Here is a 72,089-nt window from a genome sequence, read left to right as displayed (position 1 = left end):
GTGTGACAATGGTTTAAAATTTTACTAGCTTCATCTCCAAATACACATCGGCGTATTATTCCATCTGGACAACTTTTAAACAGATGTGGATCTTCCCAGAAATAGTGTTTTATATCACTAAATAATTTCTTTCGTTTTTGGTACGATAATCCTTTTTCAAGGAATCCACATACTAAGTAGTTTGCATAGTCTGCAAACCATGGAATTTCATTATAATCTATCTTCAATAGATATTCATCAGGAAAGTTGTCTTATATGGCCGATTCATTTAGAACTTCTAATTCAGGATTTTCAAGACGAGAAAGATGATCAGCGGCGAGATTTTCTGCTCCTCTTTTATCTCGGATTTCAATATCGAACTCTTGTAAGAGTAAGATCCAACGGATTAATCTTGGTTTGGCATCTTGTTTTGAAAATAGGTATCTAAGCGCAGAATGGTCGGTATAGACCACCGTTTTTGCTAGAACGAGATATGAACGAAATTTGTCAAAAGCAAAGACAATAGCAAGGAGTTCTTTTTCAGTAGTTGTATAGTTCATTTGTGCTTCTTGTAACGTCTTACTAGCATAATATATAGGTTGAAATCGTTTTTCAATCCTTTGTCCTAAAACGGCTCCCATTGCAAAATCACTTGCATCGCACATTAGTTCAAACGATAGATTCCAATTTGGTGTTATCATGATCGGCGCATTAGTGAGTTTCTCTTTAAGAATATTAAAAGATTTGATGCATTCATCTGAAAAGATGAATGGAGCATCCTTTTCTAGGAGTTTATTCATAGGAGTGGCAATTTTAGAAAAATCTTTTATGAAACGTCGGTAAAAACCGGCATGCCCTAGAAAACTCCTAACTTCTCTAACATTGGTGGGATGTGGAAGTTTAGCAATTACATCTACTTTAGCTCTATCCACTTCAATTCCTTCCTTTGAGATTTTATGTCCAAGAACGATGCCTTCTTTAACCATGAAATGGCATTTCTCCCAATTAAGTACTAGATTTGATTGTTCGCATCTAATCAGCATTCGTTCAAGATTAACTAGACATGATTCAAATGTATCACCGAAGACTGAAAAGTCATCCATGAAAACTTCCATGCATTCTTCTATCATGTCGTGAAAAATCGCCATCATACACCTTTGAAAGGTTGCAGGGGCGTTGCAAAGTCCAAATGGCATGCGTTTGTAAGCAAAAGTACCATAAGGGCACATGAATGTGCTTTTCTCTTGATCTTCGGGTGCTATTGGAATTTGAAAATATCCGGAAAAACCATCAAGAAAACAATAGTAACTATTTCCGGCTAATCTTTCCAACATTTGATCAATAAAAGGTAAGGGAAAGTGATCTTTTCTGGTGGCGTCATTTAATTTTCTATAATCAATACAAACACGCCATCCTGTTACAGTCCTAGTAGGAATAAGCTCATTTTTTTCATTTGTAATGACAGTCATGCCACCCTTCTTAGGCACGCATTGAACTGGGCTTACCCATGGACTATCAGAGATTGGATAAATTAAACCTGCATCTAACAGTTTAATAATTTCTTTTTTAACTACATCTTGCATATTAGGATTTAGTGTTCGTTGGCGTTGCACATACGTTTTATGACCTTCTTCCATAAGGATTTTATGTGTGCAATACGAAGGACTTATTCCTTTAATATCATGAATCTTCCATGCAATGGCTGGTTTATGAGCTTTCAACACAGAAATGAGTTGAGATTTTTCATTTTCAGTAAGAGAAGACGATATTATTACAGGTAATTCAGATTTACCATGTAAATAAGCGTATTCCAAATGGTTTGGAAGTGGCTTTAACTCTAATTTTGGAGGTTCTTCTATCGATGATTTATATCGATATCTGTCTTCTTCTTTTAGCATTTGAATTTCTTCTGTTGTTGGTTCATATCCATTAGCTATTAGTGTAGCTAACATTTCAGCTTCATCAATTGGTTCAGTTCCTTCTCCTAAAGAACATTCTCCTGTTCCTTGTAATTCTGGAAATTCTTCCAACAATTCTGCATGTGAATCTATAGTTTGAATATAATAACATGTATCATCTGCAGATTGCGGTTGTTGCATTGCTCTATCAACTGAAAAGGTAACACTCTCATCCTCTATACTTAGGGTCAGTTTCTTATCAAACAAGTCTATCATTGCTTTAGCCGTGTTTAAGAATGGTCTTCCTAATATGAGAGGAACTTGAGAATCTTCTTCCATGTCCAGAACAACAAAATCTACTGAAAATACTAAAGTACTAACTTTAACTAGCATATTCTCCATTATCCCTCTAGGATATTTTATTGATCGATCGGCTAGTTGTATACTTATTCTTGTTGGTTTCAATTCTCCAAGGTCTAGTTTAGTGTATAGTGAATACGGCATTAAATTTATACTAGCACCTAAGTCTGCTAATGCTTCTATTGAACTAAGACTACCCAGAAAACATGGAATTGTGAAACTTCCTGGATCAGATAGTTTTTCTGGTATCTTATTCAACAGCACTGCTGAACAATTAGCATTCATAGTAACAGCCGAGAGTTCTTCCATTTTCTTTCTATTTGAGATTAGATCTTTCAGAAATTTAGCATATCTAGGCATTCCTGAAATCACATCAATGAAAGGAAGATTTACATTTATCTGTTAAAACATATCCAAGAATTTGGATTGCTCGGCTTCAAGTTTCTCTTTCTTCATTTTACTCGGGTAAGGAAGTGGTGGTTGGTATGGTTTAACATAAGGTTTAGCCTTAACTGTGTTATCTTCATTAACCTTTTCAACTACCGGTTCTTTTTCCTTATCTTGATCAGGTTGTGGTTCTTGTGGAGTAGGAATAGCTTCATCAGAAGTTACAGGTATTTCAGGTGGTTTAAGTGTTGTACCACTTCTTGTGGTAATAGCTTTAGCTGTTTCATTCCGGGGGTTTGCATTTGTATCACTAGGTAAACTTCCCGGTTTTCTTTCACCTATTAACCTTGCTAGGTTACTTACTTCTTGTTCCAAGTTTTGAATAGAAGCTTGTTGATTTCTAAATGCTTGAGCATTTTGTTCATTAGTTTGTTTTTGAGATGTGAAAAACTGTTTTTGAGTTTCAACTAGCTTCGTCATCATATCTTCTAAATTCGGCTTTTTATCATCGGTTTGTGGTGGTTTGTTTTGAAAATTAGGTCTTTGCTAATTGTAAGTATTATTGGATACTTGTTGATTGTTAGGACCTTGTTGGTTGTTGTATGGAATATTTTGATTATAATTCTGGTTTTGATTGTAGATCGATCTTGGCAGTTGATAATTATTCTGATAATTATTTCCAGGCCTTTGGTTTAGATATGAAACATTCTCTCTTTGTTCCATTGTTAATTCAATACTGAGACAATCTTTTGTCAAATGTGGTCCTCCACACTGCTCACAACTAATTCGTATTGAGTGGATATCTTTAGTCATCTTTTCCATTCGTCTCTCGATAGCATCTATCTTTGCAGAAATGGAATCTAAGTCATGGCTAGAATCGGCTCTAGCTGCTTTAGATGATCTAACAATATCTTTTTCTTGGTGCCACTCATGTGAGTGGGAAGCAGTGTTATCAATAATTTTATAAGCATCAGTTTCGGTTTTCTTCATAATAGAACCACCAGCTGCTATATCTATGTCTTTTCTTGTAGTGATGTCGCATCCTTGGTAGAATATTTGTACTATTTGACAGGTGTTTAAACCATGTTGCGGACATCCTCTTAATAACTTTCCAAATCTTGTCCACGCCTCATATAGAGTTTCATTCGGTTTCTGTGTGAACGTAACAATTTCTCCTTGAAGTCTTACGGCTTTAGATGCCGGAAAGAATTGTTTAAGAAATTTTTCAACTAAAACGTCCCATGTATCGATCGCCCCTTCAGGTAACGATTCCAACCAATCTTTGGCTTCTCCCTTTAAAGTCCAGGGAAATAACATGAGATATATCTGTTCATCCTCCACTTCTCGGATTTTAAATAGAGTGCAGATCCTATTAAAGGTACGAAGATGTTCATTCGGATCTTCCTTCGGCGCACCACTAAATTGGCATTGATTAGTCACCATGTGTAGAATTTGTCCTTTGATTTCATAATCTGGCGCATTAATGTCAGGATGAGTAATTGCGTGACCTTGGCCAGTACGTTTAGCTCTCATTCGGTCTTCCATACTTAAAGGTTCCAGATTCTCCATAATTGAATTTGTTGAATTGGAATCACTAGAGGATTCTGATTTAATGGTTCGTTCCTCAACAATCTCTGTTTGAATGATTGGGGGTTCCGGAGGAAAATTTAATGGTTCAGGATCTATGAATCGTCCCTGAATATTCTCCGGATTCTCAATTGTGAGGTCGGGTTCAAAAAATGGATTATTGGAAATTTGAATTGGAGTACTTGGTCGACTGGATGACGATTCTAAAGGAAAATCAACGGCGGTAATATTTGCTAAATGTCTTGATCGAGTTACAGGTGGTGAACGTACAAAAGGTGGTGAACGTCTTGCTCGGTGCATTCACTGAATATCCTATCCTATTAGTTTTTAAAAGAAAAGAAAAAATTATATAAGTTATCCAATTAATAGACTTTTCTGATTTTGCCCACGTTTCGAATAGCCAAAAGATGCAGCAGAGGGGCAGGATTCATTTGGTCTCAATATAATTGAGGACTGTTTGGCTCCAATAACCCGGTCCACGTACAAATCCAACTATTACTACGAACCAGAAAATTTTGATGTCTATCAATTTAACCACTTAAAATAAATTTTCGTAATTTTAAGAAATTTAGATAAGAAGTAGAATAAAAATCTATGTCCTAAAACTAGAATGGCGAGAAATAAGAAAGAAAAAGAGCGCGACAAAAAAGGTCGAAAAAGAAAAGATCGAAAAATAAAAGGCGTCAAAAAATAAGAAAGAAAAAAAAATGACTATAAAACTTAAAAAAAAAACTCGACTAACCCAACCTTATTACTATCACTAACTTAAAATTATAATCGCAAATTGAGATTACTAATTGGAATGATAATTGATACATAGGTAAAAGGTGTCTAAAAATATTAAAGTTTACAGGAAAAACTATATCCCAAATGACAATATCTTAAAAAGGTACTAAAACTTAAAAAGGCGTCGCAGAATTCTAAAGCACTTAAATCTTAGTCTAAAAAAAAGCACTTAAGGGATTTTACGGCAGAGCCTAAAAATCTAGAAATAAAAATAACTATGGCAAAAACTATGAATTAATAACTAAATACTAGCGAAAAATACAAATATTACGATAAAACAATTAAAAAGGGATAAAATATAAAAATATACTAAAATTTGTAAAAAGTTATAATTTTTATAAAAATATTATTTTTATATTATTTATTTTATAAAACTATTAATTTTACAACTTAATTAAACTAATTAAACTAAATATAAAATAAATTAAAAACTAAAATTAAACTAAATAATAAAATATTAAAACCTAATTAGGGTTTATTAAATAATAATAATAATACACCGTAATAAATGCAGTTTTAGGGTTGCAGTTGGCGTGTCAGACACTCTCATGCGATCGCATGAGTTTATGCCTTCGGGCTCATGCGATCGCATGAGCTGAGATTTTGGGCCAGGTTACGGGCTCCTACAGTAGCAGGCCGAATGTTTTATTTTTTATTTTTTTTCTGTTTTGAATTTTCTGTTTTATATATTTATGTAATATATTTATATAAATTAAATAAAACTTATATTTTTATAAAATAAAGATAAAGAAACTTTTATAGAACTTAAATATTTAACAAACTCTTAAAAATATTTATATTTTTGTTTTCTTTTTATATTTTCGAATATATTAAAACGTATTTTTTTTACAAAAGTGTATTTTAATAAAAGTAAACTAAAAATAAAAATCTTTTTGTTTTTTTCTTTTTAGCGTTGCGCTTCCGGATTTTAAGCAAGAAAGTTTCCCGGCAGCGGCGCCAAAAATACTTGATAGTTAAAGCTAAGGGGTATAAAATACTATTAAATTTTACAAGGAAATACTATTAAATACGATACAATTTTACACAAGATATTTATTTATTTAGAGAATGGATATACTTAAACCTTGCTACAACACTTATAGGCAGTGTACCTAATCGTACAGTAGTGTAGTTTTTAGTAAGTCCGGTTCGTTCCACAGGGAAAATCTTTTAATCAAAGCTTAACGCTATATTAGTTTAATTTATAAAAATACAAATATATATATAAGTAATATTATTATTATAAAGGGGGGTTTTTTACCGTTTAATGACCGGTTTGTCGATTTTAAAACTTTAGTCGCAGTTAAAACCAAATGTAAAATATTAAATAAATAAAAGACTTAATTTAAAGCGTAAAGTAAATAACGATAATGAAATTGCGATAAATAAAAGTGCGATAAAATAAACTTGCGATAATTAAAAAGTATGATAATTAAAAGTGCAATTAAATGCAATAATAATAAATAAAAGTGCTATAATTAGAAGTGCAATTAAATATAAAATAAAGGAAATTAAATATTAAATAAAAGAATTATGCTTATTTAAACTTCCGTAATCATGATGTTTGATGTGTTGATTTTAGTTTTATGCCCATGGGTTAATTGTCCTTTGTCCTGGATTATTTAATATGTCCGTCTGGTTTTTGTCCATAACAGTCCATCAGTCATAAATATAAAGTGCGAGTGTCCTCGTCAAATTATCTTTATACCCGAAATTAAATATTCCAACTAATTGGGGACTTAAACTGTAACAAAATTTTAATACTTTGTTTAATAATTACACCAAGATGTCGACTGAATGTAACCCAAGGTTTTAATACTTTGTTATCAATTACGCCAAGTGTCCTTGTACATAATTTCACCCATGTTTTAATAATTCTAGTGGCTATTAATCTATTCCCGTGTCCGGTTAAATGAACGATTATTCGTACATATAAATACCCCGCCCATCGTGTCCGATCGAGTGTAAATGGTTATTTATAGGGACGCCCAATTGTAAATCTTTATATTAACATTAACAAACTATCATTTAGTTAAACAAATATAAAGCCCATTAATAGCCCATAGTCTAATTTCCACAAGTGTCGTTCTTTTGTCCAAACCCCAATTATGGTACAAAGCCCAATTACCCAATTTTAATATTTTTAGCCCAACATCATGATTACTTCGGATTAAATAAGCATAATAATAACTTAGCTACGAGACATTAAATTAAAAAGGTTAAACATAACTTATAATGATTAAAAATAGCTTAGCGTTACACGGACAGAATTTCGACTTACACCCTTACAACATTCGCTAACACACCCTTATTATTATAAATTAAAATTAAAATTAAAATTATAATATAAATATAAATATTATACGTTGAATGAGGAGAAGAAAAAGATGTGTGTTTTTGTGTCCAAAACTCGCGAACTTTATAGGACAGGCCTGGAAAAAGGGCTCATGCGATCGCATGGGCTTTGCCCTTCAAGGCCATGCGATCGCATGGCCAGCTGGGGAGGCTCAAAAGTCTTTGTTTTTTTATGCCGACGGTTTTATAATATAATATAATATATATATTAATTTTAAGAATTAATTATATATTATATTATATTCATGTGCATAGTTGACTTGTAATTTTTAGTCCGTTGCGTCAAGCGTTGAGAGTTGACTCTGGTCCCGGTTTTGGATTTTCGAACGTCCTTGCGTACAATTTAATATCTTGTACTTTGCGTTTTGAATCTTGTACTCTTGTAATTTTGAGACGTTTCTTATCAATAATTGGAATCTCTTTGATTGTCTTTTGTACTTTTGAGCTTTTTGGTCGTTTGCGTCTTCAATTCGTCGAATCTGCCTTTTGTCTTCACCTTTTATTATTTAAACGAATATCACTTGTAAATAGGACAATTGCAACTAAAAGCTTGTCTTCCTTGAGGAATAATGCTATGAAATATATGTTCGTTTTTAGCATTATCACGATTCTTCCAAATGTAGTATGCACTAATCCACTCGATGGCTTGCCAAATTTTCTTCCCAAAAGTCGACATCGAGACCCCGGAGTTGCCCCTAAGAATCTCGGAGAAGCTTAGGTTTGAAAAAGCACCCAAGCCCCACCATAGAGAAACCTGGTTCCAAATGTCATGTTCAAATGAGCAAAAAATCATAGTATGATCGGTTGTTTCTAAATCGTTGTCACAAAGGGGGAATCTAACACTATGAAGGTCGATACCCCTTTTGTCCAATTCTATCCTTACCGGTAGCCTTTTCCTTATTAACAGCTACACAAAAATATCGATCTTTTTTGGTACCAAGTTGTTACTTAACGTGCTTGACGGATTATTTTCCGTAGCAAGAATGAAACTGTAACAGACTGAAACCCGGGCTAGTTGTAACTGGACTATTTTGCCCTTAAGGTTATATTATGTGTTTTATGTGCTTTTATTTTAATTATGTGAACAGTGTTATTTTATTTGGTTAAGACCAGTTTGTGATAAGGGTAACAGAACAGGTTTGTTTATTTAATTTGGACTCCGTTAGGGCTGTCAAATTAAGTACGAAAGTTATCAGATAACTGGTAATACCCGTGTGTGATGGGGTATGAGATTTTCACCACAATTAAGTGTATAGGGCTGCATTATTGCTGTAACATCCCAATTATTTAAGGTATTATTTTATGTAATTTTATTGTTGTATACGTGGATGGTATGTTTTGTATAAATAAATGGACAAGAGTTAAGTTTGTTAGTTAAGTTAGAAGGGACTAAAGGTGCAAAGTTAGAACAAGGACCTCCCTCATTATAGTTTTGGTGGGGAGGGTAGAAAGTGCAATTTGAGCAAAGTTGTTTTAATAAAAGAACAAAAATACTGATAAATCATTATCAGTTGTAAAAAAATTATACAGAACGTATGTGTGTGTGATGTGGGTGTCGACTCAACAAGGAGGAAGAAGAGGGAAGCTCCAATTAAGAAATTGTGTTCATGCAATTATAAATTAGTGAAATCTAAGGCACTCTAAGCATTCTAGCAAGTTTTATTTCTTCAAATTCTTCTCCTTTGTGCACAATTAGAGTTCTTAAACCCCTAGAGACAAGGTATGAATGTTTATGTCTAAGTATTACTATTATTGGGTGTTTGTGATGAATCTAAAGCTTAAAAGTTGTTGTATGTTGAAAATGTGCACACTTGTATGATTTAAAACGAATTTGTTAGTAATTGTGGAAGTAAGTTCATGTATGAACTTGCATTTTGAGTGAATGATATGAATATGATGAATTTGGTGATGTTTTAGCTTAGAATCAAGTCATGCATACTATGTGTTTGATGAAATGCCTCAATGAAATGTTTTTGTGATTTAGTTAAGAATTTTTAAAGAAGAAAGCTTATATGTGAATTGTTGTTGCTATTGTAAGTAATGGAATTTGGATAAGTGATGATTTAGGGTTGCTAGTAGTAGAAATGGGTTTCTATGCACATTTGATGTTTAATGAGATATTTGAAAGAATTGCAAGCTATGATTGTAAGAGATGATTTAGAGAATTGTGTGATTAAAGAAATGATGTTGGCATGTTAATGTGACTATATTGGAAGTGAAAAGTTAAAATGTTATGTATATAAGTGTTCATGTGTATATTGGTGTATATAGGGGGGTTAAGTCAATGTGTAAATATATGAATGTGTAGAAAGCTTGTGAAAGTTGTAATTTTTGTTGAATTGTGGTATTGATGAGATTAGCTCATGTATAGGTGCTAATCAAGTCCTAGGAGCTTCAAGTAACCAAGGAATTTCGTTTAATCAAGGTGAGTTTATAGGGGGTATAATGGGCGGGTCAAGTGTGGCTTAGTGTTCTCGGATTGCATCCGTGCAAGAGAGCAACGACTAAGTGCACTAGGTGAATAGCTTAGATAGAATTATTAGGGTCACCTAATAATTGTATCTATGGTTGATGTTTAGCTTAGGTAAGATTATTAAGGTTGCTTAGTAATCTTGTCTATGGATGGTTTAGCTTAGACACCTTGGGTGTCTATGTGCATATGTATAATTGAAATGTGATTAAAGTAGCTTAGGCATAAGAGTATGCCTATGGTTAGCTTAGACATGATTACTAGGGTCAGCCTAGTAAGTTATGTCTATGGTAAGTAAGAGTCGGATCCGAAAGTAAGTAAGCAACCGTTAGGTTGAAAGACAAGTAATGTGATTGTTATGCCCAATGTATTATGCTATATTATTCGCCTATAACTCACTAAGTGTAAAAGCTTACCCCCGTGCTGTTTTATGTTTTAGGAACGAAAGGTCATCGAGAAGGTAAAGAACATGTTTGAGGGTAGCGGAGCATTGGCATTAGAGTAAGTGGTAATGCAAGTCTCTTTTTGAATCAAGCTCTATTGGTACCGCTTATCAACGCCAAATTTTATGTATTTGATATGTATGCTTCCGTCAAGTTATTGGACCAAATGATGTATTTGAAATGTGTAAACATGTTTTCTTGACTAAAAGGATGTTCGTAGCGTCGAATGATGTTAGAAACTGGTTTCATCAAGTTTAAATATGCTTTATGATGATTTGATGTGTTTTGAGTTAATGAATTGGTTAAAATGTGGATTTTGGTATTAAGTTGCAGGATTGTCTCAACACACGTTATGTGTCGCGCCACGACAAACTGCGCCGCGCCGCGGCATTGAACTGGTTTTGGTGACATAAAGGCTGTTAAAAAGTATCAGAAAACCTTTTATGTGTCGCGCCGCGACATAAGAAGCCGCGCCGCAGCAAATGCCTGGGTCTGGGCAGACACTTAACTTAAAAAAAAAAAAATCTATCGTTTGAATGGCGTTAAAAGTTGGTATTAGAGCTGTGGTTTAAGAGACTTGGATAACCCACGATAGGGATTATCTAGGCTTAAACCATTGTTGTTAAAGGATAAGCGGTTTAGGACTTGCATGAATGTTAAGGTTGAATAATTGTGCCATGCTCCCTAGGATGAAGTTGTTGACGAGACCTTTAGTGTAATGCTTAGGTTGTGGATGACTTGAACGAAGAGTCTAATACTCATTAGCCATGGGTCATGATAGATTAAATGCGTAATAAGATGGGCTAATGACGACCGGCCATTTCCATTACTTCATTTTAGTACGCATTGACGTCTAATATGGTCATGGTGAAATGAGTTAGGAATTCTTTCGGTTACCTTAGTTATGGTAAAGTTTTGATGCAGGTAGTTGAACTAATGAGATGGATGTTTTGTTTCAGAATGGCTATTGTATCCCCAAACAGAGGTAATGATGAGGACGATGAGTACGCCCACACTCCATCAATGGAGTCTATTGAAGGTTCACAAAATGAATCAGAAGAGGTTACTATGCCAAACGATATATCGGGACAAATAGGACAAGCTTTGATACGATACACCCCAACCCTCTTAGAGAAGATTAAGACGTTGATTAATGATCAATTGGACGAGAAGTTAAAGACTCTTATGACCAATAACCCTACTTTAAGAGGAGAAGGGGGAAGTGGGGTAAGACCGGAAGAAGTAGAAGCATCAAGGAAGAAAGATGATCGTTTTGAGTATAAAAATTTTGCGAATTGTCATCCCCTGGAGTTTCATGGGAAAGTTGATCCAATTGTTAGTCAAAGGTGGATTGATAAGATAGAAGAAACATTTATGTTGTGTGGATGTCCCGAGCACCTAAAAGTAATCTATGCGGCTCACCAAATGAAAGGAAGTGGTTATGAATGGTGGAATTTCATAGTTAAGTCTCATGGGCGAGACGTATCTACAAGTTTTTAATGGGAAAAGTTTCTTGAAATGTTTATGACTCAATTTGCTCCACCCGCCGAAGTTAGTAGGTTGAAATCCGAATTTATGAATATCGAACATGGAAGTAAATCGGTGACCGAGTTTAATGCTGAGTTTAATGATAAGTCCCGGTTTTGCCCGGACTTTGTTTCAAGTCCCAAGTTGATGATGGATCACTATCATGAGAAGTTAAACCCCGAAATAAGTGAGTTCATTGATAAGGGTACATATAAGACTTTAGCCGAGATGATGAATAGGGCTCTTGTGAGAGAACATGAACTTAGGAAGAAAGCCGCATTTAAACGAAGGTTAGAACAAGATTCAAAGTCAACGCAATGTATGAGCCCAAAGAAAGGTAAGTTTAATTCCGAGTCCCCACACAAGTCAAAAGGGGGTTTCATGTCGGGAAAGAATAGTGGTAAAGAAGTGAAGTCATGTAATAGGTGTGATAAGAATCATGCGGGTGAGTGTAAAGCGGGTACTACCGATTGTTATTCATGTGGGAAGCCGGGTCATAGGGCCGCCGAATGTCCTAAAAAGGGTAAACAGTGTTATTATTGTTTTGAAAAGGGTCATTTTCAAGCCGAATGTCCAGAGTATAAGAAGGATTTAGCTAGTGGTAGTGTTAAGAAGGAGGTTAAGACGGAACCGAAGACTAGTGATAGCCGACCAAGAGCCCGAGCTCATCAGATTACCGCACTTGAAGCGAAGGAGTCCCAAAATGTGGTGTCAGGTACCTTTATTGTAAACTCTTTACCTACGCATGTTTTGTTTGATTCTGGTGCTACGCGGTCGTTTGTTTCATATTCCTTTTGTAAATATTTTAACATGACCCCAAGTATGTTAGAGCACCCTTTAGAGGTTGAGATAGCGGATAATAAAACTGTTATGGTGTATAGTATCTTTAAGGGATGTGAAATTGTTTTGGATGATGAAAATTTTGTCATTGATTTGATACCCATGCATATGGGAGAATTTCAAGTAATTGTGGGTATGGATTGGTTAGATGACAATGAAGGGATAATTTTGTGTCGTAAAAAAATTGTGTTAGTTCAATCACCAAGTGGGAAAGTTATATGGATTTATGGGGAACGGGCTAGGCGTGCTATTCCTATATGCACGTATGCTAGAGCTAAAAGATTTTTATCTCATGGGTGTTGTGCGTTTTTGGCACATGTGGTTGATAATTCGAAAATGGTTGTTAAAATAAGTGATGTACCGATAGTTAATGAATTTCCGGATGTGTTTCCGAATGAGTTGCCCGGTGTACCTCCCGAAAGAGAGGTAGAGTTTAGAATAGATTTGATTCCCGGAGCCACGACAATTGCCAAAGCACCTTATAGATTAGCTCCATCGGAAATGAGGGAAATGATGACTCAACTACAAGATTTAATAGATAAAGGTTTTATACGTCCTAGTAGTTCACCTTGGGGAGCTCCGGTTTTGTTTGTGAAAAAGAAGGATGGGACAATGAGAATGTGTATAGACTATCGTCAATTGAATAAGGTCACTATTAAGAATAAATACCCATTGCCGAGAATAGATGATTTGTTTGATCAATTACAAGGTGCAAGTTTCTTTTCAAAGATAGACCTAAGGTCGGGTTATCATCAATTAAAGGTAAGGGAAGAAGATATCCCTAAAACAGCTTTCCGTACGAGGTATGGTCATTATGAATTTGTGGTTATGCCTTTTGGGTTAACTAATGCTCCGGTCGCGTTTATGGATTTGATGAATAGGGTTTGTCGACCGATGCTCGATAGGTTTGTGATTGTATTTATTGATGATATTTTGGTGTATTCAAAAGGGGAAGAGGAGCATGTGGTGCATTTACGACAAGTATTGGAGACTTTAAGAAGAGAAAGGTTGTTTGCTAAGTTCTCTAAATGCGAGTTTTGGCTTCGTGAAGTTCAATTTTTGGGACATGTCATTAATAAGAAGGGTATTTGTGTAGATCCGACAAAGATTGAGGCGATAATGAGATGGGAACCACCTATGAATCCCACCGAAGTTAAGAGTTTTCTAGGTTTAGCGGGGTATTATCGACGGTTTATACAAGATTTTTCTAGAATAGCCACCCCTCTCACAAAGTTTGTAGTGACCCGAACTTTTCCATGTTTATATATATTAATTGAGATTGATATTTACATGATTAAATGTTTCCAACATGTTAAGCAATCAAACTTGTTAAGACTTGATTAATTGAAATAGGTTTCATATAGACAATTGACCACCCAAGTTGACCGGTGATTCACGAACGTTAAAACTTGTAAAAAACTATATGATGACATATATATGGTTATATATATAGTTAACATGATATTATGATAAGTAAACATATCATTAATTATATTAACAATGAACTACATATGTAAAAACAAGACTACTAACTTAATGATTTTGAAACGAGACATATATGTAACGTTTATCGTTGTAATGACATTTAATGTATATATATCATATTAAGAGATATTCGTACATCATAATATCATGATAATATAATAATTTAAAATCTCTTTTGATAATATAAACATTGGGTTAACAACATTTAACAAGATCGTTAACCTAAAGGTTTCAAAACAACATTTACATGTAACGACTAACGATGACTTAACGACTCAGTTAAAATGTATATACATGTAGTGTTTTAATATGTATTAATACACTTTTGAAAGACTTCAAGACACTTATCAAAATACTTCTACTTAACAAAAATGCTTACAATTAGATCCTCGTTCAGTTTCATCAACAATTCTACTCGTATGCACCCGTATTCGTACTCGTACAATACACAGCTTTTAGATGTATGTACTATTGGTATATACACTCCAATGATCAGCTCTTAGCAGCCCATGTGAGTCACCTAACACATGTGGGAACCATCATTTGGCAACTAGCATGAAATATCTCATAAAATTACAAAAATATGAGTAATCATTCATGACTTATTTACATGAAAACAAAATAACATATCCTTTATATCTAATCCATACACCAACGACCAAAAACACCTACAAACACTTTCATTCTTCAATTTTCTTCATCTAATTGATCTCTCTCAAGTTCTATCTTCAAGTTCTAAGTGTTCTTCATAAATTCTAAAAGTTCTAGTTTCATAAAATCAAGAATACTTTCAAGTTTGCTAGCTCACTTCCAATCTTGTAAGGTGATCATCCAACCTCAAGAAATCTTTGTTTCTTACAGTAGGTTATCATTCTAATACAAGGTAATAATCATATTCAAACTTTGGTTCAATTTCTATAACTATAACAATCTTATTTCAAGTGATGATCTTACTTGAACTTGTTTTCGTGTCATGATTCTGCTTCAAGAACTTCGAGCCATCCAAGGATCCATTGAAGCTAGATCCATTTTTCTATTTTCTAGTAGGTTTATCCAAGGAACTTAAGGTAGTAATGATGTTCATAACATCATTCGATTCATACATATAAAGCTATCTTATTCGAAGGTTTAAGCTTGTAATCACTAGAACATAGTTTAGTTAATTCTAAACTTGTTCGCAAACAAAAGTTAATCCTTCTAACTTGACTTTTAAAATCAACTAAACACATGTTATATATCTATATGATATGCTAACTTAATGATTTAAAACCTGGAAACATGAAAAACACCGTAAAACCGGATTTACGCCGTCGTAGTAACACCGCGGGCTGTTTTGGGTTAGTTAATTAAAAACTATGATAAACTTTGATTTAAAAGTTGTTATTCTGAGAAAATGATTTTTATTATGAACATGAAACTATATCCAAAAATTATGGTTAAACTCAAAGTGGAAGTATGTTTTCTAAAATGGTCATCTAGACGTCGTTCTTTCGACTGAAATGACTACCTTTACAAAAACGACTTGTAACTTATTTTTCTGACTAGAAACCTATACTTTTTTTTGTTTAGATTCATAAAATAGAGTTCAATATGAAACCATAGCAATTTGATTCACTCAAAACGGATTTAAAATGAAGAAGTTATGGGTAAAACAAGATTGGATAATTTTTCTCATTTTAGCTACGTGAAAATTGGTAACAAATCTATTCCAACCATAACTTAATCAACTTGTATTATATATTATGTAATCTTGAGATACCATAGACACGTATACAATGTTTCGACCTATCATGTCGACACATCTATATATATTTCGGAACAACCATAGACACTCTATATGTGAATGTTGGAGTTAGCTATACAGGGTTGAGGTTGATTCCAAAATATATATAGTTTGAGTTGTGATCAATACTGAGATACGTATACACTGGGTCGTGGATTGATTCAAGATAATATTTATCGATTTATTTCTGTACATCTAACTGTGGACAACTAGTTGTAGGTTACTAACGAGGACAGCTGACTTAATAAACTTAAAACATCAAAATATATTAAAAGTGTTGTAAATATATTTTGAACATACTTTGATATATATGTATATATTGTTATAGGTTCGTGAATCAACCAGTGGCCAAGTCTTACTTCCCGACGAAGTAAAAATCTGTGAAAGTGAGTTATAGTCCCACTTTTAAAATCTAATATTTTTGGGATGAGAATACATGCAGGTTTTATAAATGATTTACAAAATAGACACAAGTACGTGAAACTACATTCTATGGTTGAATTATCGAAATCGAATATGCCCCTTTTTATTAAGTCTGGTAATCTAAGAATTAGGGAACAGACACCCTAATTGACGCGAATCCTAAAGATAGATCTATCGGGCCCAACAAGCCCCATCCAAAGTACCGGATGCTTTAGTACTTCGAAATTTATATCATATCCGAAGGGTGTCCCGGAATGATGGGGATATTCTTATATATGCATCTTGTTAATGTCGGTTACCAGGTGTTCACCATAGGAATAATTTTTATCTCTATGTATGGGATGTGTATTGAAATATGAAATCTTGTGGTCTATTATTATAATTTGATATATATAGGTTAAACCTATAACTCACCAACATTTTTGTTGACGTTTTAAGCATGTTTATTCTCAGGTGATTATTAAGAGCTTCCGCTGTCGCATACTTAAATAAGGACGAGATTTGGAGTCCATGCTTGTATGATATTGTGTAAAAACTGCATTCAAGAAACTGATTTCGATGTAACATATTTGTATTGTAAACCATTATGTAATGGTCGTGTGTAAACAGGATATTTTAGATTATCATTATTTGATAATCTACGTAAAGCTTTTTAAACCTTTATTTATGAAATAAAGGTTATGGTTTGTTTTAAAAATGAATGCAGTCTTTGAAAAACGTCTCATATAGAGGTCAAAACCTCGCAACGAAATCAATTAATATGGAACGTTTTTAATCAATAAGAACGGGACATTTCAGTTGGTATCAGAGCGTTGGTCTTAGAGAACCAGAAAATTTGCATTAGTGTGTCTTATCGAGTTTGTTAGGATGCATTAGTGAGTCTGGACTTCGACCGTGTTTTCTTTAAAAATGATTGCTTAACATTTTTGTTGGAAACTATATATTTTTAACATATGAATATTATGTGATATATTAATCTCTTATCATGTTTGATATTATGTGATAGATGTCTACCTCTAGAACAAGTCCCATTGACTCACCTAATAATAATGAAGAGTTAAATGTAAATTGGAATGATTCGTGGACTGATTCACAAGTTCCCGAAGAGGAACCGAAAGAAGAGTCGGAACCGGAAGAAGAATCGGAACCGGAAGAAGAATCGGAACCGGAAGAAGAAATAGAATCGGTGGGGGAAATAATAAAACGGTTAAGTAAAAGAGAATCCTCAACCAACCGACCAAGGTTAATCATGGTCAATGGTGTTTCCGCCAAGGAAGCAAAATATTGGGAGGATTACCAATTCTCCGATGAATCGGATTCCGACGAGAATTCCGATGATGTTATAGAAATTACCCCAACTAAATTTAAAAAGGCAAAAGAAAATAATAAGGGAAAGGGCATAAAAATAGAGAAATCTAATTCCAACCCCGATGAACTTTATATGTATCGTCAACCCCCGAAGTCCTTAAGTTGTAACAATGACCCGGGAACCTCTAAACCACCAGGTTTTTCTAAACCAATGTGAATAACGACGGCTCGTATTAGGGGAACATCATATATCCCTAGAAACTTGGCAAAACGAACCAAAACCGAACAAGAAGAAACGAGCGAGTCGGAATAAGATAGTTATATTCGTGTGGTGTAATATATGTAATATAGTGTGCTTATGCTTTATGATATATGTAAAAATTGTTTGTATTAATAAGTATTTTTTTTTATGAATCTAACTCTTGTCTATTTTACAGTATAAAAACACAAAATGGATAGACAACCCAATATTTTAAGAGACCTACCCGGAGACATGATTGATGAAATCTTGTCTAGAGTCGGTCAGAATTCCTCGGCACAACTATTTAAGGCAAGATCAGTTTGTAAGACATTCAAAGAACGTTCCAAGAATGCCTTGGTTTATAAAAGGCTTTCGTTCGGAAGATGGGGAATATCACATTGGGAAATCCATAAGTTACGATGTGTTTACTTTGACGCATATATTGCGGAGAACCCAAATGCTATTTTATGCAACGGGTTAAGAAATTATTTTGACTCAGTATATCCGAATATAGGACTTCGTGATTTAGAAAAAGCGGCTAACATGCAACATAAAGAAGCATGTTATGCTTACGGGTTAGTAATGTTCGCTTCTCACCAAAGTGAGAACAAGAACATCGGGCTACAACTATTAAACAAAACGTTCCCACAAGTGACGGAGTCGGTAATTGGGGTAAGAAATGAGGTTTTTAGGTTATTACGAGACTGTTGGTCATTGCGTAACCCTCGTCCCTTTGATGACGTTACAACATGCTGTCTTATCAATGGCCATAACAGTTATGTTCCACAAGACCAAGGATGGGAAGTAGTCCTAGTAAAACCAGAATGCATGACTTGTTTCTGGACGTATGAATTACGTGTCTTTATTGCCTTTGCTGAACGACTTGTGTACTAGCTAGAATTATCTTCACAACTATCTTGTATCGAAGTTATTGTGTGCTATATTTCATGCTTTATGTAAAATAAGCGGTATTGTAAGTTTGTAAAATATTGTATAAAAGTTTGAACGCGAAATATTATTATAATCAGTTTTTCATATAGAATTGTAGTAGTTGAATTGTATATTAGCTACTAAGTATGAACTTAACGGGTAGGTACTACCCGAATTTAAACTTATAAAATGCTAATATGAAGAAAAAGCTTTTATAAATGAGTTCATATTATGCTACGAAATACTATTAACTACTCTTAATATTCTGTATGATTAACTTGTTCCATTTGACTATTTTGAAGGAAATGGCACCGACTACTCGACACACCGTGAATATGAATGAAGAGGAATTCCGTACTTTTCTAGCTTCAAACATAGCCGCAGTACAGGCTGCGCTACATACCAACAATAACCTTGGATCTAGCAGTACAGGAAATCGTGTAGGATGCACCTACAAAGAATTCACTGCCTGCAAACCTTTGGAATTTGATGGAACCGAAGGACCAATCGGATTGAAACGGTGGACCGAGAAGGTCGAATCGGTGTTTGCCATAAGTAAGTGTACTGAAGAGGACAAAGTGAAGTACGCTACGCATACCTTCACAGGTTCTGCGTTAACATGGTGGAATACCTATCTAGAGCAAGTGGGACAAGACGATGCGTACGCACTACCGTGGTCAGCATTCAAGCACTTGATGAACGAGAAGTACCGTCCCAGAACCGAGGTCAATAAGCTCAAGACAGAACTTAGAGGGTTACGAACCCAAGGATTTGATATTACCACGTATGAAAGACGATTCACAGAATTGTGCCTATTGTGTCCGGGAGCATTCGAAGATGAGGAAGAGAAGATCGACGCGTTTGTGAAAGGATTACCGGAAAGAATCCAAGAAGATATAAGTTCACACGAGCCCGCCTCCATACAACAGGCATGTAGAATGGCTCACAAACTAGTGAACCAGATTGAAGAAAGAATTAAAGAACAGACTGCTAAAGAGACCAATGTGAAGCAAGTCAAAAGAAAGTGGGAGGAAAACGGTGATAAGAATCACCAATACAACAACAACAGCAATTACAACAATAATCGCAACAATTATCCCAACAATCGCAACATCAATCGCAACTACAACAAACAGCCCAACAACAACAACAACAACAGTAACAGCAACTACAACAATCATCCCAACAACAATAATAACCGCAACAACAACAACAATCAGAAGCAGCTATGCCAAAGGTGTGAAAAGTATCACTCGGGGTTCTGCACCAAATTTTGCAACAAGTGTAAAAGAAATGGTCATAGCGCGGCGAAGTGTGAGGTCTACGGACCAGGGGTTAATAGAACGAAAGGAACAAATGGTGTCGGAACGAGTAATGGCGGAGCAAGTAGTGTCGGAGCAAGTTATGCCAATGTAGTTTGTTATAAATGTGGAAAACCGGGCCACATTATTAGAAATTGCCCGAACCAGGAGAACACGAATGGACAAGGCCGCGGAAGAGTTTTCAATATTAATGCGGCAGAGGCACAGAAAGACCCGGAGCTTGTTACGGGTACGTTTCTTATTGACAATAAATCTGCTTACGTTTTATTTGATTCGGGTGCGGATAGAAGCTATATGAGTAGGGATTTTTGTGCTAAATTAAGTTGTCCATTGACGCCTTTGGATAGTAAATTTTTACTCGAATTAGCAAATGGTAAATTAATTTCAGCAGATAATATATGTCGGAATCGAGAAATTAAACTGGTTAGCGAAACATTTAAGATTGATTTGATACCAGTAGAGTTAGGGAGTTTTGATGTGATAATCGGTATGGACTGGTTGAAAGAAGTGAAAGCAGAGATCGTTTGTTACAAAAATGCAATTCGCATTATACGAGAAAAAGGAAAACCCTTAATGGTGTACGGAGAAAAGGGCAACACGAAGCTACATCTTATTAGTAATTTGAAGGCACAAAAACTAATAAGAAAAGGTTGCTATGCTGTTCTAGCACATGTCGAGAAAGTACAAACTGAAGAAAAGAGCATCAATGATGTTCCCATTGCAAAAGAATTTCCCGATGTATTTCCGAAAGAATTACCGGGATTACCCCCACATCGATCCGTTGAATTTCAAATAGATCTTGTACCAGGAGCTGCACCAATAGCTCGTGCTCCTTACAGACTCGCACCCAGCGAGATGAAAGAACTGCAAAGCCAATTACAAGAACTTTTAGAGCGTGGTTTCATTCGACCAAGCACATCACCGTGGGGAGCTCCTGTTTTGTTTGTCAAGAAGAAAGATGGTACATTCAGGTTGTGTATCGACTACCGAGAGTTGAACAAACTTACCATCAAGAACCGCTACCCACTACCGAGAATCGACGACTTATTTGATCAACTACAAGGCTCGTCTGTTTATTCAAAGATTGACTTACGTTCCGGGTATCATCAAATGCGGGTGAAAGAAGATGATATTCCAAAGACTGCTTTCAGAACATGTTACGGTCATTATGAGTTTATGGTCATGCCGTTTGGTTTAACTAATGCACCAGCTGTGTTCATGGACCTTATGAACCGAGTGTGTGGACCATACCTTGACAAGTTTGTCATTGTTTTCATTGATGACATACTTATTTACTCAAAGAATGACCAAGAACACGGTGAACATTTGAGAAAGGTGTTAGAAGTATTGAGGAAGGAAAAATTGTACGCTAAGTTTTCAAAGTGTGCATTTTGGTTGGAAGAAGTTCAATTCCTCGGTCACATAGTGAACAAAGAAGGTATTAAGGTGGATCCGGCAAAGATAGAAACTGTTGAAAAGTGGGAAACCCCGAAAACTCCGAAACACATACGCCAGTTTTTAGGACTAGCTGGTTACTACAGAAGGTTCATCCAAGACTTTTCCAGAATAGCAAAACCCTTGACTGCATTAACGCATAAAGGGAAGAAATTTGAATGGAATGATGAACAAGAGAAAGCGTTTCAGTTATTGAAGAAAAAGCTAACTACGGCACCTATATTGTCATTGCCTGAAGGGAATGATGATTTTGTGATTTATTGTGACGCATCAAAGCAAGGTCTCGGTTGTGTATTAATGCAACGAACGAAGGTGATTGCTTATGCGTCTAGACAATTGAAGATTCACGAACAAAATTATACGACGCATGATTTGGAATTAGGCGCGGTTGTTTTTGCATTAAAGACTTGGAGGCACTACTTATATGGGGTCAAAAGTATTATATATACCAACCACAAAAGTCTTCAACACATATTTAATCAGAAACAACTGAATATGAGGCAGCGTAGGTGGATTGAATTGTTGAATGATTACGACTTTGAGATTCGTTACCACCCGGGGAAGGCAAATGTGGTAGCCGATGCCTTGAGCAGGAAGGACAGAGAACCCATTCGAGTAAAATCTATGAATATAATGATTCATAATAACCTTACTACTCAAATAAAGGAGGCACAACAAGGAGTTTTAAAAGAGGGAAATTTAAAGGATGAAATACCCAAAGGATCGGAGAAGCATCTTAATATTCGGGAAGACGGAACCCGGTATAGGGCTGAAAGGATTTGGGTACCAAAATTTGGAGATATGAGAGAAATGGTACTTAGAGAAGCTCATAAAACCAGATACTCAATACATCCTGGAACGGGGAAGATGTACAAGGATCTCAAGAAACATTTTTGGTGGCCGGGTATGAAAGCCGATGTTGCTAAATACGTAGGAGAATGTTTGACGTGTTCTAAGGTCAAAGCTGAGCATCAGAAACCATCAGGTCTACTTCAACAACCCAAAATCCTGGAATGGAAATGGGAAAACATTACCATGGATTTCATCACTAAATTGCCAAGGACTGCAAGTGGTTTTGATACTATTTGGGTAATAGTTGATCGTCTCACCAAATCAGCACACTTCCTGCCAATAAGAGAAGATGACAAGATGGAGAAGTTAGCACGACTGTATTTGAAGGAAGTCATCTCCAGACATGGAATACCAATCTCTATTATCTCTGATAGGGATGGCAGATTTATTTCAAGATTCTGGCAGACATTACAGCAAGCATTAGGAACTCGTCTAGACATGAGTACTGCCTATCATCCACAAACTGATGGACAGAGCGAAAGGACGATACAAACGCTTGAAGACATGCTACGAGCATGTGTTATTGATTTCGGAAACAGTTGGGATCGACATCTACCATTAGCAGAATTTTCCTACAACAACAGCTACCATTCAAGCATTGAGATGGCGCCGTTTGAAGCACTTTATGGTAGAAAGTGCAGGTCTCCAATTTGTTGGAGTGAAGTGGGGGATAGACAGATTACGGGTCCGGAGATTATACAAGAAACTACCGAGAAGATCATCCAAATTCAACAACGGTTGAAAACCGCCCAAAGTCGACAAAAGAGCTACGCTGACATTAAAAGAAAAGATATAGAATTTGAAATTGGAGAGATGGTCATGCTTAAAGTTGCACCTTAGAAAGGCGTTGTTCGATTTGGTAAACGAGGGAAATTAAATCCAAGGTATATTGGACCATTCAAGATTATTGATCGTGTCGGACCAGTAGCTTACCGACTTGAGTTACCTCAACAACTCGCGGCTGTACATAACACTTTTCACGTCTCGAATTTGAAGAAATGTTTTGCTAAAGAAGATCTCACTATTCCATTAGATGAAATCTAAATCAACGAAAAACTTCAATTCATCGAAGAAACCGTCGAAATAATGGATCGTGAGGTTAAAAGACTTAAGCAAAACAAGATACCAATTGTTAAGGTTCGATGGAATGCTCGTAGAGGACCCGAGTTCACCTGGGAGTGGGAAGATCAGATGAAGAAGAAATACCCGCATCTATTTCCAGAAGATTCGTCAACACCTTCAACAGCTTAAAATTTCGGGACGAAATTTATTTAACGGGTAGGTACTGTAGTGACCCGAACTTTTCCATGTTTATATATATTAATTGAGATTTATATTTACATGATTAAATGTTTCCAACATGTTAAGCAATCAAACTTGTTAAGACTTGATTAATTGAAATAGGTTTCATATAGACAATTGACCACCCAAGTTGACCGGTGATTCACGAACGTTAAAACTTGTAAAAAACTATATGATGACATATATATGGTTATATATATAGTTAACATGATATTATGATAAGTAAACATATCATTAATTATATTAACAATGAACTACATATGTAAAAACAAGACTACTAACTTAATGATTTTGAAACGAGACATATATGTAACGTTTATCGTTGTAACGACATTTAATGTATATATATCATATTAAGAGATATTCGTACATCATAATATCATGATAATATAATAATTTAAAATCTCTTTTGATAATATAAACATTGGGTTAACAACATTTAACAAGATCGTTAACCTAAAGGTTTCAAAACAACATTTACATGTAACGACTAACGATGACTTAACGACTCAGTTAAAATGTATATACATGTAGTGTTTTAATATGTATTCATACACTTTTGAAAGACTTCAAGACACTTATCAAAATACTTCTACTTAACAAAAATGCTTACAATTAGATCCTCGTTCAGTTTCATCAACAATTCTACTCGTATGCACCCGTATTCGTACTTGTACAATACACAGCTTTTAGATGTATGTACTATTGGTATATACACTCCAATGATCAGCTCTTAGCAGCCCATGTGAGTCACCTAACACATGTGGGAACCATCATTTGGCAACTAGCATGAAATATCTCATAAAATTACAAAAATATGAGTAATCATTCATGACTTATTTACATGAAAACAAAATAACATATCCTTTATATCTAATCCATACACCAACGACCAAAAACACCTACAAACACTTTCATTCTTCAATTTTCTTCATCTAATTGATCTCTCTCAAGTTCTATCTTCAAGTTCTAAGTGTTCTTCATAAATTCTAAAAGTTCTAGTTTCATAAAATCAAGAATACTTTCAAGTTTGCTAGCTCACTTCCAATCTTGTAAGGTGATCATCCAACCTCAAAAAATCCTTGTTTCTTACAGTAGGTTATCATTCTAATACAAGGTAATAATCATATTCAAACTTTGGTTCAATTTCTATAACTATAACAATCTTATTTCAAGTGATGATCTTACTTGAACTTGTTTTCGTGTCATGATTCTGCTTCAAGAACTTCGAGCCATCCAAGGATCCATTGAAGCTAGATCCATTTTTCTATTTTTCCAGTAGGTTTATCCAAGAAACTTAAGGTAGTAATGATGTTCATAACATCATTCGATTCATACATATAAAGCTATCTTATTCGAAGGTTTAAACTTGTAATCACTAGAACATAGTTTAGTTAATTCTAAACTTGTTCGCAAACAAAAGTTAATCCTTCTAACTTGACTTTTAAAATCAAATAAACACATGTTCTATATCTATATGATATGCTAACTTAATGATTTAAAACCTGGAAACATGAAAAACACCGTAAAACAGGATTTACGCCGTCGTAGTAACACCGCGGGCTGTTTTGGGTTAGTTAATTAAAAACTATGATAAACTTTGATTTAAAAGTTGTTATTCTGAGAAAATGATTTTTATTATGAACATGAAACTATATCCAAAAATTATGGTTAAACTCAAAGTGGAAGTATGTTTTCTAAAATGGTCATCTAGACGTCGTTCTTTCGACTGAAATGACTACCTTTACAAAAACGACTTGTAACTTATTTTTCCGACTAGAAACCTATACTTTTTTTGTTTAGATTCATAAAATAGAGTTCAATATGAAACCATAGCAATTTGATTCACTCAAAACGGATTTAAAATGAAGAAGTTATGGGTAAAACAAGATTGGATAATTTTTCTCATTTTAGCTACGTGAAAATTGGTAACAAATCTATTCCAACCATAACTTAATCAACTTGTATTATATATTATGTAATCTTGAGATACCATAGACACGTATACAATGTTTCGACCTATCATGTCGACACATCTATATATATTTCGGAACAACCATAGACACTCTATATGTGAATGTTGGAGTTAGCTATACAGGGTTGAGGTTGATTCCAAAATATATATAGTTTGAGTTGTGATCAATACTGAGATACGTATACACTGGGTCGTGGATTGATTCAAGATAATATTTATCGATTTATTTCTGTACATCTAACTGTGGACAACTAGTTGTAGGTTACTAACGAGGACAGCTGACTTAATAAACTTAAAACATCAAAATATATTAAAAGTGTTGTAAATATATTTTGAACATACTTTGATATATATGTATATATTGTTATAGGTTCGTGAATCAACCAGTGGCCAAGTCTTACTTCCCGACGAAGTAAAAATCTGTGAAAGTGAGTTATAGTCCCACTTTTAAAATCTAATATTTTTGGGATGAGAATACATGCAGGTTTTATAAATGATTTACAAAATAGACACAAGTACGTGAAACTACATTCTATGGTTGAATTATCGAAATTGAATATACCCCTTTTTATTAAGTCTGGTAATCTAAGAATTAGGGAACAGACACCCTAATTGACGCGAATCCTAAAGATAGATCTATCGGGCCCAACAAGCCTCATCCAAAGTACCGGATGCTTTAGTACTTCGAAATTTATATCATATCCGAAGGGTGTCCCGGAATGATGGGGATATTCTTATATATGCATCTTGTTAATGTCGGTTACCAGGTGTTCACCATAGGAATAATTTTTATCTCTATGTATGGGATGTGTATTGAAATATGAAATCTTGTGGTCTATTATTATAATTTGATATATATAGGTTAAACCTATAACCCACCAACATTTTTGTTGACGTTTTAAGCATGTTTATTCTCAGGTGATTATTAAGAGCTTCCGCTGTCGCATACTTAAATAAGGACGAGATTTGGAGTCCATGCTTGTATGATATTGTGTAAAAACTGCATTCAAGAAACTGATTTCGATGTAACATATTTGTATTGTAAACCATTATGTAATGGTCGTGTGTAAACAGGATATTTTAGATTATCATTATTTGATAATCTACGTAAAGCTTTTTAAACCTTTATTTATGAAATAAAGGTTATGGTTTGTTTTAAAAATGAATGCAGTCTTTGAAAAACGTCTCATATAGAGGTCAAAACCTCGCAACGAAATCAATTAATATGGAACGTTTTTAATCAATAAGAACGGGACATTTCAAAGTTGACCCGTAAGAATGTGCCATGGAGATGGGAAGAAAAGCAAGAACGAGCGTTTTAACTCCTTAAGGAGAAACTTGTTCAAGCTCATATACTAGTTTTACCGGAAGGGAATGAGAATATGACGGTTTATTGTGATGCTTCTAAGAAAGGTTTAGGGTGTGTGTTAATGCAAAATGGAAAAGTCATACCTTATGCTTCCCGACAATTGAAGGAACATGAAAAGCGTTATCCCACCCATGATTTAGAATTAACGGCCGTGGTTTTTGCTTTGAAAATTTGGCGTCATTATCTTTATGGTGTTAAGTTCTCTATTTATACCGATCATAAGAACTTGAAGTATTTGTTTGATCAAAGAGATTTAAATGATAGGGAAAGGAGAGGGCTCGACTTGGTGAAAGATTATGATTGTGAAATTTTGTATCACCCCGGGAAGGTTAATGTGGTGGCGGATGCTCTTAGTAGGAAATGGAGTCACCACCCGATTAAGATAACGAGTTTGGCTATGGTAATATCACCTCAAATATTTGATAGTATCCGAGTAGCACAAGGTGAAGCATTATTCCCCGAAAACGTGAGAAAAGAAAGGATCAAGGGGCAAGTTGGTGATTTTGTGGTAGATTCTCGTGGTTTAAGGCTTAGATATGGGAGAATTTGGGTACCTCTACAAAGTGGTGTTAGAAGTGAGCTCCTTGACTTAGCTCACAAATCTAAGTATTCGATTCACCCCGGTGCTACGAAAATGTATAGAGATTTAAGGAAAGACTATTGGTGGCCAGGAATGAAGAGGGATATAGTGAAGTATGTGCATAAATGTCTTACTTATCTTCAAGTGAAAGCCGATCATCAAATGCCTTATGGTAAGTTATAACCATTAGAAGTACCGGTTTGGAAATGGGAACACATTACAATGGATTTAGTGACTAAGTTGCCTAAGACTCCTCGACAACACGAGGCCATTTGGGTTATAGTTGATAGATTAACTAAGAGTGCGTTATTTTTGGCAATAAGAGAAGCTTCATCGTCGGAAGCAATGTCTAAATTGTATATGAATGAGGTTGTTGCAAGGCATGGAGTGCCGGTTTCCATTGTTTCGGACTGTGACACCCGATTTACATCACGATATTGGAGAAAGTTTCAAGAAGAGATGGGCACTAAGTTGCATGTGAGTACCGCGTTTCACCCACAAACGGATGGTCAAAGTGAACGAACTATCCAAACTCTTGAGGATATGTTAAGGGCGTGTGTCATCGATTTTGGTGGTAGTTGGGATGCTCACCTACATTTAGTTAAATTTTCATATAATAATAGTTATCACTCTACCATCGGAATGGGGCCTTATGAGATGTTGTATGGAAGGAGGTGTAGAACCCCAATATGTTGGGGTGAAGTGGGTCAAAGAGAACTAGGAAGCACGGAAGTAGTACAACAAACCACCGAAATGATCGATCAAATTCGTGAAAGAATAAAGGCGGCACAAGATCTAAAAAAGTCTTATGTAGATAAAAGGAGGAAGCCGATAGAATTTCAAGTGGGTGATAAGGTAATGTTAAAAGTTTCCCCATGGAAGGGTATTATTCGTTTTATAAAAAGGGGAAAATTGGGTCCAAGGTTTGTGGGACCATTTGAGATAGTAGCAAAAATCGAGAAGGTAGCCTATCGTTTAGCCTTGCCCGATGAATTGAGTAATATTCACAACACGTTTCACGTGTCACAATTGAGGAAGTGTTTGGCGGATGAATCAACTTATGTCCCATTGAGTGAGATTGAGGTTGATGATAAGTTAAGATATGCGGAAAAGCCAATAAAGATTTTGGATCATAAGATGAAGCAATTAAGAAATAAGTCGGTTATGTTATTGAAAGTGTTATGGCAATTTAGAAAGGGTTCCGAGTGTACGTGGGAACCCGAAGAATGGCTTATGAAGTATTATCCATCGTTGCATCAAGAATGGTTCGCGAGAACGGGAACAATCCAAGAGGGGGAGAGTTGTAACATCCCAATTATTTAAGGTATTATTTTATGTAATTTTATTGTTGTATACATGGATGGTATGTTTTGTATAAATAAATGGACAAGAGTTAAGTTTGTTAGTTAAGTTAGAAGGGACTAAAGGTGCAAAGTTAGAACTAAGGACCTCCCTCATTATAGTTTTGGTGGGGAGGGTAGAAAGTGCAATTTGAGCAAAGTTATTTTAATAAAAGAACAAAAATACTGATAAATCATTATCAGTTGTAAAAAAATTATACAGAACGTATGTGTGTGTGATGTGGGTGTCGACTCAACAAGGAGGAAGAAGAGGGAAGCTCCAATTAAGAAATTGTGTTCATGCAATTATAAATTAGTGAAATCTAAGGCACTCTAAGCATTCTAGCAAGTTTTATTTCTTCAAATTCTTCTCCTTTGTGCACAATTAGAGTTCTTGAACCCCTAGAGACAAGGTATGAATGTTTATGTCTAAGTATTACTATTATTGGGTGTTTGTGATGAATCTAAAGCTTAAAAGTTGTTGTATGTTGAAAATGTGCACACTTGTATGATTTAAAACGAATTTGTTAGTAATTGTGGAAGTAAGTTCATGTATGAACTTGCATTTTGAGTGAATGATATAAATATGATGAATTTGGTGATGTTTTAGCTTAGAATCAAGTCATGCATACTATGTGTTTGATGAAATGCCTCAATGAAATGTTTTTGTGATTTAGTTAAGAATTTTTAAAGAAGAAATCTTATATGTGAATTGTTGTTGTTATTGTAAGTAATGGAATTTGGATAAGTGATGATTTAGGGTTGCTAGTAGTAGAAATGGGTTTCTATGCACATTTGATGTTTAATGAGATATTTGAAAGAATTGCAAGCTATGATTGTAAGAGATGATTTAGAGAATTGTGTGATTGAAGAAATGATGTTGGCATGTTAATGTGACTATATTGGAAGTGACAAGTTAAAATGTTATGTATATAAGTGTTCATGTGTATATTGGTGTATATAGGGGGGTTAAGTCAATGTGTAAATATATGAATGTGTAGAAAGCTTGTGAAAGTTGTAATTTTTGTTGAATTATGGTATTGATGAGATTAGCTCATGTATAGGTGCTAATCAAAGCCAATGAGCTTCAAGTAACCAAAGAATTTCGTTTAATCAAGGTGAGTTTATAGGGGGTATAATGGGCGGGTCAAGTGTGGCTTAGTGTTCTCGGATTGCATCCGTGCAAGAGAGCAACGACTAAGTGCACTAGGTGAATAGCTTAGATAGAATTATTAGGGTTACCTAATAATTGTATCTATGGTTGATGTTTAGCTTAGGAAAGATTATTAAGGTTGCTTAGTAATCTTGTCTATGGATGGTTTAGCTTAGACACCTTGGGTGTCTATGTGCATATGTATAATTAAAATGTGATTAAAGTAGCTTAGGCATAAGAGTATGCCTATGGTTAGCTTAGACATGATTAATAGGGTCAGCCTAGTAAGTTATGTCTATGGTAAGTAAGAGTCGGATCCGAAAGTAAGTAAGCAACCGTTAGGTTGAAAGACAAGTAATGTGATTGTTATGCCCAATGTATTATGCTATATTATTCGCCTATAACTCACTAAGTGTAAAAGCTTACCCCCGTGCTGTTTTATGTTTTAGGAACGAAAGGTCATCGAGAAGGTAAAGAACCCGTTTAAGGGTAGCGGAGCATTGGCATTAGAGTAAGTGGTAATGCAAGTCTCTTTTTGAATCAAGCTCTATTGGTACCGCTTATCAACGCCAAATTTTATGTATTTGATATGTATGCTTCCGTCAAGTTTTTGGACCAAATGATGTATTTGAAATGTGTAAACGCGTTTTCTTGACTAAAAGGATGTTCGTAGCGTCGAATGATGTTAGAAACTGGTTTCATCAAGTTTAAATATGCTTTATGATGATTTGATGTGTTTTGAGTTAATGAATTGGTTAAAATGTGGATTTTGGTATTAAGTTGCAGGATAGTCTCAGCACACGTTATGTGTCGCGCCGCGACAAACTGCGCCGCGACAAACTGCGCCGCGCCGCGGCATTGAACTGGTTTTGGTGACCGAAAGGCTGTTAAAAAGTATCAGAAAACCTTTTATGTGTCGCGCCGCGACATAAGAAGCCGCGCCGCGGCAAATGCCTGGGTCTGGGCAGACACTTAACTTAAAAAAAAAAAAAAAAAAAAATCTATCGTTTGAATGGCGTTAAAATTACTCTCATTTCCTTCACTCTCTCTAGAAAATTCCCGCACACACCCGTACCTTCTTCATCTTCAATCTCTAACCCTAGATTTTTAATTGTTGTTCTAGAGCTCAAATCTTTTATATCATCTTGTTCCTTACGATTTACTGAGTCTTTTAAGGTAAGAATCATAGTGTTTCAAGCTCCAATCTTTGAGAAAATGGATTTTTTGTGTTAAGTTTATTAAAAGTGCAAATTGGGTCAAAATGGTTGATTTTGATGTTGTTTGTGTCAAAATCTTGTGGGTTTGTGTTTATTGATGTTTAGTGTACTTGATTTGATCAGTTTTGAGGTAAGAAACGAGCTCTAGAGCAAGAAATGACGAATTTTGGGTTAAACTCGTAGATGTGTTCATCTTCATCTGCAGATGAACACAGTCGGCCGAGTGTCTCTTGACACTCGATCGACTATCTAGACGATCGAACGGTTGAGTGAGAGACTCGACCAAGTGTGTCTGGTTTCTGACCTGATGTTTTATATTAGTCAGTCGACCGAGTGAGAGGACACACGACCGTGTGTGTGGACACAGTCGACCGACTGTGTGAGTCAGTCGACTGAGTGTCTTTGTGGGCAGAATATTTTACTAAGTGTTGATGTCTAGCTGTTATGCTGCCCGTGTGACTTATGATAATCAAAATGTAAATTCTGAAAATGCATAAGTGTTGAGTAGACTTTTTAGTGGCGCTTTTGATAATGATTTTCTGTATTGTGCTGTTTTTTACTAACGGACATAACTAACTTGATTTACCGTATGTTCAGGTGATAAGGATAAGGAAGCGGCTCAGTGATAGATTATCTGAGCTAGTTGCTGGTATTTGGTGACTGGGTCTATCTTCGGATAGCGTTTAAGTAGCATGCCATGCTACTATGATTTACTCTTTTATCATGCTTTACATTAGTGATATTGCCATTTTTAAATAAGGGTTGCCATGCTAGTTAGATGATTGCATGCTTACTTTGATTATGTGATATTATGTGCGCACTGTGTTTGGTATAGAGGAGGCTGGGGACTCATAACCAGGCCCGAGGAGGTTAGAGTCCGTATGAGGTCAACCAGGCCCGAGGAGGTTGGGTTCCATTCTGTTGATTGTGTATTGATTCAACAGGAAAGGACTATCGGTAGACACTATCCCGATCAGCTAAGTGTCGTGTGCCCGTACAAGCCGCCGATCCTCATATTGTCTTATGTTGTATGCTAGTTGGTTGTTATCATGTTAGTGATGTTGTTCGCATGTGTGGTGCTTGTGCGATATCTGTTAGATAGATTCCATTCACTTAGCGTTATGCTAATCCCCCACATTTACACCCTTGCAGGTTTAGTTACTGCTGTTTTGGACGGGTTCTAGTGTTGAAGACATGTTTCACGTGTGAACTCTGATGTGGACTTTTGTAACATGTATTTTGTAATAAGTAACACCGTCGTGTAAACTTAAACTTAATTATGTGGATTTCTACTGTGATGTATTTAATGTTGTGATTTTAATATATAAGTCTTTCGATGTGCTTAAAAAAAATGGTCGGTGTTACAGAAACAACATTCATTTTAGTGGTATTCAAAATTAATTTTAGTGAATTGAGATTTACTCGAATGCAAAGGGTTAGTTAGATATACTTAACAACGGGTTCGGAGAGTATGGAGCACACAGCCGTAAAAGTTGGCTACTAACTGACGCGCAAATTGGTAGGGTCAAGGGGTGTAAACCCCCTTGCGGGGTCCAAGGGGCAGCGCCCCTAGCTGGGGTCCCGTTACCAGGTGAATGTTATACCTTTTCGTATAACAGTTTTCTTGCTCAAATGAAAGGTTACAACCTTTCAAACAACAACTGCCAATAAAGTTGCTTTAATAAAAACGTTTTTTTTTTTTGCATTCTCTGCATTCATATCAACAACAACAGAAACACACAGATTCTCTCAATACATGATTTTGAATTTCTTCTTGTCTAGCAATAAAATCGTTTTTGTCTTATCCCAATTAGGATTTCGTGTTGACCTGAGGTTCGTGAGAGGCGAAATACTTAATTAAAAAAGTGTTTCACGATTCAGATACCAATCCGATTATCTGTTTTCATACCCGTTTTCTTACAATATGTATTATTAACAATATGAACAGAAGTTAAAACAAGCATGTATATACATGCAGCATCATGCCATCATCGCAATATCTAATTGTACAAGGAAACTCGATCCAAATCAATCTCTATACTACTTATTTATTATAAGAATGTAACACGAGAGTAGCTCAAATGTTTTTTTTAACGGCGATATCGACATCGAATCCTCTCATTTATCACCACACACGGGTTAGGAGGAAACCCAATTCGCGACGATGTTGGCATTACCATTGAATGTTGGGAAAATCCCCCAAAGACCTTTCTAAATCGCATTGATGTTGGCAGTACCATCAAAGGTTGACAGTACCCCAAGTAGCTCAATTTTATCATCCAATGTCGACACCAGACTGGCAACCGTTAATATAGAAAGAATGGTTTATTAACCATTGGTGCCACTCAATGGACGTCTATTTTGATCTTTTAGATATTCACTCAAAGGATTTCACTTGAATGTCATTGAGAAGTGAGAGCACGAACAAAACGAGTTGTGGAAGACTTTTTCATTTGGGTTTTCCATATTAAGTAATCACACACTCATTTTACGGCTTGCCACAATAATTTCCTATCAACACCTCGACAATTAGCACCTTCCCCGTTAAATAATTCGTTGACACTAACGTTCGAGAAAGACCCGAGACCCCACCAATGAAAGACTTTATCCCACACATCATAGGTAAATTTGCAAAGCGCCAATGACAGGGGTGCAACTCTTTGAAAACCAAAGAGGGCCATGGCCACCCTAGATTTTTTGGCTAGTACTATGTTTTTATTGGTAATGAGGTAAAAAAAAGTACTGTACAAAAAGCAAAATGCAGTCTCTTTTTGGAGATAATTCTATCTCATTTCCTAAATGAATGTATTGTCAACCTTATGAACATTGTCCTTCATATTTATTTACCCGACCCATATCCTAAAATCAACACTTCTTCTTGGTTTCTTCCCATTTTTTTAAATTTTCATTTTCTTCATGACTTCTTGTTGGAGTATTTTTGTTATTTCTTCTTTTATTATTAATATGTCTTAAAATTAACTACACTAATAATTTCAGTCGCCAAGTTTAGGCGCCGGGGGTTCCGTTTTGAATGCGAGTTAAAAAAAAAGTCTTGATCTATTTTGTAAAAAAGAATTTTTTTTGACATCTAACATTGAAGGTTTGTTCCTTTTGTGAAATTTGTTTCTTTTAGCGTTCGGGTGTTTTTTTTTTTTTTTAAAGTTAGTTGATCTATTTTGTAAAAAAGAATGTTTTTCGACATCTTTTGGTAGCATTGAAGGGTTGTTCCTTTTACGAAAGTTGCTTCTTTTATCGTTGAAAAAAAAAAATTAGCACAATAGTGGCCTATGTGGGTTCTACTGTTTCAGCGCAATGTACAAGTCGGTAAAGCATGGTGGTGTTATTATTCAATATTTTTGGTGTTAGTGATGGGATAAGTAATAATTTAAAATATAGATATAAAGTGAGAGGTTCGATTTGTATTTTAATGAAAATTAGGGGGTTAGGTTTGTAAAAAGTGGAAAAATAAATAGTCCTATTCATAACTAATAAGACAAATTTTGTCTATTATTAGTAACTAGGAAGAGGTCGGTTGACCACTCTGTTGGACCAAAAACTTGGGCCGGGAAAACAACTTTTCTTATTAAAAAAAAAAAAATTACAAAATAGCCTATGTCAGCATGAAGTAAGTGTGTTTACTGTTGCTACTATTCCGACCTCTCCGCTAATATAAGTATTGGAAATGGAAATGGTAATATAATTAGCGTTGATTAATTTAATATTACTCATTAATGAAATTGATTAACTAAACGGCTGTAACCATATCCCTCTTAAAGCTTGAAAAGTCAAAAATTACTCCTATCTCTTCTCACAAACAGCTGTAACCCCATCTAACCATTGAATATATCAATTGTTAATTAGGTTAATAAATTCTAGGTTATTTTCAAATTTAGTTTCTAAGTTAATTGTTTATTGATTCAATTGAGCGACCTCATCGACGTTTTGTCCTTCACGTGACTGGATCAGAGGCGAATTCTTAATCTAATTATATCTTCATCGTTCAATATTGGGGACATATGGTATGTATTCAACTGTTTAAAATTTCAATTTTTGCATAATGCTTTAAACTAAGTTGTTTTAGTTATCTTCAATTGTTTGTAATTGATTTTAGTTATTCAAATAGGCTAGGATTAGTTCGGATCGTGTGTACTGCAATTGTCAATTAGAGCTTTAACATGTGATTAAGGATTATGATAATGCTCTTCAACTTGTACATACGCTTACCTTCGTCAAGCTTTAATACTCAAAGGTTGGTTTTTTTTCCTCATTTACTTTATATTTTAGTAAGTACTCCATTGTTCTTATGATTGATTATACATATATAGACGTGTTAGTTCTTAGTTGACACGGGCTACTTGATGTAGGTTCCAGGGTAAGTATTCACTGACTTTGGACTGATGCCCCTAAAATTCCATTGCGTGTATACTTTCTGTTTTGAAGTGCGTAGTGTGTATTTAAAGAATACCCTTACAAATTGTTTACATATAAAGTAGATGTCTATGTCTATGTATAATCATGTTCTCAAATTTGATGTACCGGTCATATACAAGCACTTTACAATAATTGTTGACAATTTAGCGGGACGAAAACAAAAGTCATCCAATCACGTGAGTTATATGACCCATTCGAGATGGCCATTTTGCTACTTGGAGGACGAGCTTAAAGAATTGAACCTTTCGTATGTTTTGGTTTTTACTTATCTATATACAAATTCATGTTTCATGGTTATTTGTACATCAGATTGTATTCAACATCTTTGCTGCTATATACAATTGTTCAAGTACTACAAAGTTGGGAATGTTTCTGTGTTTTGTATTACCCAACTATTTATATATACATAGATCTATTTTGTAACGGTTTAGAGTAGTCGTGCAACGCACGAGCTCAAAACCTAGTATTAATATAAAAATGAGGGGATGTTAGAATTTATAATTAGGGGATGTTGACAATTAATTTATAATTTTTAATACACTATAAAAGACATATATTTGAAGAGTTGGGGCGTCAAAACATCCACATGGATCATGTGTCTCCCACTCTAAACACTTGCATCCATGTACCATGTGTCATCAGGATCAGGGCCGGTCAAACATTGGTCAAAGTTTTTGCATGCCCCGGGCGAAATAATTATAAAATGCCCTCAACATTTACGTAAACATATATCTTTATAAGGTTTAAACTATGGGTATTAATAATTTTTTTTGAAATGATGCCCCTAACCGTGTGATGCCCCGGGCCGTCGCCCGCTTCGCCCATAGCCTTAGCCGGCCCTGATCAGGATAGTCAATCAACGTAGTGTTCATCACTTGCTCAAGGTTTGGAGAACCTTGCTGGCCTGTTGGGCCGATTTAGCTCCAAGAAGTCCATGATAATTTCTGAGCAGACCCTGAGATGAGGTGTTGGGTTGGGCCAAGGGGAAGAAGGGTAAGGGAATGGAGGGTATGGTTTTAATTTGATTACAATTTAAACAGTGTCACATGAATATGCTATTCTTAGGTCAATGCCAATGGCTGGGGCTTCGTTCACATTTTTCTCCGTTACATTCAATACTCAAATAACACAACTGTGATTTCTTTTACTCTACAATTCTAATGAAACTGAGTTGTACCTTCATTACATAATTAGTAAAGTTTTATTTACTTATCTATTATATTATTCTAGGATAGCTCAAATACAAAAGTCATTGTTGAAAGTAAAAGCAAAGTGCAAAAAAGTCACAAGGACAATAAAGGCAATCAAAACTGTGAGTTATTTATGTTAGTGCATATTTGTAAATCTCTAGTTCGATATTCTAAACTTCTAATTCGGTCATGTTAAACTTTGTAATAACTATTTGTGATGTGCATGAAATATTCTCTTCATTCCTCTTATTTCTAAGTGTTGATTTAGCCAAAACTTCTTCTTGTGGTTTCTTCAAACGACCATTTAGAATATACCACTCCGTGCAAAACCCCTTGCATATCGGGTCTAAGGAGTCACAATATCTCTTACCTTTCCAACCAAACTCGATCGGGATGTAAACATTAGCATCTTCAAGCTTATTCTGCTTTTTATCAACCAAAACAACCTTTTGCTTATCCCTCTTCTTAACCGACAACTTTCCCTTGATATCATCAAACTTGGTGATGGGCACCTTAATCCCCTCAACACTTGGCTCATTATCGACCTCAACAGTGGGGTCCATAAACTTTTCATGAGCGTCAACAAAACCACCATTAAGCCCATCAACATCGATAACCTCACAAGTCGGGCCCATTAACGCTAGAAGGCCCAAAACTCGAATTCATTTGAATGTCCAGCACCAAATCTGCATTTGGATCTACCACTTCAACTACATGATAAAAAAAACTTGAAAAAAGACAGATTCGTTAACAAGCCCATTAACATCCACTTTACAAACAATTGGCCCATTATTAGGACCTGTAGCAGAAGCTACACAATCGTTCGTTATTTTAGACACGCAGGTAACTGGAATACCCGATATTTCAATCCACGATGAAGATTTATCATATTTTTCTAATTTATTCCCATTGCTAGCATCTATCAGTGTTCTGTAAGTGCAATGGTTCCCATTCCAAGATATGATTTGATGGCTTAATTATGTTGCATTACTTGACTTTTTCTATGATTGGCTCACCTGCAGTCGGGTCAATAGTATTTTGAGGTATGTTCACCATTTTAATTTTTAGTGCAAGACTAATACTCCGAACTTGCAGGTTATAGGCAGTGTTTTCTTTCTCTTTTGGGGTATTCAAGTGTATGTTTTTTGTAAAGTTTTGTATTCGATGTGTTGGTTGGTATGTTTGTATTTGCTATATGTTTTTGGGTATAAGAAGGTTAGGACTAGTACTTGATCCCAATAATAGATCACGAGATAAAAGGTTAACGAAAACTATTATTTTGGTATTTGATGCTATTTTTGTTTTGAAAATTTTGAAGTTATATTGAAAGGTTTGAATCATTAATTGGTACTTGGATAAAAAAAAATGAGTATGTATTTTAGCTTTCATATCTCTTTAGAAGCACATATGATAATGTAACTGCTTTGGTTGAGATGGCAAAAACATTAATGACTTGAACCTGCAATTGTGACTTTACAATAGCTCTTACGTACAGACATCACATAACCACACCTAGGTATTAAAAGTTCTGCAATTGCAAATATTCAACTGTGGAAAAAGTTTAAAACAATGGCATGGTTTAACACGAAATAACCGTCGAAACCGGATTTAATCATAATCATTTGTAGTCCTGCTTCAGTTTTCTGTTTCATATCGCTGCATGTTTCTCTTTAACATCATCTAACAACAACAAATGTAAGATTAGAATATCATAAAGTTAACCAACATTGTTTTTTAGAAACTATACATATTTGAGAATTACCTTCATGCGATGAAGCTCATCAGCAGGTGCAGATGGGTTGTCCGAAAGCCACTCCCCCGTCTCTGTAACAGCATTTTCCATTTTCTTTAAGGTAGTAGGGCTCATCATCTTATTTGCATAGTATTCTTGCATCTTTTTTTCATGTCGCATATGCAATTCTCTAGCGCGTTGAATGCATCAGCTTTCTTCTTAAAGTTCTGGTCCTCCAATTTGTACTTTTCTGCATCTTTTATCATTTTCTCAATTTGTTCCGCATTTAATCTTCCATTTTCGTTGGTAATTGTAAGCTGCTTTGTACTACCCGTTGATAGTATCTCAGCTGTTATGGTTAGGATACCTTTGACATGTATATCAAAAAGCTCATGTTCAGCTCTTCAAATTTGGCTCGAGTAAATCTCATCGAAAAAAATTGGGTTTTTTGACCCGTTGAGAGCCACCAACGGATACATTCACCTCCAACGGCTCCTAACGGCTCTTTTTTTTTTTTTTTTACTCTATTTATACTCAACATTCCAACCCCATTTTACACACAACTTTCATCTTACTTCTCCATTTCTAATATTTTTTCTCACATCTATCACCAAAAAAATGAGTTCCAAAAAAACACCAAACAAAGGAAAAATGAAACAACGTCCGGTAGTTCAAGATTTAAATTCGGTTAGTCGAGATATGATGCAAATGCTACTCGATAACTCGCAACAAACTACCGGGTTTTCTCGTTTTGCAAATACTAATGCATTTGCGGGTATGTTCGGAAACGTCCATCAACAACAATCTCAAAATGTTCCACTCTACCATAACCAACTATCTCAAAACGTTCAAATCTACCTGAACCAACAACAAACGAAACAAACACCTTATTATCCTAGTCTCCGTGACGAATCGTCCGACGAAGAAGTTCCCGAAACACCACTCCAAAATGAACCCGAATCCGAACCCGAGCTCGAACCCGAACCCGAACCCGAAAGTGATCCGAAAGGAAAAGGAAAAGGAAAAGTGGTAGAAAAGAAAGTGAGGTGTCCGAAGACCGCGTGGACCGACTTGGAGACAAAAATTTTAGCCGAGCGTTTTGTATATGTTTCCGAACACCCGAGTGTCGGAAACGACCAAAGTCATACTTCTTTTTGGGGAGAAGTTCGAAGACAATACAATTCGATTGTCCCGGTGAAAAGACGTCCGGATCAAATAAGTGGAAAATGGTCGAAAATGTAAAGGGATGTCAAGATATGGATCGGTATTTACAACAAATACGAGAGAATGTGGGAAAGTGGTTGTAATAATGACGACATTATGTCCGCGGCACGAATGGCTTTCAAAGCGCAAACAAAGGGACGACACTTTGCGTTTGAGGATGTGTGGCGAGTGTTAAGGAATTGCCCGAAGTTTTTAGAAGGCGAAAGTATTTCGAGTAGCAACAAACGAAAAGAACCCGATCATATACCAATTAATGATCAAACCGAGGGAAGTTCCAACCCGAACACAAGCATGCACCCCGACCCAACCCAAATGGAAAATTTGTTAAAGGATACCGACTCAATCCGACCTCCTCCAAGTCGAGCTAAAAGTCAAAGGGACTCTTACTCATCCGATGCCGCGAGCCGTATGTCTTCCGAAGAAGCTCGCTTTAAAACTGCTCAATCGGTCCAAGCTTCACAAGATGTGGCGAATCAAACCATGAAAAAGCTACAAGATGATAGCAACATGCGGACTATGTTTAAAGGGTTGAAGCTTCTTTCCAAACCGGTGTCACGAGATTTGCCTCCCGAAGAATACGAAATGCTAATGCTTGCTCGAGACAAAATTAAGAAAAAATATGCGAAGAAATTGCAAAACATGAACGACGACGACGAGTAGTTTGATTATTTAGCTTTCTAGTATTTTTTTTTAATTGTCGTAATCTTTTAATTTTAAATTGTCGTAATGTTTTAAATTTTAATTATTGTATTTTTTTTTAATTTTAATGAAATGGTAGTTTTATGTTTTTTATTTTTAATTTATCATATAAATATAAATATTAATAATTATTTGATAATATAAAATAATTCAAAAATAAAATAAAAAAATGGAAGGATGAGTGTCTTTGTTGGGAGTGTTTCCTGGGTTTAGTCCTGGGAAGGAAGTGAGATGGAGGTGCTGATGTGGCGCTGAATGATTGGTTAGTCCTGGAAGACATTGTGTCATGGTTGGGATCACTCTTAAAGTTATGAACTGAAAATGATCAACTTCAACTCAACCCAACCCAACCCGACCCAACCAATTTTGACCGGTACCAATAAGTTATCCAATTGACCACAACATGTTTTCATTCTCTACCCGACTTCACCCATTTAGTTATCCATGGACTTATATGGATTGTGTGGTTTCCAACAAGTAATCAGTTAAACTAACTAAAGGGAAACAGACGACTACATTTACCATGCGTTTACCATTACAGTGTGTTTTGTAACAACTTATGGAAATACATTGAGAATATTCAAGTGTGAAAAAAGTCGAACAATGACACTGTTTAACACGAAATAACCATCGAAACCAGCTTTAATCGTAACCATTTTTATTAGTCTTGCTTCAGTTTTCTGTTTCATATCGCTGCATGTTTCTCTTTAACATCATCTAACAACAACAAATGTAGGATTAGAAAATCATAAAGTTAACCAACATTGATTTTTAGAAACTTACCTTCATGCGATGAAGCTCATCAGCAGGTGCAGATGGATTGTCCGAAAGCCACTCCCCCGTCTCTGTAACAGCATTTTCCATTTTCTTTAAGGTAGTAGGGCTCATCATCTTATTTGCATAGTATTCTTGCATCTTTTTTTTCATGTCGCATATGCAATTTTCTAGAGCGTTGAATGCATCAGCTTTCTTCTTAAAATTCTGGTCCTCCAATTTGTACTTTTCTGCATCTTTTATCATTTTCTCAATTTGTTCCGCGTTTAATCTTCCATTTTCGTTGGTAATGGTGAGCTGCTTTGTACTACCCGTGGATAGTATCTCAGCTGTGACAGTTAGGATACCATCGGCATCTATATCAAAGGTTACTTTAATTTGTGGAATTTTTTTTGGAGCTAATGGTATTCCTGAAATTGTTAGCTTCCCCAAAAAATGGTTATCTGTGGATCTAGCTCTTTCACCTTGATACACCAAAACTTCTATACTAGCTTGATTGTCGGTAGTTGTAGTATAATTTTTGGTTTTTGTCACAGGTATTACTTTGTTTCTTGGTATCACGACACTAAGTACGTCTCCAATTACGCTTACACCAAGTGACAATGGAGTGACATCGAGTAGCAAAACGTCTTCAACACTAGTGTTACCACTTACACCACTTAAGTTTGCAGCCATTACACCTGCCCCGTACGCAACCGCCTCGTCAGGGTTTATGCTTTGACAGAGCTCCTTCCAGTCGAAAAATTCACGCAACATTTGCTGAATCTTAGGTATCCTAGTCGAACCACCAACAACAATAATCTCATTTACCCGAGATTTTTCAATTTTTGCGTCACTTAAACATTTCTCCACAATACTGATGCACTTATTGAAAAAGCTCATGTTCAGCTCTTCAAATTTGGCTCGAGTAAATCTCATCGAAAAATCAATTCCCTCGTGTAAGTAATCTAATTCAATTGACGTTAGAGTACTTGACGAGAGAATTCTTTTTGCTTTCTCACAAGCAATTCTTAACCTCCCCAATGCTTTTTGGTTCCCCGTTAAATCCTTATTGTATTTCCTATTAAACTCTCGAACACAATAATCCACCATGGCGTTATCAAAATCTTTACCTCCGAGATGCGTGTCACCCGATACAGACATCACTTCAAATATTTTTCCTTCCTCAATGGTCATCAGAGAGACATCAAACGTACCCCCGCCCAAATCGAAGATAAGAGTATTTATTGTACCGTGAATCATAGACTTATTGTCTAGTCCGTACGCTATAGCAGCTGCGGTAGGCTCGTTGATCATGCGGATGATGTTTAACCCAGCAATAGTGCCGGCATCCTTCGTTGCTTGACGTTGTGAATCATTGAAATGAGCCGGGACTGTTACCACTGCATTTTTCACTACTTTTCGAAGGTATGTCTCAGCAATTTCTTTCATTTTTCCAAGAATCATTGATGAAATCTCTTCAGCCAAAAATTCTTTTTCTTGACCATTGTACTTGACAACAATCTTGGGTGTGTCCGCAGGCCCGTTTATGACCTTAAAAGGCCATATCTTTACGTCTTCCTGCACTTTGGGATCACTAAATTTCCTTCCGATTAATCTCTTAGCATCTGAGATCAAGGCCCGAGTTAGCAATCAAATCAAATTAGTTGTTACCCAAATTAAATTAGTATAGTTGGTTCTAGCAAGATTTAGATTAATTTACACTAATGGAATTTGTTATAAGGGATAATATGTCCGGACGGTCACCCAAATGTTCATACATAAATATAATCTAGGAAAAAAGTTTGGTCAGGAAGTTGTAAAAAGATCACCCAAATACCTCATCTTACAAAATTCTACTGTTTGTGAGTTCTTTTTATTGTTATCAGGTACATACAAACTGAAAGACTTGTGTTTACTATTAAAGTGTTACTATAAATGCTGGTCTTTCCATACTTGGATGGCTTACAAAAATGTTTTTATACTTGTGCACAACAGAAAGACAATATACTATATTTGGGTGGCCTCAGACATGTTATTGATATGTGTCCGCAAGACGAATGGCTCAGGTATTCCATAATAAGAGCTATTAGTCACGTTTTTTTTTAATTTGTTTCATAATTTATGTAGAGTTAATGTTCCAGAATTTTGTTTTGGAAAGAAGGGAATGGAAATGAAAATGAATTTAAAACAATTGGTGTTCCCTAGTTTTAACGGGAAAGAAAGGGAATAGAGTGGATGGATAATTTTTCATCACTTCCTTCCAAATTGGAAGAAATTAAGTTCCCTCCCCAGCATTCCCGTTTATTCTCCTTCATCTCATTTTATTTCTTTTATAAAATAACTCTAGAACAGACCCTTAACCTTGAGGGCCGACAAAGTAGGTTATAAACTGAGAAAAAGATTGGTATCGTTTTCAATCTTAGATTCTTCATGAATTGGTTCTAACTTGACTTGGTTGAGCGTAGGGCTTTGGTTGTTATCATTTTGTAGATCAAAGGACTTGCAGAATGATGATGTAGCTGTAGGAATATATTATACGAAACTGAAAACAAGTATACATATTATCACAAACATAATAACAAGATTGTAAATATGTATAATAAATAATCAGATTAAGAGCGTAAAGTTAAAACGATCTAACCGATATTAGGTTGAACCGGGCTTGTGTTTGACACAATTCCCTTAAACAGATTCGACGTCTGTTCCCAGGGTACACCGGTCCGAAGCAGCGTACTGCCGGACTTGAACACTTGCCTGATAGATAATCGAACTGTGAGACCTTTGTTGCTTTTCAGAGAATGGAACTTAGATCATATAAGAATGGTTATAAGATGTTTGTTGTATGTTTCTTCATACCAACACTTTATTTATAGTGCAAGTTTCCACCTACTTCTAAAAAGCCATTTAGAATTTTACACTAAACACACAACTTTGAGACTCGATATTTCATTCACCTTTATTCCGTTTTGGACACACTTTAGTTCGTTGTAAAGTCCACGCTAGTGGCTACAAAACTCATTTTTTTATCATCATTAATATTGACTACTCATCATATATTAATTAGTGTCCAATGTTGGTGAAAACACACTTTTAACCAATTTTCCAACAATCCCCCACATGAATGGAGATCGATCTAAGAAACAACAATCTTTCGATTAAATTTCAGCGGTTGAATCTTGCATACGATAAGTAGGTGTTACCCTTTAAACTTTCGCTTGTGAAAACGTACTTAATCTACTGGCTCTGAGTAGACGGCGATGTCTTTGAACTCGCCTGCCATTTGTGTAGGCGACAGTACGCTTCACACAAGACTCTCCCTGACAACGTCAAGTCCTCATAGTTATGTTCATTATGGTCATGAACATTATAGCCTGGTTCCGCGAGAGCTTAGCAAATATTGTGCCCCAACAATACCCTTCGAAGCGACCCCACTTCTCTCTCACATAGGTGATTCACCACAGCGTGGCTACTCATTAACCACGCATGGTTATTTCAGTTGAATCATTAAAAGCCATATGCTTATCCTCTTACTTGTCACTTTTAGGAATGGACTAGGAAGTCTACTCTTAATTAGTAAACTCCCTTTAAAAGGTGTAGGGGTTGCTAGTTTAGTAATTAACTCCCCCACAGTGACTTTCGCCAGTTCATACAAGTAGGTTGTCCTATTGAACTCAGATCTTGGGATCTTCGGTCAACTGAGTTAGGTTTTCCTTCATATAAACATAGCCTTTCATGGGCTTTAGTCCTATTCCCATGCACGACTTACACACTAACTCTCTGCTTAAGCCTTTTGTCAGCGGATCCGCAACATTATCCTTTGACTTTACATAGTCAATAATGAGAATTTCTCTAGAGATTAGTTGTCGTACTTTATTATGTCTACGTCAGTCTTACCATTGTACATTGTAATATGAGCTCTACCAATCACCGATTGGCTATTACAATGTATACATATGGCCGACACCGGCTTAGGTCATCTTGGTATATTCTCAACGAATTGACGTAGCCATTCTCCCTTTTCACCAGCTTTATCTAAAGCGATGAATTCTGATTCCATCGTGGATCTAGCAATATTCGTTTGTTAAACCATTTCCACGATATAGCAGCACCTTCAAGTGTAAATACACACCTACATATCGCTTTAGAATCATTCGTATCAGATATCTAGTTTGCATCACAGTGTCTCTCGATCACTGCAGAATATCTGTTACCGAACTAACCTAATCATACAAATCCAATGAGATGTACTTGGATTACTCTTGTATCTACTTAGCTTGCTTACAGCATATGCTAAGACGGATCGAGTACAACTCATTAGATACATTAGAACGCGTTATCATGAACCATGTTCTTGATATCAAAATACAAGACACGCCCACATTTTCAAGCTATTGTGTTCATTTTACACAGCTAACAAGGGTTACTGATTATCTGTTTAAAGCTTCCCCCACATGTCTTGCAACTTCATATCATTATCATATATATATCTAATATGATTCTAATCAATGAAGCGTTCAAATGCCCACATTTAACTTAAGATTTACATCTTTTGTGATTTTTATTTTAGCACATTTGAGCAATTCTTAGTCATATTCTAGGTTTGACCTAGAGACGTTGAATTTAGAAAACTTAATAAAGTTCTCGCACTCAAATTACATTTTCACATCTGAATTCTGATTAGGTAATTCAAATCTTAAGATAATAATAATATAATAAAGATTGACATCTTTATATAATAATTATAATTATCTTTAATATCATAATTCACATAACATGTGAATAATTCACATCATCAATGATGTTCACAATATACCAAATCCTTCTATTACTGAATGAAATCGATTTTGTCTTTAAATATATTGAACACAATGAAATATTAGTTTTTAATTGATCTCTGCAGATGATCATCATTAACAAGTCCAAGTCTAGCATTCCATAGACTTTATGTCCAAAGCATTAGAATAATTGACGCATCATTCATATTCTCCATAGCTTTTCTCACAAGAAATGCCATACCATATCTCTTGTATCATGACAAAATGGACTTCACATACATAAACACCGTCTTAAATATCAATTTAAAAGGGTCTCAAATATTATGTATATCTTTTATACATTCAGTTTTAGTTCCTCTATAAGCATAATGTGTATGCCATTTATCGAGAAAGTTTCTTTAATTATACTAGTTCCTATTGAACTAGCTCATTAGGTGTCTTATCTTGAACACCTTCCCGTCTATCCTAGATGAACTTTCACGTTCATTTGTAATGTATGAAAACACATTTTAAAAAATGAAACGTTTCTCGATTCTATTATCGAACCTTTGTGTATATCCAAAATCTTGAATTCATGCACAAGGAAGCGATAAGCACTACTTTGTTTAGCACATCCTATAAATATGTAGTCAATAGTCTTTGATCCTATCTTTTGTGCCTTAGGTAGGGAATAACTACCTTTGCTAGGCACCCCCACACTTTGAAGTACTCATAGGATGTTTTCTTTTCCACCATAACTCATATGGGGTTTCATCCCTATTCTTTTGGGATATCTTATTTAAAAGATAGTTTTCCGATATGATGACATCCCCCACATTGACTGGCTTACACCAGAACTTACCAACATGGCATTCACCAGATCTTTCAAGGTTCTATTCTTTCGTTCAATAGTCTCATTCGAGTGGGGTGAGTAAGGTGCAACCTTGATTTTCCGTTCAAGTTGATTCTCAACTTCGTTTTATAAAGTAATAAACTTCTCAATTGCTTCATCTTTACTTTAAACAAGTAAACATAACAATACTTCGTGCTCTCATCGATACACGTAATGAAGTACTTGTTACCATTCCTCGTTGGAATGGATTTCAAATCATACACATTGGTTTGGACCGTATCTAGGGTTTCGGTTATTCGTTCAACCGAATATTATCTCGTTAATTTTGGCTTCAAAACAAGTTTCACATTTATAGGGCATAACCCTTTTAAATATACATTTTAAACGCCAAACTTGTTCAACAAACATTTGGACACCAGATTCCTTACGAATCTCAAGAACATACAACACATTATTCAATGTGAGTTCCTATCCAGAAGTCAATTTTCCCAGTATCATCACTCTGAAATATAAACTAAAATAAACTGTTTTATCAAAACATAAAATTTCAGTCAGCAAATACCACGCGAACTATTAATTTGGGTTTTCAACCCAAATAAAAGTTTCATTATACCATGAACAAACTGACTTAAACCAAACATGTTTCAACTCAACTAGGTTAAACCAATCAGGTTTCAACCAACTAGGTAAACCGAGCAGGTTTAACCTAATAGGTTTAAACCTAACCGAGTAAACCAAATAGGTTTATACCCAAACAAGTAAATCAAATAGGTTTAAACTCAAACGGGTAACCAAACAGGTATCACCTTAAAAACCGCTTCAACTCAAACGGATAAACCGAACATGTTTTAACCCTACAGTTAAACCAAGCAGGTTTAATCACAAACATGTAAACCAAACATGTTAAAACCACAAGGTTTATATTAAACGATTAAACTAAACCGTTTCAATAAAACCGGTTAAACCAAACATGTTTAAGTCCATCTGTTAAACAAACAAGTTTATATCTAGTTTAATAACAGTCTAACACTGTCCAAATATTATCCCGAAGACAGTCTATAACCAGTGTCGAATACTGTCTGGAAACAGATCGAAAAACAGTTCGAATTCAGTCCGAAAACGGTCCGAAGACTATTCGAAAACATGTTATAGAATGATCAACTTGCGCACAAGTAATCTGAATGATTCCAAACCTGAACCGCACTCGCAATTTAAGCATCATATTCCCCTTCAGCAACTTGGGAGCGGGTTTAGTCAAGAACCTCGCAAGGTTCATCGTGGTTAGATAAAAGAACATCTTTTTCTACCAATGCTTAAAGTTCACACAAGTGAACTTTTCAGGTCTTTCAGCCTGAGTATGAACCGCATCATGTTCCCTTTGAGCAACTGGGGAGCAGTTTTACACAAGAACCTCGCAAGGTTCAACGTGGTCAGACAAAAGAGCATCTTTTGATGCCAACGTTTAAAGTCCACACTAGTGAACTTTCCAGGTTTCTCAACATGAGAAATAACCAACCACGCTAGGAGGCGGTGCAAGAATAGCTACTTTATAAATTCTAGCATCAAGCAACAAGTCAATAATAAATATATGTTGCATTATATATATATATATATATATATATATATATATATATATATATATATATATATATATATATATATATATATATATACTGAATCATGTACGTTATAAACATATCAATGTTCTAACACTTCAGAAGTCATCAGTTAAGGCAACCAATCATAAATCAATTACTTATTAATTATGTGGATTAAGAATGGTACACTTTTTCAGCATCCGTAACCGTTTATTAAATTAAACCAAATTCTAATCATAACAGATGCATTATTTCTGAGTGTCGGCTATAATATTTGAAATGTCCATATATGTATAAATCATCACATTGCACATTGCACATATTATAATATCATTATAATATTATGTTCGGCAGCAATGATTTAATAAGAATAAATATATAATATTTATCAATCAATGAATCCACTTGTTATGGCAAGAAAGTTCGTTAACTTAATTATCATATTATAATTATAATATCAATTAAAGTATGACCACATGATATTATATTTGAAAGCTCCACCAAAATTCTGATCTATATGTCATAATAGATCCACTAATATTGTAAAGATCCACTAAAATATATAATATATTATAATATAATCACATATATATGATAACCACAAACTGGTCAAGAGCCACTATTCTTCTCCAAATATTTTAGTGGTGCGCCGACGTCCACTTATTTTTATCTATATAATTGTAATGGATATGGATATAGTTACATTATTTTAAAGATCCACTATTCTTGTCCATGTAAAGCAAATAAATAACATAAATATCCAGACAAACATGCAATATATTAAATCTAACAGTTTCTAATATTGGAGCACTTATGCTAATCTATTATTTTATTAAATTAAAGCAACCATATATGTACCAAAAAATGCATACCAACTACTCCCATTAAGCCATTATCCAATAATTAAATAAGATATCATCAATATTTAATTATCACCCATATAAAACAATCATACATTTATCAATGATTGCTTTTTATAAATAGGAAATTTGGCTAATTAACTTACCATACATACGCATGAAAGATAATAAAATCTGTTTAACAACTTAGTTTTAATGATCCAAACAAATAAGAGCGTAAACTATAAAACTAAAATAAACTGATTCAATAAATCATGTATTCTCCATGAGCATGTTTATAAGTATGAAGCAACCAAAATGTTTATGCAACAAGATCCGTTATAAACGTTTATATATTGTTCTCTTCAAAAATCAACCTATTATATTTATTCAAGCACACTGCAGTCGGTAATAATGCACAATCATATACTTGGCAATTACTAAACAGCTAATAATAACTAGTTGCCTATTCACAATTAAGTTAAATTCTACAAGTAATAAAAGTATTTTGATTTCGATGCTCCACTATATGATCTCTATAATATATTAAAATGGCTCTAACTTATTAATTGAGCAATTCCTTTAACAACAAACAATATATGTTTTAAAACGGAGACATCGATCAATTTACAGACAACATTCATATATAATCAATCAATCTCGATTTACAAACAATATTCATGTATGATCAATCATCAATCAATAGATTATATAAAAAGAGTCTATTAAAGGAAACGTCAATAATTTAAAATATTGCTAAAGCAAGTTGAAATATTTATGACAAAAATATTGTAGCCATAAATTTCAAATCATTTCATGATATGAGCAAAACACAAACAGTAAGCACATATCTAAAATCTGTTTAAAACGTGATGTGCAAACATGAACTCAGTTTCGTAAATGAGAACTCGGGTCTGTTTAAGATTGTAGGAATATATTATACGAAACTGAAAACAAGTATTCATATTATTATCACAAACATAATAACAAGATTGTAAATATGTATAATAAATAATCAGATTAAGAGCGTAAAGTTAAAACGATCTAACCGATATTAGGTTGAACCGGGCTTGTGTTTGACACAATTCCCTTAAACAGATTCGACGTCTGTTCCCAGGGTACACCGGTCCGAAGCAGCGTACTGCCGGACTTGAACACTTGCCTGATAGATAATCGAACTGTGAGACCTTTGTTGCTTTTCAGAGAATGGAACTTGGATCATATAAGAATGGTTATAAGATGTTTGTTGTATGTTTCTTCATACCAACACTTTATTTATAGTGCAAGTTTCCACCTACTTCCAAAAAGCCATTTAGAATTTTACACTAAACACACAACTTTGAGACTCGATATCTCATTCACCTTTATTCCGTTTTGGACACACTTTAGTTCGTTGTAAAGTCCACGCTAGTGGCTACAAAACTCATTTTTTATCATCATTAATATTGACTACTCATCATATATTAATTAGTGTCCAATGTTGGTGAAAACACACTTTTAACCAATTTTCCAACAGTAGCTGAGTTGGTGGTAGAAGTTCAACAGATGAACATTCTGTGTATAACAGCCTAGCAGGTTGAAGTATGCAAGTTGAGGGACTGATTGTGTCAAGTTATGAAGATGAAGGGCCATAATAATATATTGATATGATATACGGAGTATCATAAAAGTAAAAGAGTTTTATATTTCCTTTTGGGTCTTGTTCTTAGCCATTAGACCATTTGTAACCATCCAAAGAAACGCCACACTTGGCTTACGTGACAAAAAGAAACACCAGCTTTTATCCGACTGTTTTCATTCAGCGTCATATTTATATGCATTCTAATATGGATGTGTTGGAGGTAGCGGATACTATCCTTGTCCTTGTAGAGTTTATAGCATAAATAAAAAAACATACTATAAATTTTAATATACTGATCAAGCATGGATTAGATCTAAGGGGTTCGGTCCACACCTATCAACAAAGATACATATTTTAATATATTATTCTTTGTATACATGGCCCATCTGTTTCTAAATACGGTATATTTTAATATATTATTCTTTGTTGCATTTCAAAAGAAAAAAAATTTAATTTATAAATAATACAGTAAATAAATTAGTAAGGAAAAAGGAAGATGAGTTTCATGCGTGCTTCTTTGAATAAACTCTCAGTTTTTCGAAATAAAAGAAAAATAGTTGGTGATGTTATTGTCATGAATAAAGTGAATTGGGTGTATGGAATAAAGTGGATTGGTCGATGAAAATATAATTAATAAAATAATAATTTCAAATAAATCATATACTTGATTGAAGTGATGGGAATAGACTTTTCTCATAGGGGTAGGGATGGCAATGGAATAAAGTGGTGTATGGATTATGGAATAAAGTGGATTGGTCGATGAAAATATAATTAATAAAATAATAATTTTAAATAAATCATATATACTTGATTGAAGTGATGGGAATAGATTTTTTCTCACTAGGATGACAATTGATGACTAGGATGACAATTGATGGGTATGGATCGGTAAAATGAGTTTTGACAAAAAAAAAAAAAAAAAAAAAAAAACACGTAACCCATCAAACTGGCCTTCCCGACACCGTTTTAAAATCACTCTTAACCATAACATTGTGTCATGCTATCACTGAATGTCACAGCACCATATCAGCATCTTTTTTCCATCACTAACCAACCACTACATGCTAACATCCATTACATAACACAATCTGGTCTCACTTCCAATGTTTAATATTAAATTAAACTTATTTTTTATATAAACAGATTATACTCCGTATATATATCATCACTATACTCCGTGTGTGTGTATATATATATATATATATATATATATATATATATATATAGTGGTAGGATGTGTGTGTATATATATATATATATAGTGGTAGGATCAAGAGGGAAGTAACCATTAGGGGAAGCGGGGGAAGCAAAAACTTCTTCGTTTTTTAAAAAAACTTTGTTCACGAACATTATAGATGAGGTGAAAATATGAACATTTAGTTGAGACACTTTGTGATAAATGTTTTTATTTTGGCGGGAAAACGTTCGAAGAAGTAATATATAACAATTATCGTGTTTTTCGAGCGTATTTTGAGGTTTCAGCTATTGGGGTTTAGATATTAGGGTTTAGATATTACGGTTTACAGGGTTTAGATATTAGGGTTTAGAAATTAAGGGTTTAGATTTAGGATTTAGATTGATTTTTTAACACGAACGGTTTAGAGTTTAGGGTTTTGAGTTTAAGGTTTTGGGTTTTGAGTTTATGGAATAAACCCAAAACACCGAACCCTAAACCCTAAACTCTAAATCGGGCTAAATTTTAGTTCACAAAACATGAAAAAAAAACGTTCATATTATTCACGAACAATATTATCTTGAATAATATTATCTTGAATGTTATTTTTGTCGTCGTTTTCCCGCCTAAATAATAACATTAATCACGAAGTGTCTCTTCTAAATGTTCATATTTTCGTGTGATCTTGATGCGGAAAAAAAAATTCAAAAAAAACGAAAAAAAAAAAAATTTGCTTCACTCGCTTCCCACCGATTGGTTCCATATTAAACTTATTTGTTCAAGATTATACTACGTAATAACATATGTTTACTATAGATACAAATAATAGACGTAAGCTTACAATTATACAAGCTTACAATTTTTGTTCAAGATATCAAAATTAAAACTACATCTGAATTTTCGATCAAATACGAACGCACAAAACCACTTCACCGGAATCTTCCTCAGATATGCAGGTCTTCGGAGGATGTGGTTCTGCAACACCCATAGTGGCGATTGGGGTTCAGATCTGGTTGCAAAACACCGGAGATGGTTAGAAAGATGAATCGGAGATGATGACGATGACGATGAATGTATATGTGTTCGTAAGTTTAGAGATTTCTTTCTTTTGAGTTTGATAATTATTACCGTTTAATTGAGGCTCCAACGGATATATATATCCGTGAATCAATTTGTCATCCAATGACGATTCGAAGGACGGTGGAAGGATGGCGGACCAACGGCGGTACGCTAGTACCGGCGCCCTTCAACGGCGGAGGCAACGGCGGGTGGAATGGCGTACCGATACGTGTGACGTAAGGGTGATGATATGTAAACAACCATTTTTATTATGTACACAACCGCTCATGTTTTACGTTGTTATAATGTAAAAACTGTAAAACATAATTGATTGTGTACCTAACAAAATTGTGTATATCACTCCACTCAGTTTAATGGCCACATCATCAAACCAACCTTTCGAACACCGGTATGATGAAAATGGCATTCCTAACACAGGTTTTACCAGTTCCACAATTATTATTTTTTTGCAAAAACTTTTTTTTGTAAAATGGTTTCAATCTAATACTGTACTATTTAGTCAAAAAAACTCCTGTAATCTGATTTGTTCCTGATTCTTATTCTTATTGTTGATTTTTTTTTTTTTTTTTTTTTCGAGGAACCCCTACTACGAACGGTCACATTGGCCCCCAGCGGGTAAACCCCGGGTAAACGGCAAGCCAACCCACCACCTATTTCATCATAAACCGTGACACTAGAAGCAGAGCAATAGATGAATATGTTGAAAAATATAGTACATGAGTGTATAGTTTCGAGTCCTACTATATATGAACAAAACTTGTATATATTTTGTGGATTAATTTGTAATAGTGTTGTGTGTGAGTTTTCCTTCAAAAAAAATAGTAGGAATGTAAAGCATGAAATATTAATTAGTAGACTGACCAAATATGGTGTTTGCAAGGTTTGTAGCTACTTGGTTGATTGCAGCTTCGCCGAGGAACCGCTCTCCATCACGGAAAGCAACAGCTGAAGGTGTGATTCGGTTGCCTTGATCATTTGCTATGATTTCGACTCGATCGTGGTTCCAAACAGCAACACATGAATATGTTGTCCCTAGGTCGATGCCGATGGCAGGGGCTTCTTCTCTGAGTCTCTCCATTACGTTTAAAAACTCCAATAGGTAGATGAAGATTGATTTTAAATGAAAATGCAATAGTTTTAATACTCAAATAGATAGAGGAATATATTGATATTTGATATTGGATCTTGGTTAAATAAACGCAAGTAATCAAAAAGTAAACAACGACCTAAAAGTCGTCCATGATATGGAGTACCTTTTATTGGGATGGGACGGACTCTTTCTTAGCAACCACATATTTCCCGGCTTTGGCATTTAGAGGGTACTGTTTTCTGTCAAGTAATGAAGACATTTATGAAACTAGTTGGTAACTTCTATATGTTTAAAAAATGATCATATTGTTTACCTAAATTAGTTATGTCTAACTACTCCGTATTACATACATAAATAAATAAATAAATAATATAATAATAATAAGATAAAATTCTTCTATATTTTTACTTTATGATGCGTGTAAAATAAAAAAGAACGTAAAAATTAGTTAGAAATGGAGTTGTTAATGGTTAAATTACAAATGGAAAGTAGGAGTATATTTTTTATAATAGCAGGGACGTGTAGTACATTTTGTAAAAGTAGAGGGACAAACCATCTTTTAACAAACAAAAAGTTGATGAGATGATAAGTTGTTTTGTCCAATATTCGATGTAGACTTATCTACGCGACCATCAATAAAACAAAAAAGCATCAAGTATATTAATATTATTACACAATAATAATAATAATAATAATAATAATAATAATAAAAGACAACAAGCTTGTGAAAGCATAAGAAACACAGCGTCAACAAATTTTTCAGAGAGAAAAAAGGGAAGAAATGAGGGGAGAGAGAGAGAGAAAACACGGTGAGGTTCTCAGATAACGGCGGAGCACTTAGGGCACGAAACCGATACAACGATAGGCTACAAGATAGATTGATTAGATTATTTGAAATCCATTTGACATCATTCATGTTTTTCAACTTCCCGGAAAATTGGGGGGTTGAAGATCTATGGAAAGCATTCAAACCCTATGGTGAGATAAGAGATGTTTATATGGTTGGAAGGAGATTGAAGAATGGTAGCAGATTTGCGTTTGTAAGATTCGGAAATGTTAGATGTGCAGATCACCTCCTATCTATCTTAGAAAAAATCAAATTTAATGGGGCTCCAGTAAGAATGTTCAAAGCAACTGAAAGAGTGGATGAGGATAATAGGTCTGTACAACATTCAGACAGGTATTACGGGAGAAACAAGGTCAATCAACACCAACCGGTTGGGAATGCTTTTAGAGACAGCATAAAGTTTAGTGAAGTGACGAGAAAAAAAGATGATGATTTGAGAGAGCATCTCAAAAAGAAAAAGGAAGAGGATCTTAGGTCGAAATTAACTAACATAAGAAAGGAGAATCATACGGCAGAAGACCAAGCACCAAACAAGAAGGAAGATTTCTATTATAGGGACGAAAGGGTGATTGATGTCAAAGATCAGGACAGCGGCTTAAGAGGTAAAGCCATCATATGTGAGTTGAAGTGTCTAGACTTATTCTATCAATTGGAAGAATTATGCAAAGCTGAAGGAATGAGTAATTTCTCGCTTAAGTACCTAGGAGGAATGGATGTGCTTATAGTACTCGATTCCCATGAATCTGCGAAGAACGTAATCATGAACGAAGTACATGCAATCCACAAATGGTGTAATAGAAGCCGTATTTTGGATAATTCATATTGGTCATCGGGACGATTAGTTTGGATGGAGATTACTGGTGTTCCTGTTAATTGTTGGAATGAGGGTACTTTCCAAAAGATAGCAGATTGGTGGGGAAAGATCCTTAGTATGGAGAACTATTCGATCATTGAAGGTAATCAAAACCTGAATACTGTTTTGGTACATTTGACAAACAACAACGCAAATATTGAAGGTTGGGTACAAGTCTCAGATGGTAACAACTTATTCTATGTGAATGTTAGGGAAAACAAATCCAGGATTGTCCAATTTGAATTTGATCCTTCAACAAATGAAGAATGTAATAACTTGATCAATTCCAATACGGATGATGAATTTGTAGATGATACCTTTGAAGTTACAGATGATGAAGAAGATTTTTTTAATCTAGAACATGAAGAAGATATGTTAAAAGATGAGGAGAAAATAGATGATCAAGCTAATGTTCCAGTTCAGCACTCCGGCAACGATGACCGGAATATTCCAGAAAATGAGGTCGAAGATGAAGAATCAGGATGTGATGGATTGAGAAACGGTCAACTTGGGAACAATGATGAAGCGTGCAATGAAGAGTGCAAAGGAACAGGCGGTGGTCCTACTACCAATAATGATGTGTCCAACAACCATAATAATGTGGAGAAAAATAAAAAAGTGGAAACGGAAGAATACAACAAGTCTATTCCAAATGGATCTCACAAGAAAAATAACATGATGGGCCAACACACAAACAAAAGCCCAATTACAGAAGATGTAGATAGCTGTAAAAGTCCATCAATTGTCAACGAAACTGCGGAAGAGGAAGTAAACTCTCAAGCCCAATTAGATGATGACAATGTTAACAGGCCAACTCAAAATAAAAATAGTTGTCTTCCAAACGATTACGAGAACCATGATAAAAGCAAAACGCAAAGAGAAAAAAAACATGAGTCAACACCTGGACAGAAGTCTAAATCTCAACCGCCTAATGATAAACGCCCAAAGAAAGCAGAAGAAAAAAAGAAGGAATGTTGTTGGTCATTGTTACAAAGATGGAAAACGTCGTCAAGAATGCTAAAGATTAAGAACACAGCAAGAACAAGAAATCCAGATTGCCCTTCGATTCGATCTGAATGTACAAGTTGTGCAAATCTCAATAAACAATCAAAGATGAAAGGCGAAAATCCCATGAAACCCATAAAATCGACATCCATTCTAAGGAGTAATGATGCGAATGAGGGAGGTTCATGCTCACACACTTCGGTTAATATGGTGGAAGTGATGGAGTATGGGAACCGGTTAGGTATGAAGTGGAAGAAGAAAACGATAGCTTCTGGTCAGTAAGTTTTCTCACTTATTTTCGAAATATATCTTTTCCATGAAGATTATATCCTACAATATTAGGGGTTTTGGTATCGGGAAAGAGAGTAAGTTGGGTGCAACGAAAAAATTGATTACAAAAGAAAGGCCATCATTTTTAGCCATCCAGGAAACTAAATTAGCAACAGTTAATAGTTACTGGATTCAATCATTATGGGGGCTGCAAGAGTGTGACTTTATACAAAAAGAAAAGGTGGGTAAATCGGGGGGGACAACTTTTAATTTGGGATACGAATGTGTTTGAGGCCACTGATGTTATTATACTTGATTGTGTAATCGGGATAAAGGGTAAATGGAAAAACAATGGTAAGAGCTTTAATATCCTAAATATATATGGACCACATGAAGATGGAAAGAAAATAAAATTGTGGGAATCATTGGAGAAACTAATAGTAGATAATAATGAGGCGTGGGTTCTTTGTGGTGATTTTAGTGAGGTTCGAGATCAAACGAAGAGATTCAATTGCAATTTCATAGAAAGTAGAGCGATACGTTTTAACAATCTCATTCTTAACAACAACCTAGTGGACATTCCAATGGGGGGCGAAGTTATACGAGAGTAAGCGATGATGGTGTAAAATTTAGCAAATTAGATCGATTCCTCGTTTCTGAAAAATTTTATATGCTATGGGATACTTTGTCTTCGGTTGCGCTCGATAGAACGAAATCGGATCATTGCCCGATATTGTTAAAAGATGAGGAAAAATATTTTGGTCCGAAACCGTTCAAAGTTTTTGACATTTGGCTAGAAGAGGATGGAATTGAAAATCTCGTTCAGGAAGCATGGTGCAAACCGATTCATAACATCAGCCGAAAAGATTGTTGTTTCATGTATAAATTAAAAAACGTTAAAGCTGCACTAAGAGAATGGAGCAAAGAAAGATTTGGTAAGCTTGATACTGAAATCGAAATTCTAAAGCAGAAGGCGTCATCCTTAGAGATCAAAGCAGAAAATGTTAGGTTGGACGGTAAAGAACTTGATGAGTGGAAACAAGCTAGGAAAGATTGGATAGAAAAAGAAAAAATCAAAGCAAGTATGATAAAACAAAAATCTCGAGCTCGATGGATTCTTGAGGGAGACGAAAACACGAAGTTCTTTCATTCGATAATCAAGAATAAATACAACAAATGTAATATCCGTGGCCTTGTTATTAACGGGTCTTGGAATGAAAAACCACAAGATATCAAGTCTGAAGCATACAACCACTTTAAACTTGTCTTCGAGGAGCCCGACATACTCAGACCGACCATGGAAGATTTTGTATATCACACTATCTCTACAGAAGAGTCATTAGAACTAGAAAAACCTTTTCTAGAGGACGAAATTCAGGAGGCGATTAATGATTGTGGGAGTACAAAAGCGCCTGGGCCCGATGGTTTTAATATGCGTTTTTTCAAAAAATTCTGGGATGTTATTAAAGAAGATCTCACGGAGGCAATCAAGTGGTTCTGGGAGAAGGGAGAAATATCTAGGGGTTATAACTCATCATTCGTGACGTTAGTTCCTAAAAAAGTGGACCCGATGGGATTAGGAGATTATCGCCCGATGTGACGACCCAGAAATTTCCGACCAAATTTAAACTTAATCTATATTTGATTTCGACACGATAAGCAAAGTCTGTACTATTGAGCCTCAGAAAGTTTTGAACTGTTTACATGGATTCATTTGACCTTCGACCAGTTCCGACGATTCACGAACAATTAATCGTAAATAGATATGTGTATATATACATAAATAATAATTGATAATATAACTTGAAATATTATTTGTTGCTGTTATTAAAATTAATTATGTAAAATAAAAATATAATATTATTATTATTATTATTTAAAACACATCTATATAATAAGGTATAGTAAAAATATATTTTTGTGAATTCGAATTTAGTTAGTAAACGACATTAACACTCAATTGTCATTCGATGGATATCAAACGAGTTAAAAAGGAATTTATGTGATTTTAAAATAAACGGTGATCCGAAAATGAGTTCTATAAAATTTAGGCTTACTAAAATGTATTTAGGATCGAGTTATTAAAATTTTAGCATTTTTTGTATTTTACCCAGAATTGATAGGGACAGTTGATGTAATTTTTAATTATTAAATTAATGATTAAATTTTATACCATAATGACAAAAATAAATAAATATAATTAATTTAAAAATATGGGATTTTTCTGAACACTTTTATCCGCCACTAGTTATCAACGGAGCTCGAAATAATATCCGAGAAGAGTGTCGGCAATATAATTAGTTAACATCCGTGATAACTGAAACAAGCTTTACTGTATTCAAATGAATCATCACCTTTTTATATATATAAATATAATATACATGTACAAAGACTTACATGACTTACATATGCCAAAAATTAAAAACATTTTTATTATTCTGTCTCTTGTTTTCATCAATCAAGCAACATCACCAAGAGCACCATTATTCGCCATCCACCTTCACCTTCCTTTACTCCTCACTACCTTGAACCCCATCACCCATCGACCACCTTCCCAAACCACCCAAGACCGCCACTGGATCACCAGTTAACTCTTTCGTAGTGAAACCACACCATCATCCGTGTAATCACATCGCCATTACCAACCTGCAATAATCATCACTTCAAACCCATTTAAAACATTATCATCCATCGCCACTCTTATCACCAGGACCCACGACAACTCTCACCAACGTAAGCCACCATAAATCGCCTCCACTGCAGCCACTTCTATTTTTCTGTTTTGTTCGAACCACCACAACCGATTGTCATCACTGTTATCATTTTTGTTTTGTTTGCTTTGTTTTCTGTTGTAAACCCACACCATACATCACCATTTTCATTCATTTTAGTTACTAGTATGTTGCTACGCTACTGCTATATTTTTGTTTTGTTTTGTTCGAACAAACACAAACCCATAAACCAACAAGCAAACCCTCATTTATTCTTGAGTTTTGTCACTGTATCGTTGCTACTGTTGGCACGTCTGTTTCTTTATTTTTATTTTTTTGTTGAACTTCAAACACAGACCCAAACACCATTGTTGTATAGATTGCTACTGCTCGTGTACGCTGCTACAGCAGTTGTTCGTGCTTCCTTTCCTGTTACAGCGAATTAAACGATTGTTGAGTTGATGATGAATGATGATTTGATTATGATGAAGAAATAACGATGATGAAGATTTGCTGCAGTTGCTGTTCATGCTCCCGTTTTATGTTACATTGACGATAGTGATTATTTTAAAAGGAAGAAGAAGAAAGCAAAATATATACGGGTTATATGGTTTTAACTCGGTATTAAAACAGAAAATGTTAAACGGTGCAGTGGTTAAGATTATGAGTCTTTAAACGAGAGGTCCTTGATTCGAAACCAGGCAACGGCATTTTATTTTTAACAATAGAAACAGTTGGGCCGTAAATTCTAATTTGTTTATTGGGCCGAACACTTTAATTGATTGTTGGGCTGAGGTTCATTATTATGCTGGGCCGAAAACCATAGTATAAATATCAATGGGTTTCATATTAAATCACCAAGATAGAAATGGATTCATTATTATGCTGGGCCGAAAACCATAGTATAAATATCAATGGGTTTCATATTAAATCACCAAGATAGAAATGGATGAGTGGTTTGGGGTGTTAGTGGATGAGCGAGAGGTCTCAAGTTCGAGCCCGGGCTGGGGCATTATTTTTGTTATAAGCCTTTTTCCTTGAGGTAGTTTCATTATTAAACTTTTTATTATTAATTTCATTATTATTATTATTGTTATTATTATTGTTGTAGTTATTATTATGTGTATTATTATTAGTATTGTTAATATTATGATTGATATATTTAAGTAGTATAGTTTTAATTATTAATATTATCATAGGTATAAGTATTAAAGTTATTATTATTATTATTATTATTATTATTATAAGTATTACTAATTACTAATGTTATTATTATTATTTTTATAATCTTAGTATTAATATCATTATTAAGATTACGATTATTATTAGGAACATAATAAAATTTATTATTATTTTCATTAATATCAATACTAGTATCATTTATAAATATTAGGATTATTATTATAAACATAAGTATTATTATTATTATTAATATTAGTATTAGTAATAAAATGGTTAAAATTATTATTATTAAGTATTAGGTATTATTATTAAAAATGATTATTACCATCATTACTAAATTTCTCATTTTATTAAAAACTACTATAATTAACGTTATTATAAGATTTATAATTAAAACTATCATTAACAGAAAAGATTAATATTATTATTATTATTATTATACCATTAACACTAAGATTATTAAGAATATTATTTTATTAAGTATTATAAATATTATCATTTTTACCGTTGCAAATATTATTTTTGTATTATTACAATTACTAGATTAAACAAACAAATGATATATATAAAAATATATTTAACTTACATAACTTAACTATATTAATATTTTTATATGCAAAATGAATATAATTAATGAAACAATGAAGAATATATAAGTTTATAACATAAAAATTATATCATTAATAATAATATATATATATTTATTCGATTACGAATACGTGTGTTAATATATATACAAATGATATAGGTTCGTGATCCGAGACTGTGACGACCCGGAAATTTCCGGCCAAATTTAAACTTAATCTTTATATGTTTCCGACACGATAAGCAAAGTCTGTTATGTTGAGTCTCAAAAATTTGGAACTATTGTCATACATTCATTTAACCATTGACCATTCCCGACGATTCACGAACAACTATTTGCAAATAGATAACATATGTATTTAAATAGGTATTTATAATTTGAAATATAATTTAGAATATTATATAATATGATTATTAGGATTTATATTGTAAAATAAATAAAATAAAATACGATTAATGTTTTTGCTAGATGCTATTACTTCATGTTTTTGGTTCGATCAAATACTCAGCCATAACCATTTTGTGTTCAAAGACCACTTTCGTCCACCATGAACCAACAACATCACCTTCGTTACCCCTTTACTCATTCACAAACATCAACACCATTATCACCATCACAATTGTTCATCACCACAGCCACTCTCTTCCATCGTGAACCGTCATCATACACCACCACCACCGTGCAAACCTTTGTTTACATTAATCCGTCACCACCACTCTACAACCACACCAAAACCGCCATCTCCAACACTACCACCTTCGGCCACCCTCACTAATCTCTCTCTTCCTCCTTCTTTCTTCTTGCACGAACACTTTGCATAAACCACCTTGCTACCTGCAACCATGATCAAATGCTACTGCTATCCTGCTGTTTTAGTTCCATGTCGAGAAACCCACAAACATCACCCTTATCAACTACAACCATCCACCACCTCCTTCTTCTTCCATTTTTTTTCCTTTCGTTTCCTATTCCATGAACAAACACCAAATCACCATCAACAACTTACTATTACTGTTGTATTAATGCTTATACTTGATTAGAATCTGCTAAAATCGTGAAATGTTTTCCTTCTAGCCGACGTTTAGTAAACAAGAAAACCCACTAGAGGAAAGTATTACTTGTTTAATCATTCTCATTTTAAAATCCACAGCAATAATGCTAGTGGGACTAGTGAGTGGAAGAAAAGGGACGGTTTACTTTTCTTTTCTTTCTTTTCGAGTTCCAACCGACAGAAGACAAGTTGGATATTTTTTTGTATCGAACGCATTATTAAATTGAATGTTGGGCTACCATTATCTACTTGGGCTGTGGTGATTATAAACGAAGCAGAAAGGAGATCGAAGGCTGCTGCTTGCTACTTTGTCATCCTATTTTTCTGTCCAAGCGTGATCGAAATAATCTGGATATCATACTAGGCCGTTCCAAATGATCCCATTAATTTACTTAACGAGTTGGGCCTAATTATTGTGTATAATTGGGCTTCATTTGTTATAAATGGACTGCAAAGATATCTAACCATATTTGGACTTTCAAGGTTAGCCCAATAGAAGTTGATTAGGAAATAAAATGAATCCCAATATGATTCATGATGATGATCTTACGAGATGATGACGTGATTATGATAAAATATGAAAAGTGATAATGTTTATGTTGAACCGTATGATGATAAGGAGTGTGGTATATATATATATATATATATATATATATATATATATATTGATATTATTATAATGATAACGAGGTCATAATGATGATAAGTGATGATGATGAATTGATTAGAGAAAAAGAAATAACAAACTGAACAAACGGCTTTCATTTATATCAAATGGTAGTAAAATAGAAAAGAGGACCTGGAGGAGTGGTTTGGTATGTTATCGGGTTAGCGGGACGTCGCGGGTTCAAACTCAGACTTGGGCATTTTTTTTAAGAAATACTTCTTTGAGGTAGTTACTTATTTATTTATTTATTTATTATTATTATTATTATTATTATTATTATTATTATTATTATTATTATTATTATTATTATTATTATTATTATTATTATTATTATTATTATTATTATTATTATTATTATTATTATTATTACTATTATTATTATTATTAGTATCATTTTTTTTAAAAACTATCATTTGTATTAAAAGTATTATTTTTATTATTATTATCATTATTAGAAAATTTTCATTTATATCAAAATTATTATTATTAATACTAGTATCACTATTATTATCATAATAACTACTATTACTATTATTATTGTAAAATGAAACAACTTTTTATTTATTATTATTATTATCAATATTATTTTATCAAATAACTATTGATTATATAAACCCATATTTTTACACGTAACATAACCATAGTAAAATTTTTATAATAAAAATGAATAAATGTAATTAATTAGGTTATTAATGAAACATATAATTAAAATAAAAATTAAATCACTAATAATATATAAATTTATTCGATTTCAATTATATGTGTTAATATATATATAAATGATATAGGTTCGTGAATCCGAGGCCAACCCTATACTTGTTCAATGTCGTCATATGTATTTTTACTACAAAATATAATATGGTGAGTTTCATTTGCTCCCTTTTTAAATGCTTTTGCAATATATATTTTTGGGACTGAGAATACATGCGCTGTTTTTATAAATGCTTTACGAAATAGACACAAGTAATCGAAACTACATTCTATGGTTGAATGATCGAAGCCGAATATGCCCCTTTTTGCTTGGTAACCTAAGAATTAGTAAACCAATCTACTAATTGACGCGAATCCTAAAGGTAGATCTACGGGCACCAACCACCCCCATTTTCGAATAGTGGAAATGCTTTAGTACTTTGAAGGGTTCTTGTCATACATTTGAATAGTGGAATGTATGATGCCAGATATCTTAAGCGCTCTATGTTAAGGTTGGTTACCAGGCTACTCATCGTATGAGCTTCGTCAAGTACCTCGCGATGTAATCTAAGAATTAGTACACCGATCTACTAATTGACGCGAATCCTAAAGATAGATCTATTGGGCCTAACGAACTCCATCCAAAGTACCGGATGCTTTAGTACTTCCAATTCCTTTTTATCATGTCCGAAGGATTTCCCGGAATGATAGGGGATATTCTTATATGCATCTTGTTAATGTCGGTTACCAGGTGTTCACCATATGAATAATTATTTTTGTCTCTATGCATGGGACGTATATTTATGAGAAATGAAAATCTTGTGGTCTATTAAAATGAAGGAAATGATTATTTATGTTAAACTAATGATCTCACCAACCTTTTGGTTGACACTTTAAAGCATGTTTATACTCAGGTATGAAAGAAATCTTTCGCTGTGCATGATAATGCTAAAAACGAACATATATTTCATAGCATTATTCCTCAAGAAAGACAAGCTTTTAGTTGCAATTGTTCTATTTAAAAGTGATATTCGTTTAAATAATAAAAGGTGAAGACAAAAGACAGATTCGACGAATTGAAGACGCAAACGACCAAAAAGCTCAAAAGTACAAAAGACAATCAAAGAGGTTCCAATTATTGATAAGAAACGTCTCGAAATTACAAGAGTACAAGATTCAAAACGCAAAGTACAAAATATAAAATTGTACGCAAGGACGTTCGAAAATCCGGAACCGGGACCAGAGTCAACTCTTAACGCTCGACGCAACGGACTAAAAATTACAAGTTAACTATGTATATAAATATAATATAATATAATATAATATATAATTAATTATATTAATTATATATATATTATATATATAAAATAAATCGTCGGCAAGAAAGACTCCAAACATGGGTGAGCTGTAAAAGTAAACTCCGCGACTCGCGGAGTTTGAAGGCAAAATTGGCCGCGAGTCGCGGAGCCCCAAAAGTCAGAAATCCCTATAAAAGCAAACGAATTCTGATCGCAAAAATCACAAAATATATATCCATCTCTCTATCTATATCGTATATATTTATATTTATATTTTAATTTTAATTTTAATTTTAATTTTAATCCTAATAATAAGGGTATGTTAGCGAATGTTGTAAGGGTGTAAGTCAAAATTCTGTCCGTGTAACGCTACGCTATTTTTAATCATTGTAAGTTATGTTCAACCTTTTTACATTAATGTCTCGTAGCTAAGTTATTATTATGCTTATTTAATCCGAAGTAATCATGATGTTGGACTAATTACTAAAATTGGGTAATTGGGCTTTGTACCATAATTGAGGTTTGGACAAAAGAACGACACTTGTGGAAATTAGACTATGGGCTATTAATGGGTTTTATATTAACTAAACAATACCTTGTTAATTTAATATACAAACTTATAATTTGACGTATTTATATATAACCACATACGCTTGACTGGGTACGGTGGGCGGGATATCTATAAATACCAATAATTATTCATTTTACCAGATAAGGAACTGGATTAATAGTTAATAAACTTGTTGAAACAGGGGTGAATTACATTCAAGGGTAATTGGTGTAATTGTTAACAAAGTAGTAAAACCTTGGTTTACACGCAGTCGATAACCTGGTGTATTCATTAAACAAAGTATTAAAACTTTGTTACAATTCGAATCTCCAATTAGTTGGAATATTTGACTTCGGGAATAAGAATAATTTGACGAAGGCTTTCGCTCTTTGTATTTATGACTGATGGACTATTATGGACAAATCCGTATGGACATATTAAATAATCCAGGACAAAGGACAATTAACCCATGGGCTTAAAATGAACACGTCAAACATCATGATTACGGAAGTTTAAATAAGCATAATTCTTTTATTTCATATTTAATTTCCTTTATTTTATATTTAATTGCACTTCTAATTATCGCACTTTTATTTATTGTTATTTAATTGCACTTTTAATTATCGTACTTTTTAATTATCGCAAGTTTATTTTATCGCACTTTTATTATTCGCAATTTCATTATCGTTATTTACTTTATGCTTTAATTTAAAGTCTTGTATTTATTTGTTTTTTTTAACTGCGACTAAAGTTTTAAAATCGACAAACCGGTCATTAAACGGTAAAAACCCCCCTTTATAATAATAATATTATTTATATATATATATTTGTATTTTTATAAAAGTAAACCAATATAGCGTTGAACTTTGTTTAAAAAAGATTCCCTGTGGAACGAACCGGACTTACTAAAAACTACACTACTGTACGATTAGGTACACTGCCTATAAGTGTTGTAGCAAGGTTTAAGTATATCCATTCTATAAATAAATAAATATCTTGTGTAAAATTGTATCGTATTTAATAGTATTTCCTGCTAAAATTTAATAGTATTTTATACCACTCCGCTGCCACATCAAGTTATTTTTGGCACCGCTGCCAGGGATTCTCTTAAACGCCGGAAGCGCAACGCTATATATATAAAAAAAAAATTTAGTTAACTTTTATTAAAATTCGTTTTTGTAAAAATACGTTTTAATTATTCAAAAATATAAAAAGAAAAACAAAAATATAAGTATTTTTAAGATTTTGTTAAATATTTAAGTTTTATAAGTTTCTTTATTTTTATTTTAGTTTATAAAAATATAAGTTTTATTTAAATATCTTTTATTTATATAAAAACAGAAAACAGAAAATAATAAAAAAAAACGCGTCAAATTCAAACTGTACCAGAGTTGAATTTTTGAACCCCGCGACTCGCGGGGTTTGATGTTTTAAATACCGCAACTCGCGGAGTGACTCTGACACGCGACAGAACCTTAATTTAGCATTAATTACGGGGTATTTAATAATAATTATTATTATTAACCCTAATTATTATTATTATTATAATTAATTTTATTTTTAGTTTTACTTTTTATTTAATTTATTTTATTTAGTTAAATTAGTTTAATTAAATTATAAAATTAATAGTTTTAATAAATAATTAATATAAAAATAATATTTTTATAAAAATTGTAATTTTTACAACTTTTTGTATATTTTTATATTTTGTCCCTTTTTAATTGTTTTAGCGTAATATTTGTATTTTTAGCTCATATTTAGTTTTAAACTTAGATTTTGCCATAGTTATTTTTACTTCTAGATTTTTAGGCTTTGCCGTAAAATTCCTTAAGTGCTTTTTCTTTAGACTAAGATTTAGGTGCTTTAGAATTTTGCGACGCCTTTTTAAGTTTTAGTTTCTTTTTAAGTTATTTCCATTTGAGATATAGTTTTTCCTGTAAGCTTTAATATTTTTAGACACCTTTTACCTATGTATCAATTATCATTTCAATTAGTAATCTCAATTTGCGATTATAATTTTAAGTTAGTTGTAGTAATAAGGTTAGGTTAGTCAAGTATTTTTAAGTTTTATAAGTTTCTTTTATTTTTCCGTCACCTTTTATTTTTCAACCATTTTTCTTTTTCGACCTTTTTCCGACGAACTCTTTTTCTTTCTTATTTCTCGTTATTCTAGTTTTAGGACATAGATTTTTGTTCTACTCCTTATCTAAATTTCTTAAAATTACGAAAATTTATTTTAAGTGGTTAAATTGATAGACATAAAAATTTTCTGGTTCGTAGTAATAGTTGGATTTGTACGTGGACCGGGTTATTGGAGCCAAACAGTCCTCAATTATATTGAGACCAAACGAATCCTGCCCCTCTGCTGCATCTTTTGGCTATTCGAAACGTGGGCAAAATCAGAAAAGTCTATTAATTGGATAACTTATTATAATTTTTCTTTCCTTTTAAAAACTAATAGGATATTCAGTGAATGCACCGAGCAAGACGATCACCACCTTTTGTACGTTCACCACCTGTAACTAGATCAAGACATTTAGCAAATATTACTGCCGTTGATTTTTCTTTAGAATCGTCATCCAGTCGACCAAGTACTTCAGTTCAAATTTCCGATAATCCATTTTTTGAACCCGACCTCACAATTGAGAATCCGGAGAATATTCAGGAACGATTCGTAGATCCTGAACCAATAAACTTTCCTCCGGAACCACCAATCATTCAAACAGAGATTGTTGAGGAACGAACCATTAAATCAGAATCCTCTAGTGATTCCGATTCAACAAATTCAATTATGGAGAATCTGGAACCTTTAAGTATGGAAGACCGAATGAGAGCTAAACGCACTGGCCAAGGTCACGCAATTACTCATCCAGACATTAATGCGCCAGATTATGAAATCAAAGGACAAATTCTACACATGGTGACTAATCAATGCCAATTTAGTGGTGCGCCGAAGGAAGATCTAAATGAACATCTACGTACCTTTAATAGGATCTGCACACTATTTAAAATCCGAGAAGTGGAGGATGAACAGATATATCTCATGTTATTTCCCTGGACTTTAAAGGGAGAAGCCAAAGATTGGTTGGAATCGTTACCTGAAGGAGCGATTGATACATGGGACGTTTTAGTTGAAAAATTTCTTAAACAATTATTTCCTGCATCTAAAGCCGTAAGACTTCAAGCAGAAATTGTTACGTTCACACAGAAGCCAAATGAAACTCTATATGAGGAGTGGACTAGATATGGAAAGTTATTAAGAGGATGTCCACAACATGGTTTAGACACCTGTCAAATAGTACAAATATTCTACCAAGGATGCGACATCACTACAAGGAAAGACATAGATATAGCAGCTGGTGGCTCTATTATGAAGAAAACCGAAACTGATGCTTACAAAATAATTGATAACACTGCTTCCCACTCACATGAGTGGCACCAAGAAAAAGATATCGTTAGATCATCTAAAGCAGCTAGAGCCGATTCTAGCCATGACTTAGATTCCATTTCCGCAAAGATAGATGCTGTGGAAAGACGAATGAAAAAGATGACTAAAGATATTCACTCAATACGAATTAGTTGTGAGCAGTGTGGAGGACCACATTTGACAAAAGATTGTCTCAGTATTGAATTAACAATGGAACAAAGAGAGAATATTTCATACATAAACCAAAGGCCTGGAAATAATTATCAGAATAATTATCAACCGCCAAGACCGATTTACAATCAAAACCAGAATTATAACCGAAATATTCCATACAACAACCAACAAGGTCCTAGCAATCAACAAGTATCCAATAATACTTACAATCAGCAAAGACCTAATTTTCAAAACAAACCACCACAACAAACAGATGATAAAAAGCCAAATTTTGAAGATATGATGACGAAGCTAGTTGAAACTCAAACGTAGTTTTTTACATCTCAAAAACAAACCAATGAACAAAATGCTCAAGCATTTAGAAATCAACAAGCTTCTATTCAAAATCTGGAACAAGAAGTAAGTAACCTAGCAAGGTTAATAGGTGAAAGAAAACCGGGAAGTCTACCTAGTAATACAAATGCTAACCCCAGGAATGAAACAGCTAAAGCCATTAATACAAAAAGTGGTACAACACTTAAACCACCTGAAATACCTGTAACTTTTGATGAAGCTATTCCTACTCCACAAGAACCACAACCTAATCAAGATAAGGAAAAAGAACCGGTAGTTGAAAAGGTTAATGAAGATAACACAGTTAAGGATAAACCTTATGTTAAACCATACCAACCACCACTTCCTTACCCGAGTAAAATGAAGAAAGAAAAACTTGAAGCCGAGCAATCCAAATTCTTGGATATGTTTAAACAGATAAATGTAAATCTTCCTTTCATTGATGTGATTTCAGGAATGCCTAGATATGCTAAATTCTTGAAAGATCTAATCTCAAATAGAAAGAAAATGGAAGAACTCTCGGCTGTTACTATGAATGCTAATTGTTCAGCAGTGCTGTTAAATAAGATACCAGAAAAACTATCTGATCCAGGAAGTTTCACAATTCCATGTTTTCTGGGAAGTCTTAGTTCAATAGAAGCATTGGCAGACTTAGGTGCTAGTATAAATTTAATACCGTATTCACTATACGCTAAACTAGACCTTGGAGAATTGAAACCAACCAGAATAAGCATACAACTAGCCGATAGATCAATAAAATATCCTAGAGGGATAATGGAGAACATGCTAGTTAAAGTTGGTACTTTAGTATTTCCAGTAGATTTTGTTTAGATTTTGTTGTTCTGGACATGGAAGAAGATTCTCAAGTTCCTCTCATATTAGGAAGACCATTCTTAAACACGGCTAAAGCAATGATAGACGTGTTCGGTAAGAAATTGACCCTAAGTATAGAGGATGAGAGTGTTACCTTTTCAGTTGATAGAGCAATGCAACAACCGCAATCTGCAGATGATACATGTTATTATATTCAAACTATAGATGCACATGCAGAATTATTAGAAGAATTTCCAGAATTACAAGGAACAGGAGAATGTTCTTTAGGAGAAGGTAATGAACCAATTGATGAAGCTGAAATGTTAGCTACACTTATAGCTAATGGATATGAACCAACAACAGAAGAAATTCAAATGCTAAAAGAAGAAGACAGATATCGATTCAAATCATCGATAGAAGAACCTCCGAAATTAGAGTTAAAGCCACTTCCAAACCATTTGGAATACGCTTATTTACATGGTGAATCTGAATTACCTGTAATAATATCGTCTTCTCTTACTGAAAATGAGAAATCACAACTCATTTCTGTGTTGAAAGCTCATAAACCAGCCATTGCATGGAAGATTCATGATATTAAAGGAATAAGTCCTTCGTATTGCACACATAAAATCCTTATGGAAGAAGGTCATAAAACGTATGTGCAACGCCAACGAAGACTAAATCCTAATATGCAAGATGTAGTTAAGAAAGAGATTATTAAACTGCTAGACGCAGGTTTAATTTATCCAATCTCTGATAGTCCATGGGTAAGCCCAGTTCAATGTGTGCCTAAGAAGGGTGGCATGACTGTCATTACAAATGAGAAAAATGAGCTTATTCCTACTAGGACTGTAACAGGATGGCGTGTGTGTATTGATTATAGAAAATTAAATGACGCCACCAGAAAAGATCACTTTCCCTTACCTTTCATAGATCAAATGTTGGAAAGATTAGCCGGAAATAGTTACTATTGTTTTCTAGATGGATTTTTCAGATATTTTCAAATTCCAATAGCACCCGAAGATCAAGAGAAAACAACATTCACGTGCCCTTATGGTACTTTTGCTTACAAACGCATGCCATTTGGACTTTGCAACGCCCCTGCAACCTTTCAAAGGTGTATGATGGCGATTTTTCACGACATGATAGAAGAATGCATGGAAGTTTTCATGGATGACTTTTCAGTCTTCGGTGATACATTTGAATCATGTCTAGTTAATCTTG

The 72,089-nt window shown here is 34.3% G+C and overlaps 1 protein-coding gene and 1 long non-coding RNA gene across 2 annotated transcripts; one reads left to right on the top strand and one right to left on the bottom strand.

The window, feature by feature from the left end:
- The first annotated feature begins 35,205 nt into the window (after positions 1-35,205).
- On the top strand, positions 35,206-36,113 carry LOC139861810 (uncharacterized). The gene is made up of 3 exons (XR_011763974.1): positions 35,206-35,386; positions 35,491-35,616; positions 35,732-36,113. It is a non-coding gene; the product is annotated as an uncharacterized lncRNA (long non-coding RNA).
- Positions 36,114-41,226: 5,113 nt separating this feature from the next.
- LOC139861805 (heat shock cognate 70 kDa protein-like) lies at positions 41,227-54,459 on the bottom strand. Its single transcript, XM_071850329.1, has 3 exons — positions 54,180-54,459; positions 41,427-43,024; positions 41,227-41,360 (listed from the first exon to the last, which is right to left on the bottom strand). Exons 1-3 carry the CDS (start codon positions 54,394-54,396, stop codon positions 41,316-41,318), a joined length of 1,860 nt encoding a protein of 619 aa, XP_071706430.1. The 5' UTR covers positions 54,397-54,459; the 3' UTR covers positions 41,227-41,315.
- Between the last annotated feature and the right edge of the window lie 17,630 nt (positions 54,460-72,089).

The sequence above is a fragment of the Rutidosis leptorrhynchoides genome, chromosome 1, assembly GCF_046630445.1.
Source record: "Rutidosis leptorrhynchoides isolate AG116_Rl617_1_P2 chromosome 1, CSIRO_AGI_Rlap_v1, whole genome shotgun sequence".
NCBI classification, from domain to species: Eukaryota; Viridiplantae; Streptophyta; class Magnoliopsida; order Asterales; family Asteraceae; genus Rutidosis; species Rutidosis leptorrhynchoides.
Note: the sequence above shows the minus strand (reverse complement) of the source record. Positions and strands in the feature narration are given on the sequence as shown.

Excerpts from the sequence above, each read along its gene's own strand:
- LOC139861805 (XM_071850329.1), bottom strand. The coding sequence starts at position 54,396 with ATGGAGAGACTCAGAGAAGAAGCCCCTGCCATCGGCATCGACCTAGGG. Across the intron at positions 43,025-54,179 it reads CCTTGCAAACACCATATTTG|ATGCTAAGAGATTAATCGGA; the intron begins GTCAGTCTACTA and ends CCTTGATCTCAG. Across the intron at positions 41,361-41,426 it reads ATGAGCTTCATCGCATGAAG|ATGATGTTAAAGAGAAACAT; the intron begins GTAAGTTTCTAA and ends TGTTGTTGTTAG.